Source organism: Oncorhynchus keta, chromosome 23 (genome assembly GCF_023373465.1).
Source record: "Oncorhynchus keta strain PuntledgeMale-10-30-2019 chromosome 23, Oket_V2, whole genome shotgun sequence".
In the NCBI taxonomy this organism is placed as follows: Eukaryota; Metazoa; Chordata; class Actinopteri; order Salmoniformes; family Salmonidae; genus Oncorhynchus; species Oncorhynchus keta.
Genome location: NC_068443.1, coordinates 43,103,640 through 43,175,728, shown reverse-complemented (window position 1 = coordinate 43,175,728; position 72,089 = coordinate 43,103,640). Strand labels below are relative to the sequence as shown.

Genomic DNA, 72,089 nt, shown 5'->3' with positions numbered 1-72,089 from the left:
TTGCTGTACACCTTTATAACATGTTAAAGCTTGATTATGAAGTTAGTTTGACAAGTTTAATCGACATATAATATGTAAGTTCGACGTTTTGGTGCGCATCCACTTGACTTTTGGCTACATTTAAACCGAAATGTGTCGTGTTTGAGAACCGAAAGACACAGACTGCAAAACTAAACGCTGTTTTTGGTAAGTATAATTCCTTCCAGGTCTTCTGATGGAAGAACAGCAAAGGTAAGGGAATATTTATGTGGTAAATTTGGGTTTATGTGGACTCCAAGATAGAGGAGCCATAATGCTACTTTTTGAGCGCCGACTCATAGTATAGCCTAGTGAACGAAACCTGTAACGTTAAAAATAAATGTAACACAGCGATTGCATTCAGAAGAAGTGTATCTAACTATATATATGTAGAACATGCATATTTAGTCAAAGTTTATGATGTGTATTTCTTGTTAGCTGACGTTATCTGCCGGAGCTATCGTCATTTCTCAGGACATTTGAGTAGCATTTTTTGAACGATGCATCATTGTAAACAGAGATTTATGGATATATATAGCATATTATTGAAAAAAAACATAAATGTACATTTACATTTACATTTAAGTCATTTAGCAGACGCTCTTATCCAGAGCGACTTACAAATTGGATGTACTGTGTAACATGTTATATTACTGTCATCTGATGAAGATTTCAAAAGGTTAGTGCATTATTTTTCTTTTAATCCTGCGTTTGTTGATTGCATATTTTTTTCAACTTGGCTATGCAAATTAGCCGTGTCTTCGGTGGTGGTTTGACATAAATATGTGCTATGTTTTCGCCGTAAAACATTTTAGAAATCTGACTTGCTGGGTAGATAAACAAGGTGTTTATCTTTCATTTGAGCCATTGGACTTGTTAATGTGTGGAGGTTAAATATTTTTAGGAATATTTTTGCGTTCCATGCGCCACCTTCCAGCTGAACGTGGGGGGAGGGTGTTCCAAAATTGGAACCCTAGTCCCCTTCTGGTTAAAGGATCTAAGTGAGTTTCAGAGATGGCCAGTATATGAATGTTATTAGATGTTAGCAAGTTATTGATTTCACTAACCTTATATCTAAGGTTACATACATTGATATGGGCTACTCTCAGCCCCTTCCTTGGTAGAGATAGAGATAATATGGAGAAGAAAAAAAAGATAATGTTCCCATGATCTCCGGCAGACTTTCGTAGTTGAGGTTAGTTCTTTCCACCTCTGGCTCACAGCTTCAGATAAGTCCTCATTGAGGAAGATGTTGGTTCCTCTTAATTTCTTGGCTCTCTCCAGAACAGCCATCTTGTCCCTAAACCTCAAGCACTTGACCACTATCATCCTGGGTTTGACACCTGGGCTGGTTACATGTTTTCCAGACCTGTGAGTGCGCTCCACCACAATCTTCATGTGATCCATCTGCAGCTTTTCAGTAATAATTTTACTTACTTTCTCCTCAGACTCATCCCAGTTTTGATGTGGAGACTCTGGTATGCCATGCACAATTATGTAATTCCTCCAGGATTGTCCCTCTAGATCTGGGCTCTCCAACCCTGTTCCTGGAGAGCGAATCTCCTGTAGGTTTTCACTCCAACCCTAATCTAGGGCACCTGATGCTACTAATCAGCTGGTTGATCAGGTGAATCAGGTTAGTTTACAACAGGGGTTGGAGCAAAAACCTACAGGAAGGTAGCTCTCCAGGAACAGGGATGTCATTGTTAATAATGATTCACAGACAGTGTTGATGTTAATAATGATTCACAGACAGTGTTGATGTTAATAATGATTCACAGACAGTGTTGATGTTAATAATGATTCACAGACAGTGTTGATGTTAATAATGATTCACAGACAGTGTTGATGTTAATAATGATTCACAGACAGTGTTGATGTTAATAATGATTCACAGACAGTGTTGATGTTAATAATGATTCACAGACAGTGTTGATGTTAATAATGATTCACAGACAGTGTTGATGTTAATAATGATTCACAGACAGTGTTGATGTTAATAATGATTCACAGACAGTGTTGATGTTAATAATGATTCACAGACAGTGTTGATGTTAATAATGATTCACAGACAGTGTTGATGTTAATAATGATTCACAGACAGTGTTGATGTTAATAATGATTCACAGACAGTGTTGTCATCTGCGGCAAACCTCTTTCAGGACATCCACTTCTCCCTGGAGAATTGCAAAACTGTTCCTAAGATCCTGGACCTTTCTGGTCAGATGGGCCATTCTTTTGTTAGTTGAGTCCATCAGTATTTGGACAAAGCTCTTTTTTGTTTGTTGAAAAGATCTTTCACCTGTGATAGAGAAACACTGTCCTCTCCATTACTCCCATATTTGGCTTTGGATGCCATGGTAGCAACGTAGGCTAATGCTGGTACTCCATGCAGATCGCAGGGCAGATTTAAACTGCAACAAACCGCAGCGATTTAGACAGCCACAAGCCAGGGATAATCCGTGGTCCCAGCCACAAGTGTTAACCGCACAAGGAATCCTTGTTAGCTTGCTAACTAGTTAGTAGCTAGGCTAGCTGCTACACCAAGCAGCTCTTCAAACTTTTGGTTGGCAGGATCCCTGGACATATATAATGGTCCTAGCAAGGTAGCTAGTAACCAAAATGTTTCAATAGAACAGATACTTTCAAAACAAACCAAGCTCCACATTGAACACATGATGTGACGACCCACTTCGCAGTGGGTCGACGGGCAGTCAACACTGGTAATAAAAAGTCTGGTGATCACCTTTGAGTGTGGACTGTATTATTATGCATACTGGATGGACTGATTTCCTTATGCTGCGCTCCAAACTTTCTATTTATGAGTCTGGGAGAGAACATATAGGCAGGGCTAGGTGATGCTGTTGTTTCATTGGTAGTGCATAAGCATACAATTATAGTGTATTTGATTTTGAATAGCCTTGTAATAGGGAATTATCTTATAAATTCATAATTAATAGACTGACACATTACCTATAGCTACACGTTTCCATCTTCTCCTCTCTCCTTCATTCCTTTCATCCAGCGCACAGAGAGAGCGGCTGTCAGTTTAATGAAAAAAGAATTTATATATATACACACACACACACAAAAGTATGCTGACACCTTCAAATTAGTGGATTCAGATATTTTAGCCACACTCGTTGCCGACAGGCGTATACAATTGAGCACGCAGCCATGCAATCACCATAGACAAGCATTAGCAGTAGAATGGTCTTACTGAAGAGCTCAGTGACTCTCAACGTGGCACCGTCATAGGACACCACCTTTCCAACAACTCAGCTCATCATGCTTCTGCACTGCTAAAGCTGCCCCGGTCAACTGTAAGTGCTGTTATTGTGAGGTGAAAACACCTAGGAGTGACAACAGCTCACCCAGGAAGTGGTAGGCCACACAAGCTCACAGAACAGGACCAAAGCACGGAAAAATCAGGTTGCAACACTCACTACCAAGTTCCCACAAGAAGTAACATCAGCACAAGTAGTAACATCAGCAAAAGAAGTTCCCTCAGCACAAGAAGTTCCCTCAGCACAAGAAGTAACATCAGCACAAGAAGTAACATCAGCACAAGTAGTAACATCAGCACAAGAAGTTCCCTCAGCACAAGAAGTAACATCAGCACAAGAACTGTGAAATCATAAAGTTTGTCACATGTGCCAAATACAACAGGTGTAGTAGACCTTACAGTGAAATGCTTACTTACAGGCCCTAAACAGTGCAATTAAGTAAAATATAGGTATTAGGTGAACAATAGATAAGTAAAGAAATAAAACAACAATACAAAGACAGTGAAAAATGACAGTAGCGAGGCTACAGTGGGGAAAAAACTGTTTAGTCAGCCACCAATTGTGCAAGTTCTCCCACTTAAAAAGATGAGGCCTGTCATTTTCATCATAGGTACACTTCAACTATGATAGACAGAAAATCACATTGTAGGATTTTTAATGAATGTATTAGCAAATTATGGTGGAAAATAAGGATTTGGTCAATAACAAAAGCTTCTCAATCCCTTGACAGAGGTCAAATGTTTTCTGTAAGTCTTCACAAGGTTTTCACACACTGTTGCTGGTATTTTAGCCCGTTCCTCCATGCAGATCTCCTCTAGAGCAGTGATGTTTTGGGGCTGTTGCTGGGCAACACGGACTTTCAACTCCCTCCAAAGATTTTCTATGGGGTTTAGATCTGGAGACTGGCTAGGCCACTCCAGGACCTTCTTACGAAGCCACTCCATTGCCCGGGCGGTGTGTTTGGGATCATTGTCATGCTGAAAGACCCAGCCACGTTTCATCTTCAATGCCCTTGCTGATGGAAGGAGGTTTTCACTCAAAATCTCACGATACATGGCCCCATTCATTCTTTCCTTTACACGGATCAGTCGTCCTGGTCCCTTTGCAGAAAAACAGGCCCAAAGCATGATGTTTCCACCCCCATGCTTCACAGTATTTATGGTGTTCTTTGGATGAAACTCAGCATTCTTTGTCCTCCAAACACGACGAGTTGAGTTACCAAAAAGTTATATTTTGGTTTCATCTGACAATCTCCCAATCTTCTTCTGGATCATCCAAATGCTCTCTAGCAAACTTCAGACGGGCCTGGACATGTACTGGCTTAAGCAGGGGGACACGTCTGGCACTGCAGGATTTGAGTCCCTGGCGGCGTAGTGTGTTACTGATGGTAGGCTTTGTTACTTTGGTCCCAGCTCTCTGCAGGTCATTTACTAGGTCCCCCTGTGTGGTTCTGGGATTTTTGCTCACCGTTCTTGTGATCATTCTGACCCCACGGGGTGAGATCTTGCGTGGAGCCCCAGATCGAGGGAGATTATCAGTAGTCTTGTATGTCTTACATTTCCTAATAATTGCTCCCACAGTTGATTTCTTCAAACCAAGCTGCTTACCTATTGCAGATTCAGTCTTCCCAGCCTGGTGCAGGTCTACAATTGTGTTTCTGGTGTCCTTTGACAGCTCTTTGGTCTTGGCCATAGTGGAGTTTGGAGTGTGACTGTTTGAGGTTGTGGACAGGTGTCTTTTATACTGCTAACAAGTTCAAAACAGGTGCCATTAATACAGGTAACGAGTGGAGGACAGAGGAGCCTCTTAAAGAAGAAGTTACAGGTCTGTGAGAGCCAGAAGAAGAACATCACTGCCAGCCAAACCTTCCCCAAACCAGGACAACGCTGGGTCAATTGTGCGCCGGCCCATGGGTCTCCCAGTCGCGGATGGCTGCAACAGAGCATGAACTCGAACCAGGATCTCTAGTGGCACAGCTAGCACTGTGGTGAAGTGCCTTAGACCACTGTACAACTCAGGAGGTCATCCCTTGAACACCTTTGGGATGAATTAGAATGCTGACTGCGAGCAAGGCCTAATCACCCAACATCAGTGTCCAACCACACTAATGCACTTGTGACTGAATGGAAGCAAGTCCCACAACAATGTTGATGGAAAGCCTTCCCAGAAGAATAGAGGCTGTTATTTCAGCAAAGGGGGGGGGGGCCCAACTCCATAGTAATTCCCATGATTTTGAAATGAGATATTCGACGATCAGCTGTTCACATACTTTTGGTCATGTAGTGTATGTTAAGTTGTGAATACATGTTTATCGATGTTCCCAAACAGATTTCACTAGGTTTCCCAAATTAAGCATACAGAGGGCGACATACAGAGGCTGCATGCTCAAACAGTAATTTATGCTTTTGGAGTGAAATAACCGGAGAAGCCTGAAAAACAAAACAGCTGGAAAGCAACCTCCATTCCCTATTCCATCTGCCTCTGTTCCTGCCCATTTGATAATGGGCCATTCTACATCAAAACAAATGTGACATATTAGTAAAGACAATATTAAGTTGAGAATATTGAAAATATGATCACTTGATGAGGGAACGTGTGTGCAGTCCGGGGCAAGGAAAAGAGCAGACACTTTAGTCACCAAAACAGAAAACAAGTTTGTTTACGTCCATACGTTAATAATCTCAAAGTTAGCTAGTACCCCTAAGGTAACTTTTAAAAGTGCTTCAATGTCACGACTGTGTCAGGCCAGAGCCAAGTGTGTTGGATCATGCACATGAAAATATAAAGGAACAGAAGCAAGAGATAGAGGAACTGCAAAACAAGCTACAAGAGACGACTCTACAGACGTTTGGGTTGGAGCTGTTTGCAGGATTGGATGATGATATATGTTTTAATACCTGGTATGTGGCTAACCCTTGCTTATTCCTTTCCATTTATGAGTGTGTAATGCAATAATTAATACATTAATGCATACTGTGTTCAGTTTGTCATGTTTAACTTACGCAAATATCCAGGGTGGGTTGCATGCTAACCGATTAGCATGCTAACCAATTAGCATGCTAACTGGAGCTCAGGCAAAGTGAATGGGACAAACAGGTTCATTCGCTAGCTATACTGAACTATTAACACAACATGCAACAATTTCACAGATTCAATGAAGGAAATAAGTAAATTGAAATAAATGAATTTAGGGTATAATCTAAGGATTTCACATGATTGGGAATACAGATCTATTTCACCTGTGTGGTGCTTGTCTCCACCCCCCTCCAGGTGTCACCCATTTTTCACATTATCCCTGTGCATTTATACCTGTTTGTTTCAGTTTGTCTGTTGCCAGTTCATCTTGTCTCGTCAAGCTTAAAAACATGTTTTTCCTGTTCTCGCTAGTCCTTGTTTTTCTAGTTCTTCTGGTTTTGACCAGTCTGCCTGCCCTGAGCCTGCCTGCCATTCTGTACCTTTTTGACACTGTCTTGGATTACTGACCTGAGCCTGCCTTCCATTCTGTACCTTACTGACTCTGACCTGCATTACCAACCTCTGCCCTTGACCCAGAAAGTTAGCTATAAACAACTGCAAAAAATACAATAGCTAGCTAGGTCCAGCTACGGTACATAGCTACCTTCATAGTCACACAGGTAGGAAGACAAAACTTGAATCCCTTCTCCAGTTTACATTTAGCTGCACTTGTAGATGACCTGGTGATACATCGTTAATAGTAATCCTAGGAAGTTGAAGCAAACAACGTGTGAAAATTGTTTGAGATGCCATCGTTCCTGTATGCAATGCAGCACTTCCGCCTAAACAGGAAATGAGGAGTATAGTTTAGTCATACCCCAGAAATAGTTTGAGATGCCATCGTTCCTGTATGCAATGCAGCACTTCCGCCTAAACAGGAAATGAGGAGTATAGTTTAGTCATACCCCAGAAATAGTTTGAGATGCCATCGCTCCTGTATGCAATGCAGCACTTCCGCCTAAACAGGAAATGAGGAGTATAGTTTAGTCATACCCCAGAAATAGTTTGAGATGCCATCGTTCCTGTATGCAATGCAGCACTTCCGCCTAAACAGGAAATGAGGAGTATAGTTTAGTCATACCCCAGAAATAGTTTGAGATGCCATCGTTCCTGTATGCAATGCAGCACTTCCGCCTAAACAGGAAATGAGGAGTATAGTTTAGTCATACCCCAGAAATAGTTTGAGATGCCATCGTTCCTGTATGCAATGCAGCACTTCCGCCCTAAACAGGAAATGAGGAGTATAGTTTAGTCATACCCCAGAAATAGTTTGAGATGCCATCGTTCCTGTATGCAATGCAGCACTTCCGCCTAAACAGGAAATGAGGAGTATAGTTTAGTCATACCCCAGAAATAGTTTGAGATGCCATCGTTCCTGTATGCAATGCAGCACTTCCGCCTAAACAGGAAATGAGGAGTATAGTTTAGTCATACCCCAGAAATAGTTTGAGATGCCATCGTTCCTGTATGCAATGCAGCACTTCCGCCTAAACAGGAAATGAGGAGTATAGTTTAGTCATACCCCAGAAATAGTTTGAGATGCCATCGTTCCTGTATGCAATGCAGCACTTCCGCCTAAACAGGAAATGAGGAGTATAGTTTAGTCATACCCCAGAAATAGTTTGAGATGCCATCGCTCCTGTATGCAATGCAGCACTTCCGCCTAAACAGGAAATGAGGAGTATAGTTTAGTCATACCCCAGAAATAGTTTGAGATGCCATCGTTCCTGTATGCAATGCAGCACTTCCGCCTAAACAGGAAATGAGGAGTATAGTTTAGTCATACCCCAGAAATAGTTTGAGATGCCATCGTTCCTGTATGCAATGCAGCACTTCCGCCTAAACAGGAAATGAGGAGTATAGTTTAGTCATACCCCAGAAATAGTTTGAGATGCCATCGTTCCTGTATGCAATGCAGCACTTCCGCCTAAACAGGAAATGAGGAGTATAGTTTAGTCATACCCCAGAAATAGTTTGAGATGCCATCGCTCCTGTATGCAATGCAGCACTTCCGCCTAAACAGGAAATGAGGAGTATAGTTTAGTCATACCCCAGAAATAGTTTGAGATGCCATCGTTCCTGTATGCAATGCAGCACTTCCGCCTAAACAGGAAATGAGGAGTATAGTTTAGTCATACCCCAGAAATAGTTTGAGATGCCATCGTTCCTGTATGCAATGCAGCACTTCCGCCTAAACAGGAAATGAGGAGTATAGTTTAGTCATACCCCAGAAATTGTTTGAGATGCCATCGTTCCTGTATGCAATGCAGCACTTCCGCCTAAACAGGAAATGAGTAGTATAGTTGAGTCATACCCCAGAAATAGTTTGTTATAGAGCCTGTAGTCGCATCATGCAGCCCATATGTTTTGATTTCTAAGACATTCTAAGGTTTATATCATTCACCACTACAGTTGCCAAATAACTCCAAATAGGACCTGTTTCAAATGATCATTTTTACACTCAACATAGCCACTTCATCTGCGGACTCGCTCCGGGAATAGGAAAAATATCCAGTTTATTTTATTCAGCTAAGTTAAATAACATTCTTCTTACTATAATATAAAATAATGCCACTGGACTTACAATCATATTGTAAAGTCTGCTTCCAACTCACACCCTCAAACACATAGACCCCCTGAAAGAAGCTCACTTTCCAGTTCACACTCTCAAACACCTAAATCCCCTGAACGCAGCTCACTCTCCCAATCACCTGAATTCTAATCACCTGTTCACACACCTGAATGTCATTATCACACACTATTTAGTTGAATTCTTTGCACCCCATCACTGTGCGGTATTGTTTGTTTTGTGAAACACATCTGACCGCTGGGTTTCCCGTGAGTTACTCCTCCCGTGTACGATAGTTTTTGTCTATTCCCTGCCTGTACTTTAGCCTATCGGAATTCCTGTTATCTATTGCCTGATCTCCCGGACTACGTTACTAGCCTTTTCCCTGCCTGTACTTTAGCCTATCGGAATTCCTGTTATCTATTGCCTGATCTCCCGGACAACTTTACTACCCTTTCCCCTGCCTGTACTGTTGCCCTTTTGGACCCCCTGTGTATGACCTTCTGCCTGCCCCTGGACCCAGCTACCTGCATCCTCCTATGGTCCTTGGCAATAAACAGCTGATGCGCCCTGCGTTTGAAACCAGCTCTCTGTCTCCCCTCATGTTTATTACACATATCTTGTCTAGTAAATGAACAAGCTTACAGCCTATGGCATAGTGCATAGCCAGATAACATATACTGTAGTAAGCCAACACATTCTGTTCTTCTGAAATAAATTGTCTTCATATTGTAATGCTTCTTTAGACCTGCCTAAAATAAATGAATTTATTGTGATGTGTATTAAACTGATTTGACTTTTTAAAACGTAGATGCTCTAAAGGCACGCATCAGCGACTTGTATGCATGTCCTTCTGTAGCTCAGTTGGTAGAGCATGGCGCTTGTAACGCCAGGGTAGTGGGTTCGATTCCCGGGACCACCCATACGTAGAATGTATGCACACATGACTGTAAGTCGCTTTGGATAAAAGCGTCTGCTAAATGGCATATTATTTTATTATTATTATTTTTGCATGGGAGATGCTAAACGTGTTTGTTAATTAACGGTCATTTACCGTGAGACTGGCAGTCTTGAATGACAATAACCGCCTGACAGAATTTCATGACCGGCACTAGGCTAGGGAAAACTAATTGTTCCTGTTTTGTGTGTATTTATTAACATTGATGCCTATGTGTGTGTACACACACACACACACACACACGTACAAACACACTGTATACACCCTCACCCCCACAGACACATGCAAACTGCACCACCTGTTTCTCCCCCTCCCTCACACACAGCCCCTTCCACCTCCCTCCCTCCCCTGTGTTTAAAAACCTAGAACGTCCGACTAACAGCCCTCCGTAAGCACTTAAGCCAGTGCTTAGCTGCATAGAGGAAGAGTGGAGCTCCGTGAAACAGTGGAGAAGTCTAGCCTTTACCTCTCAGTGAGAGAGAGGAGAGGTAAGGTGGAGGGGGGCTGGAATTCACTCCAGACAGCTTATTGAAACAACGTTGGCACAGGTTCAGAGTCCGAGTCGCCTTAAATCTCCTAAAGGCTAGTTAACCCAGGGTGAAATAACTCCACCACAGAGAGGGAGAGATTGAGCTGGAGAGAGAGTGGAAGGGAGGGAAATAGAAAGGGAGAGAGAAAGCAAGGGAAGGAGAGTGCAAAAGAGAGGGAGGGACAGAAAGAGTGGGGAAAGAAAGAAGAGGGAGAGAGAAATAATGAGATCCCCCACTGAGTCAGAAGAGCGCAGGAGAAGAGGGTGAATGGGAGGAAGACAGATTTATTGAATGAATACACACTCAGCAGATTATACACAGAGGGAGGCGGATATACAGTGGGTCCTCATTTAACAGTTGTGTCATACCATAGCGTAGCTTGCGTGATGCTGCGGAATGTTATGGCACTTTGGAGTGCATGATGTCATAGTATTTTACTCTCAGCCAATTGTGGTGATTGCTCACTTTTCCAAATAATCCTACAGAGGGCCATGCTGGTCAGACGTTTTGATTGCTATAGCCTATCCGAAAGAGCATATTCCAAGGTTTTTAATGAATCTCGTTTTTCCAAACACAAAATGTTTTACAGATGGTTTCTCTTTCAAGAATAACCACAGCTACATGCATACTGCTGACAATCAGCAAATACCGATTCGGGGAAAATATCCTTTCTATTGTATTCTGTTATATTCCATCGTATTCATATTGTAAAGTGCTGGGGAATATAAGCATGTGATGTCTGCTAAATTAGTCAAGAAAATGTCATTGACATGGCACAGCCATCGCCTCGGCTACTATAGCACAGATAAATCAATCTTAAAACATGCTATTCTACTCTTTTGAAATAAATTGTCTTCGTACATTATTTTTAATGACCTCCCTAAACAAAATATTAGACTTCTTTGTGAATATGAATATTAAAATTATTTATTAGACTGGGGGCTATTGGTAGGCTACTCATCCAGTCCAATATATTATTCTGTTAATATGCATATGGTGCAATAGACCTTCATGGTACTTTGAGGATGAAAGGCTCGGAAAGTTTGTTTGTCTTTTATGATATTTATCTCAACGTAGGCCCACTGCTAGAGTGCAAAATACACATATTTAGGAAAAGTCAGGGACAGGTGGGTTCAAGGTGTTTATTGAAGTTAAGTTATGGAAATTACATGGAGCTTGTCATGGCTGTTCTGGGAAGGTCAGAATGGGTCAGATCAGACTGGTGGGATTGTGACAGTAACCGGGGGGCTGCTGGATGGTTGACTGTTCACACCCGGTCGTAAATTACAAGACTCTTTTACCCTTTAGTATCAACTAAAGGAATGTCCCTTTATCTCCACTTTTGGGCACTCTGACGTCCAAAAAGTGAACACTGGAACAATATTTCTAACATCTGAATGTGGAAAACTAATGTCTATTTTGTGATGCCATTAAAATATTTATAAAAATGGTGTAATGAAAATACTGTAACTTGAAAAGTATACACTGCATGTCAGGTTCTCATCATATATGTTGTGCCCTGAGAGAGCTCAGAGATTGTGTCAGGAGGATGATAATGCCCCTTTTACGCAAGTCTATAAAGGCTTGGAAGAGAAATTAACATCAGACCTGAAAGACATGAGACCGTGGTCCACACGTTTGAAATGGCTAGAACGTTGAACATTGCCAGGCTGCAGCTGAGCATGTAAAGTGGTTCAAACCATTCACATGAGCTAAGAACAAGTTCTGAAAAAGACACCACTGATAACCGGACAACTAAGAAGAAAGACATTGTGACCTCTGGTGGACAATCAGAGACATACAAGTGAGCTGAGTGAAGACAGCCAAAACACCCTTTCAAGAAGGCTTGGTATCAACAGAGATAGACGACGAACGACATGATTTCTTACTCCAAATGGGCGGTGGTTCGTGTGCAAGGTATAGGATTAATGTGAGGACAGTCTTAGAATCTTTCTAATCATATCTCGTCAGTCCACCAGGGACCTTTATCTCATGTAAGTGTGTCTGAGTATTCTGTGTTATTATTTAGTTAGCTAGTAAATAATGAATCCAATTTGTTTACAGTTGTACTAAATAATGACCAAGGCTGGGGGTTTTGCAGAGCCAAGAAGGTTGCAATCATTCAGACTGAGTGTTTGATAAGAGGTAATGATTAATACGATGACTGTATCGATGAAATAGGTAAGGACCTTAGAGTTTAATAGTAACTAAACAACTTATTCTGTGGTGCCCCAAATCCTGATGAATTATTACATTAGTTTAATTGGGTAACAATTAAACATAGTTAGTGGATTAAATAAATAACAGTTATCAGATTAATGAAAGTAAAGTCACGACAAGCTGTAGGCCTAAGAGTCCTGTTTACTGTAGCGGTTTTAAAATAACTTACTTATTGGCATAAAGGCCTTCTACAATATACAGTATATCATTCAAACATTCATTAATTTGTTTATGTCATCACACAGCATACAAGTCATTAATGTCTTTAAATACAGTCCATCATTTTAGTTATAAATCAAAATAACAAAGGGAGCCTTGAATAATTAAATGGATAAACCGCAACATGTCGGCTAAAGCGATTGAATTCACAAACGCATGAGACTGTTTTTAATATTGGTTAAAGACTTTAAAAGCTTTATTTCTTAGAACAGACTGTGGGATTGATTTTAATTTGTTTATAAATGATTATTGTATGTGTTGAGTTGTTTATATTGTTAAAAATGTAGCTTACTGAAATTGATTAATATTATTGTGTTTCTATTTTCAAGAAAACCCTAAATGCATTTTATAGTAGCCTATAAAGTCATAGTAATTTGTAAGTCGCTCTGGATAAGAGCGTCTGCTAAATGACTTAAATGTAAATGTAAATAGTAGGGTTTCCGTTAGGAAAATATGGTGCTGTACAATGTGACCAGTTGGGAGTAGGCCTAGGGTACTAAGCGACTGCGAGTGAAGAGCAAAATAATCCTAACATTTCCACAACCTAATCCAAACAGAATCTAACTTGATAAATCTAATTGATTTATCAAGACCAGTCCCCATGCCTGTCTCAAAGCAGCGCGAAAAGGTGCTGAAATAGTTGACCACATGTGGGTAAGAAATTGCTTCAAATCCTATTCTAACAATTGGATGACTGGGTGTTTCAGTAAGAAAAAAATGTGTTGCATTCATTTGCATTAGCCTACTTTATTTTTTTCCGTCATTCAGTGATATTTATTCTCATAGTAAATCCTTATGGATCCCACCCAGATGGGGTTAGAAAACATGCATGTGGTGAGCTATGCAAAGAGATGGATGAAGTGACATGCCTTGGGAAACATCCACGAATACATTTAAAGTCCCTAAACTCGGCAAGAGTCTATTGTCCTACTGATAGCCCATCAAGGGAGGGTGGCTTCTTTTGTATTCCAATTTATTGGAAAGGCTGCTAAACCATTTACACCTGGTCCACAGCGCTGTTGTGTACATACAGTACAATGCACTTTGACTGCATTGTCTGCCGGACTCTCTACCAATGGCACCAGATGCTTCTTTCTGTTGTTGTTATCTATTTGGTAACATTCCGTAAATGTAATAAATAAACCATACATTCAATAGCTCAGGTCTTGAAAATATGAAACCTTTGAGTATTATTTTTCTGTGCTCGGTAGACGAGGCTTCATGGCTTCGCCATCAACTTGTTAATTCTAGCAGACATCACTTGCGTATATTCAGTAAAAACATTCATTTTAAGAATATAATGGAATATAACATTTGTTTCTCTTAGAATAAATACCTTACAGTATAACACGAGTTTTAGTAAGTTATAGGTTACAGTCCAATTAGAGCTTCTTCTGACAATTTTTTTTTTTGTGTACGCACGGGACAGAGGAAGAGCCATTCTTACACTACTGTTCTAAATTCAATCACCCTCTTCTTCTTCATCCTCATAATTCAGTTCATTCAAATTCAATTGTAACACATTGTCACTCTCAAAACTTCAAATCGCTTGAAGTAACATGATATAGGTCAATTAAATAGTCAAAATATTATTAATTAGCCTAGTGCAGTGGTGCCCAAACTTTTTATAGTCCCGTAACCCTTCAAACATTCAACCTCCAGCTGTATACCCCCTCTAGTGCCAGGGTCAGCGCACTGTCAAATGTTGTTTGTCATCATTGTAAGCCTGCCACAAACACACTATACGATACATTAATTAAACATAATAGTGTGAGTTGTTACAACCCGGATAATGATAAACAGCTCCTATAGGACCAGGGCACAAAAAAATATAATAAATGATTTTGCTCTTTATTTAACCATCTTACATATAAAACCTTATTTGTTAATCGAAAACTGTGAATAACTCACAGGTCAATGAGAAGGGTGTTCTTGAAAGTATGCACATAACTCTGCCATGTTGGGTTGTGTTGGAGAGAGTCTCAACCTTAAATAATTTCCCACACACAGTCTGTCTATTTAGTTATGCTAGTGATGGCAGAGAATCCACAATCACATAGGTACGTATTTGCAAAGTGCATCAGTGTCTTAACAGTGCGATTTGTCAAGAAAAGGGCGAAGCCCAATCTAGAAATCTGGCAGTAGCTTCTGATTAAATTCAATTTTCACAGAACCGCTTGGGTAAATTTTGATGAGGCTCTCTTATTCAGATATTGGTAAGTGGACTGGAGGCAGGGCATGAAAGGGATAAAAAATCCAGTTGTTTGTGTCATCCGTTTCAGGATTGTACCTGCGTTATTGCGCACCAAACTCACTCAGGTGCTTCGCTATATCACATTTGACATTGTCTGTAAGCTTGAGTTCATTTGCACACAAAAAAATCATACAATGATGGAAAGACCTGATTGTTGTCCTTGTTAATGCAGACAGAGAATAGCTCCAACTTCTTAAGGTATAGGGGACGCTGTTTTAAATGATATAAACATCTAACTAAATCAAACATGTAAGATACTCAATTAAAGCTACACTCGTTGTGAATCCAGCCAACATGTCAGATTTTAAAAATGCTTTTTTGGCGAAAGCATAAGAAGATATTATCTGATGATAGCACAACAGTAAACAAAGAGGGTAGCATATTTCAACCCTGCAGGTCTGCAGGCGCTACACAAAATGCAGAAATAAAATATAAAACATGCCTTACCTTTGACAAGCTTATTTTCTTGGCACTCCAATATGTCCCATAAACATCAATTGGTAATTTTATTTGATTAATTCCGTCCATATATATCCAAAATGTCCATTTATTTGGTGCGTTTGATCCAGAAAAAAAACAGCTTCCGAAATGCGCAACGTCACTACAAAATATTTCAAAAGTTGCCTATGAACTTTGCCAAACTATTTTAAACTACTTTTGTAATACAACGTTGGGTATTTTTAAACGTTAATAATCGATCACGGGTCTGTGACCATAATTTTCACTTGTCTGACCACTTGCATGATGACGAGTTTCTCACATGACTACCCTATCTGGAGGATGTTCTCTCTCACCTGAATGATCTGAATCTAGGAATACAGGGACTCTCCGCAACTATATTCAATGTGCAGGACAAAATTGAGACTATGATTAAGAAGTTGGAGCTATTCTGTGTCTGCATTAACGGACAACAGGTCTTTCCATCATTGTATGATTTTTTGTGTGCAAATTAACTCAAGCTTACAGACAATGTCAAATGTGATATAGCGAAGCATCTGAGTGAGTTGGGTGCGCAATTACGCAGGTACTTTCCCGAAATGGACGACAAACTGTATTCGTTATCCCTTTCATGCCCTGCCTCCAGTCCACTTATCAATATCTGAATAAGAGAGCCTCATCGAAATTGCAACAAGCGGTTATGTGAAAATTGAATTTAATCAGAAGCCACTGCTAAATTTCTAGGTTGGGCTGTGCTCAAAGTATCCTGCATTGGCAAATCGTGCTGTTAACTTCACTAGGGTAGGGGGGAGCATTCAGCATTTTGGATGAAAAGGGTGCCCAAATTAAACTGCCTGCTACTCAGGCCCATAAGCTTGGATATGCATATAATTAATGGATTTGGATAGAACTCTAAAGTTTCCAAAACTGTTAAAATAATGACTGAGGACTAATATGGCAGGCAAAAACCTGAGGTAAGTCCAACCAGGAAGTACTATTATTTTGAAAGGCTGTTTTTCCATTGAAAGCCTATCCACCATTCAAAGACCCAGTTCACGATCTCTATGGCTTCCTCAACATGTGACCAGTCTTTAGGCATTGTTTCAGGCTTTTACTCTGAAAAATGAGGGAGATGCACCGCTTTCAATGAGAGGACAGTGGACATTTCCATCCATGAACCAAGCACGTGATCGGGAGCACGCATTTCTTGTTTTACCTTTTCCATTGACGAAGCTTTTGTCCGGTTGAAATATTATTGAATATTTATGACAAAAACAACCTGAGGATTGATTTTAAACATCGTTTGACATGTATCCACTATCTTTTATTGTACTTTGACTTTTCGTCTTGGGTTTTGAGAGCGCGCATTGTGCCTTTGGATTTCTGAACAAAACGCACCAACGGAGGTATTTGGACATGAAGATGAACTTTATCGAACAAAACAAACATTTGTGCCACCAGATGAAGATCAAAGGTAAGTGATTAATTTTAATGCCATTTCTGACTTGTGACACTCTCCTTGGAAAATGGCTGTATGTGTTTCTGTGGCAAGGAGCTGAACTAACATAATCGCAAAGTTTGCTTTCGCTGTAAAGCCTTTTTGGACACTGTGGTTGGATTTACAATAAGTTTCTTTAAAATTGTGTAAAATACGTATGTTTGAGGAATTTTAATTATGGGATTTCTGTTGTTTTGAATTTGGCGCCTTGCAATTTACTGGCTGCAGTCGAGGTGGGACGCTCTCTGTACCAGAGAGGTTAAGACACTGATTCCCTTTGCAACCACTTACCTACGTGAGAGTGGATTCTCGGCCCTCACTAACATGACAAATAAATACAGGCACAAACTGTGTGGAGAATTATTTAAGACTGACTCTCCCCAATACAACATTGCAAAGATATTTGTTCATCAAAAATGAAAGGATGGACATAAGGTTTTTTATGTAAGATGGTTAAATAAAGAGCCAAATTATTTTATTATTAATACATTATTATTTGTGCCTTGGTCCTATAAGAGCTCTTTGTCACTTCCCACGAGCCGGGTTGTGACAAACTCACTCTTTTTTGTTTAATAAATGTATTGTATAGTGTGTTCGGTAGGCTTACAATGATGGCAAAAAAAAAACATTTGAGAGGATGCTGACCCTGGTGCTAGTGGGGGTACGCAGGTGGAAGTTGAATATTTGACAGGGTACGGGATTATAAAAAGTTTGGGAAACCAATCAATTATGAGGCTGGTGAAATCCAGCCATTTACTAGACACTGAGTACTAAAACATTAGGTGTTCTTAATGTTTTGTTTGGTATATTAATTGGCTTTGTCATAGGTATATTTTAAAGAAAAATATTGATACATTAAGCTCTAACACTTTTTATCTGCAAAAATGACAAATTAATTAGTGGGTGACGGGGATTTTAGTTAGTGGGGCAGTAGGTGCCCAGTTACCCTTATGGCTCAGCTCAGTTGTCTACATACACCATATACATAATTTACACAGTGATGTCAGGTCAGACAGTTCCAGCTCAGAGAGGCACAGCTCATGATTTAGAATGTAAATTGAATGTGTTTATACAACAAATGTTAGTGCAGCGAGTATCATTGAACAGTTTCAAACTAAAAAATATTAATGTATCATATCGAAGCCCATGTACAGTGGGGCAAAAAAGTATTTAGTCAGCCACCAATTGTGCAAGTTCTCCCACTTAAAAAGATGAGAGAAAAGCCTGTAATTTATCGTAGGTACACTTCAACTATGACCGAAAAAATTAGAGAAAAAAAATCCTGAAAATTACATTGTAGGATTGAATGAATTTGCAAATGGATGGTGGAAAATAAGTATTTGGTCAACAAAAGTTTCTCAATACTTTGTTATATACCCTTTGTTGGCAATGACAGAGGTCAAACCTTTTCTGTAAGTCTTCACACTGTTGCTGGTATTTTGGCCCATTCCTCCATGCAGATCTCTGGAACAGTGATGTTTTGGGGCGGTTGCTGGGAAACACGGACTTTCAACTCCCTCTAAAGATTTTTTATGGGGTTGAGATCTGGAGACTGGCTAGGCCACTCCAGGACCTTGAAATGCTTCTAACAAAGCCACTCCTTCGTTGCCCGGGCGGTGTGTTTGGGATCATTGTCATGCTGAAAGACCCAGCCATGTTTTATCTTCAATGCTCTTGCTGATGGAAGGAGGTTCACTCAAAATGTCATGATACATGGCCCCATTCATTATTTCCTTTACACGGATCAGTCGTCCTGGTCCCTTTGCAGAAAAACAGCCCCAAACCATGATGTTTCCACCCTCATGCTTCACAGTAGGTATGGTGTTCTTTGGATGCAACTCAGCATTCTTTGTCTTTGTTTTTTTTTACCAAAAAGTTCTGACATTCTCCCAATCTTCTTCTGGATCATCCAAATGCTCTCGAGCAAACTTCAGATGGCCTGGACATGTACTGGCTTAAGCAGGGGGACACGTCTGGCACTGCAGGATTAGAGTCCCTGGCGGCGTAGTGTGTTACTGATGGTAGGCTTTGTTACTTTGGTCCCAGCTCTCTGCAGGTCAGTCACTAGGACCCCCCCGTGTGGTTCTGGGATTTTTGCTCACCGCTCATCATTTTGACCCCACAGGTTGCATGGAGCCCCAGATCGAGGGAGATTATCAGTGGTCTTGTATGTCTTCCAGTTCCTAATAATTGCTCCCACAGTTGATTTCTTCAAACCAAGCTGCTTACCTATTGCAGATTCAGTCTTCCCAGCCTGGTGCAGGTCTACAATTTTGTTTCTGGTGTCCTTTGACAGCTCTTTGGTCTTGGCCATAGTGGAGTTTGGAGTGTGACTGTTTGAGGTTGTGGATAGGTGTCTTTTATACTGATAACAAGTTCAAAACAGGTAACGAGTGGAGGACAGAGGAGCCTCTTAAAGAAGAAGTTACAGGTCTGTGAGAGCCAGAAATCTTGCTTGTTTGTAGGTGACCAAATACTTATTTTCCACCATAATTTGCAAATAAATTCATAAAAAATCCTACAATGTGATTTCCTGGATATTTTTCTCATTTTGTCTGTCATAGTTGAAATGTACCTACGATGAAAATTCCTCTCGTCTTTTTAAGTGGGAGAACTTGCACAATTGGTGGCTGACTAAATACATTTTTGCCCAACTGTATCTAGATATGTATCGAATTGTCTTGAAAGGAAAAGGTGCACATCCCTAATGTTTCACTTCCCTATTGCACTGGATAATACCAAGGCCTCAAACTGTGGTTTTCAAGTCTTTCAGACAGCTTAGGTTTTGGTGCCGTCAAAGTGACAACTCAGCATACCACATTGAGAAAGGGTACAATAGAAGATTTAAAGCTGGAATATTACAACGAAGAAGTTACTTCAAACAAACCATTTCTTTCCCCTCCGACATCATTTTATGAGCAACAGAACATTTTTAACAATAACAAAGGCGCTGGGGCCTTTTACAGTGGCACTGTATCACCTTGTGCAGATTCCAGCATTAAAGGTATGGTTCATTTCAAAAAGTGAGTCAGGTGTGATGTAACATTCTCCCAGCTGTCAGTGCATACAGTATAGTGTGCAACTGACCTCTTACATGTGTTCATGAGGATGAGTGTTCATTTCGACAAGTGGTCTTTACACAGTTGAACACAAAGTGATAAGTCAGAGGAATAGAGGGTAAACTCAAGTCAACACAATTAACACAGCTGTTATACAACAAGATATTATTCAACCATTCTGGTCATTTATGAACATTTGAACATCTTGGCCACGTTCTGTTATAATCTCCACCCGGCACAGCCAGAAGAGGACTGGCCACCCCACATATGCTCTCTCTAATTCTCTCTTTCTTTCTCTCTCTCGGAGGACCTGAGCCCTAGGACCGTGCCCCAGGACTACCTGACATGATGGCTCCTTGCTGTCCCCAGTCCACCTGACTGTGCTGCTGCTCCAGTTTCAACTCTTCTGCCTTATTATTATTCGACCATGCTGGTCATTTATGAACATTTGAACATCTTGGTCATGTTCTGTTATAATCTCTACCCGGCACAGCCAGAAGAGGACTGGCCACCCCACATAGCCCGGTTCCTCTCTAGGTTTCTTCCTAGGTTTTGGCCTTTCTAGGGAGTTTTTCCTAGCCACCGTGCTTCTACACCTGCATTGCTTGCTGTTTGGGGTTTTAGGCTGGGTTTCTGTACAGCACTTTGAGATATCAGCTGATGTACGAAGGGCTATATAAATAAATTTGATTTGATTTGAAGATACAATTACATTTTTATTAGTGGAAAACTTTAGCATGACTCAGCGTTAGCTTAGCATCAATGTTCAAAAGAAGACGAGAGCTCATTTCAATGCAGGGCGAGTCTGCTATGTACCCCTGTACACTTGAAGGCATAGTGTGTGTACTCCAGAATGATTGAGTGTTGATTCAGGTAAAGACTTAGTTGAGACTGACTGCTCTTTTTTGTCTGCAGGGACTCTATGGTTCCACCGGCTTCCTATTGGCCTGAGAGACATGGCCTGAGAGACATGGTAAGGACGGATGCCCACCGGGCACTCATTAAACGAAAAAGCCAAATCATTATGGATCGCTTGTTCCCCATCCAACAGTGGAGGCTGGGGCTTCATCACATATGGCATTCTATTCCCTACATTGTGCATTACTTTTGACCAGTGCCCTATGGGCATTGGTCAAAAGTAGTGCACGAATAGACTAAATAGGGTATGATTTCGAACGCAGCCTGGGTGATGAGTGTCAAAGGGAGACCCCCGCCCTTCCCGATCCTACCGAGCCAGTGTGCAGCAGCTGTGGGCTATCATTAGCAGATGACAAAGGCCATTAGGAGTCTTACTCTACAGGCCCGGAGTGGATCTGACAAGCTCACTTTAGCCTTGGCCCACATCGCCAGCAAACCACTCATATATAAGCACATATAGCCACAAACAGACTAAACCAGTCAGTACTAGGCCAGTCTGGTAGTAACCTAGCTTAACATCTGAAAACACACTGTCCAATATACACACACACGGCCACAGACTACACCAGCCATTAAGTATAGTTGCCATATTGCCTTGATATATTAGTATTTTCTTATGCTAATTTCAACATGTTTAAGTCCTATGGAGAACCACTAAAATGCATGAGAAACAAGAGCTTCAAACAATCAGATAACAACCAATTTACAACTCAACCCACACACATGTCTGCAGTCAACCATATAGCTGTTTTTATATTGAATAATCAGTACCATTTTAGTCCCCTACGATGAAATAGTAATCAACTGAAATTCCAAACGTTAAACAAGCATATCCCCTGTCCCGTTTGAGCTTAAATTGTTGTCACTAATTGGCCCAAATGGGGGGACTGCATCATTCCTGGGGGACAGAGTATGTGAGAGAAGCTGTAGTGGAGCAAGATTCCCCAAAGGCTGGATCGTCGGCCTTCTCGTCCACTCCAATTTTACTCCAGTAGCACTCACTTCAGGAGCTTAGGGCCTGCCTGCCCCAGTATGCATTTGAAGTCTACTTGCGTGCTGCTAATAGTCCCTTGCTTTAGCTACTGTCAGAGTTCGCTAAATAGTTTCATAAAAAAACTGAAAAAACAGGGGCTAAGTCAAGGTGACTTACAAAAATGCGGACCAAGAGCAAGAGAGGGACTGCAGTGAAGTAGTGTCCACTGTTGTGTAAGGCTTGGATGCCACCTGCTGGTATGGTGCTAAACTGTTAGTTTATAGACTTGGTGCCATTGTTCTATGCGTGGGTTATAGCAGTTGTTACATGCTAGCTATATGAAACATCCACAACTAAAGAATTTTGTGGGAATCTGAAAAGACACTTATCCCAAAAGTATGGTGTACTTACAACACATGCACATGCTAAAAGAAAGAAATTAGGTGGGTAAAAAAAACAATGTGTGTCATTGTAGCAAAGCATTTATAAACTAAAACTGGTCTCTTAAAATGTTTTGTACATTTTTGTTCTATTATCTATGCAATAGGCCATAATTGATTTAGGCTCAATAGGCCTGGCATATTCCCACGTTCAAGGAGCTTTCCGTTTTGATTGGGTTATTTTACCTAAAAACCTTAAGGCCTACCTATAGAAAAATGAATAATACACAACTCTGCATCTCTGCCCAGTCTGGCATAAAGGGTGTTTAGAATCCCCAGTGGCTCTGTAAGCGTTGAGAGGATATTCTCCGCTGCTAGCGGCTCTCCAGGCACCATAGTATGAGCCTGAAGCCACAGACTGGCCATACTTGTGTTTCTAAAAATGAATTCAAAGGGACTAAGTAATTTGTATTTAATTCTAAGTAAGCCACAGCCTATATGCACAATTTATAGACTATAATGATTTAATACAACAAAACATTTTAAATCAAATACACATGGTTAGCAGATGTAAATGCGAGTGTAGCGAAATGCTTCTGCTTCTAGTTCCGACAATGCAGTAATAACCAACGAGTAATCTATCCTAATAATTCCAAAACTACTACCTTATACACACAAGTGTAAAGGGATAAAGAATATGTACATAAAGATATATGAATGAGTGATGGTACAGAACAGCATAGGCAAGATGCAGTAGATGGTATCGAGTACAGTATATACATATGAGATGAGTAATGTAGGGTATGTAAACAAAGTGGCTTAGTTTAAAGTGGCTTTGTCCCTACCAGCCTATTGTGTCACCCTCACAAATGCTTTACAATGTATTTGTAGGCTATAGCCTTGAATTAATGTAAATAATATAGCTTAAGTAATTACTTTGTTCTTTAAGGCTCCTGACCTATTTAGGGTGTTTTTAGGCTGTTTAATATGACATGTAGCCTATTTGAAATGATGTTCTCTTACATTTACCTTTTCATGTCTACTAAAATACTTTTCATTCAAGTCCATATGGTTTGGTTTCAATACTACAGAAATAGATTGGTGTGGGTTAAATTGTGATGTTAATGAATGGAGCGAATGGTGTTTAGCTGAGCGGTAGGAAAGACATGGAGTACCACTCCATGAGCGATGAGCGGGATTCCCAACTGCTCAACTCTGCTCACATACTCTGGTGGGGGAGGACATATTTACCGTTGCCTTGTTGTCACTGCCTTTTAGCGTCTCTTTCTAGCTAATTTGATTAATTATACCAAAAAAATATTTTATTATTGCCATATTTTTATATGCCGCCTTTGTTAGATGAGTCGTTGAATTCAATCATACAGGTCTGTTTTATATGATTAAATTCCATTTGAATGGGGACAGCTTTTGCAATGACTAGCTGTCATTCACATATAAATTGTACGCTTGTCAATCTTTGTCAAACATGTTTCTACCACAGTAATTACATTACTGATCTGTATATCTACAGTAGGATTTCTAGCGCCAACGAATAGGGAGAAACTTTAAAGGGTGCGTAGCTCTGGCCCTGTCATTGTTGGAATATACGGAATGGAGGAACACGGAAGCGCACAGTTTAACTATTTTACACTGGAATCGTGATTTTAACCTGTTACTCCTACCACCTACTTTTTCGAACATTCTGTTAAAAATCGCGCAACATTTCAGCGCCCTGCTGCTCATGCCAGGAATATAGTATATGCATATGATTAGTATGTGTGGATAGAAAACACTCAGACGTTTATAAAACTGGTTAAATCACGGCTGTGACTATAACAGAACGTGCGTTTCATCGAAAAGGGCAGGAAAATCTGATCACTGAAAATGGAAAAATATATCCATGCGCGACTTGAACCCATTGATAAAGGTGAACCACATTTAATGGGGCTGAGGTTGCAATACCTACAGCTTCCACACGTTGTCTAGAGTCTTGTCATTTGCCTACTATTTGTTTCTTGGTCAAACAGACGCAAGGCAGCGCAGTTCTTCCCCTTGCGCAGTTCTTCCGGTCTCCGACCGGATATTTTGTTGAGATTTACCCGACATTATTTCCAGACGGACAGCTAAAGCATATACTTCGCCTCGTGATCAATTTGATCGCTTATTAACGTTTACTAATACCTAAAGTTGCATTACAAAAGTATTTCGAAGTGTTTTGTGAAAGTTTATCGTCAACTTTTTTAATTTTAAAAAATGACGTTACGTTATAAGACGCTATTTTTTTTAGTTTATCACACAGTCTTCATAGATCGATATCTAGGCTATATATGGACCGATTTAATCGAAAAAAAGACCCAATAGTGATTATGGGACATCTAGGAGTGCCAACAAAGAAGATGGTCAAAGGTAATGAATGTTTTATATTTTATTTGTGTGGTTTGTGTAGCGACGACTATGCTAATTATTTTGTTTACGTCCCCTGCGGGTCTTCTGGGGTGTTACATGCTATCAGATAATAGCTTCTCATGCTTTCAGCGAAAATCATTTTAAAAATCTGACTCGTTGCCTGGATTCACAACGAGTGTAGCTTTAATTCAATACCCTGCATGTGTATTTTAATGAACGTTTGAGTTTTAACAAGTACTATTAGCATTTAGCGTAGCGCATTTGCATTTCCAGATGTCTAGATGGGACGCCTGCGTGTCAGGTAGGAGCAAGAGGTTAATGAACAAATTTTGGAGTTTAAGTTTAAGGAATATACTTTGGTTTATTGTAAGCATATATTCACGACAATTGTGTGGCATTGTATTGCTCAACATTTCTTTGTGCCTCAGGCCTAACTCAGCAGGAGGTGGATCTGGAGTGGACTGCGCAGAAGGGAAACCATGAACAGACAACTCCACCCCTTAAACTGGAGAAAGACCTTCTCATTTTGAGAATAAAATTCCACATTAGTGGGTGGCATAAATATTTTCCTATTTCTATTCCAAAAAAATGTTCATACTTTATACTGTGAGGCTGCCTGAGAGACAGGCCCTTTTCAACATCAACAGCTGTCATCATAGGCAGCTCTATGGTGAGACACATCTTGGTCCCCAAGGCAAAAACCCTGTGTTACTCAGGAGCACGAGTACAGGACATAACAAGGCTGCTTCCGACTGTTCTACCACAGATGCCGGGAGCTGAAACTGTCGTAGTCCATGTGGGGTCCAACGACATCAGGAGGGCTAGCTTGGAACATTTGAAAATGGATTTTAAAATAACTGATTTTAGCATTAAAAAGACTCAACAAAATAAAATCAGCCAATTATTTCAGGTCCAGGACAATTGTTGGGTCGCAAGTGTGAAAGAGTGTCACGTCTAGTCAAGGTGGGTGGAATCAGGCGCAGAGAGCAAATAGTGAATAGTAGTTTATTCTCCGGTGAACAAAAATAAACACGGACAACCCAAAATACAAACAGGGTGAAAAATATCCAAAACAGGATAACAGACAAACCGGAGAATAAATAAACACAAAAACACCGACAGACGAAACGAAATGACAAAAACAAACAATCCCGCACAAAACGAGGGCGGGACAACCTACATTATATACAGATACTAATTAACTAACACACAGGTGAAAACAATCAGACAAAACCAACAGATAACCGAAAAGGGATCGACGACCGCCGAGCACCGCCTGAACGAGCAGGAAGTCGTGACAAGTAGACTGCTGAAGGAGTAGACTCCTTACACATCTGGCTAAAATATTACAATAGCTCTGCTGGAGTCACTTTTATTGATAACTTTGACCCCTTCTGGAAACAGAAGATACTCTGTGAATGACGGAGTCCATCCAAATCATCTTGGCTCCTGGACTCTGTCCACGCACTTCAAGGCTGTGTTGAAACAACGACTGGTAAATGTTCCAAGACCAGCCCAGTTAATCCCTACCATTGTGACAATGAGTCGTCATAATGCTGCATGAAAAATACATGATCTTAGGAGCATTGACGAACACAATGTAAGTCATTTAATTTATGTATCCCTAATTGCACCGAATACATCTATTTATCCTACAGTAAGCAGGAGTCGGAAGTAGGAATACCACTTTATGCAGCTCACCCTGCACCATCAGCTCCAGTGTAGATAACATGAGTAAGTCTACATCTGAAAAGCTTCCCAGTAAGGCATTAAAAACAATCAAGCAACAAGTGCTAAAAATAGCCCATATTAACATATGTAGCCTAAGAAACAAAGTCCATGAAGTAAATACTTGCTTGTAACAGATGACATTCATATTCTGACTCTTTGAAACTCACTTAGAAATTACTTTAGACAAGTGGTAGCAATACATGGTTATAACATCTACCGAAAAGACAAAAATGCCAACAGAGGTGTTGCTGTCGATATTCTGAACCACATTCCTGTAAAGCTTAGACATGATCTAATGTTAAATACTGTTTAAGTAATATGGCTACAGGTTCATGTGCCTCACCAAAAGCCCATTCTTGTGGAAAGCTGCTATAGACCACCAAGTGCTAACAGTCAGTCTCTGGATAATATGTGTGAAATTAAATGCATGTGATATCAGAGAAGTATATTTTCTGGGTGCTTTAAATATTGACTGGTTATCAAGCTACCCACTCAGGAAAAATATTATAACTGTCACCAGTGCCTGCAACCTGGATCAGGGTGCTGGCACCATTTTCTGGTCTGTGGTGTGTAATGGGGAGCAACCAGACGCTGCACTTGACATATTTATGGAACTACTTATTCCAGTTACTAATAAGCACGCACCCATTAAGAAAATGACTAAAAACGTTAATTCACTTGGATTGATGAGGAATTGATCAATTGTATGGTTGAGAGGGATTGGGCAAAAGGTGTGGAATTAAGTCTGGCAGCCCAACTGATTGGCAAATGTACTGCAAATTAAGAAATCATGTGACTAAACTAAAATAAACCACACTATGAAACAAATACATTATATAAAGAATGATAGTAAAAAGCTTTTGGGCACCTTAAATTAAAAAAATTACCATAAACCATGAACCATACCATGAACCATAAACAATGAATAAACATGCACCTGTGGAATGGTTGTTAAGACACTAACAGTTTACAGACTGTAGGCAATTAAAGTCACAGTTATGAAAACTTAGGACACTAAAGAGGCCTTTCTACTGACTCTGAAAAACACCAAAAGAAAGATGCCCAAGGTCCCTGCTCATCTGCATGAACGTGCCTTAAGCATGCTGCAAGGTGGCATAAGGACTGCAGATGTGGCCAGGGCAATAAATTGCAACGTCTGTACTGTGAGACGCCTAAGACAGCCCTACAAGGAGACAAGACAGACAGCTGATCGTCCTCGCAGTGGCAAACCACGTGTAACAAGAACTGCACAGGATCGGTACATCCGAACATCACACCTGCGGGACAGGTACAGGATGGCAGCAATTACTGCCCGAGTTACAGCAGGAACGGACAATCCCTTCATCAGTGCTCAGACTGTCCGCAATAGGCTGAGAGAGGCTGGACTGAGGGCTTGTAGGCCTGTTGTAAGGCAGATCCTCACCAGATATCACTGGAAACAATGTCGCCTATGGGCACAAACCCACCGTCACTGGACCAGACAGGACTGGCAAAAAGGGACCTTCACTGACGAGTCGTGGTCAGATTTGCGTTTATCGTTGAAGGAATGAGCGTTACACCGAGGCCTGTGCTCTGGAGCGGGATCGATTTGGAGGTGGAGGATCCATCATGGTCTGGGGCATGATGAGGTTACAGCATCATCGGACTGAGCTTGTCATTGCAGGCAATCAACACTGTGCATTACAGGGAAGACATCCTCCTCCCTCATGTGGCACCCTTCCTGCAGGCTCATCCTGAGATAACCCTCAAGCATGACAATGCCACCAGCCATACAGCTCATTCTGTGAGTGATTTCCTGCAAGACAGGAATGTCGGTGTTCTGCCATAGCCAGCAAAGATCCCGGATCGCAATTCCATTGAGCACGTCTGGGACCTGTTGGATAGGAGGGTGAGGGCTAGGGCCATTCCCCCCCAGAAATGTCCAGGGACTTGCAGGTGACTTGGTGGAAAAGTGGGGTCCCATCTCATAGCAAGAACTGGCAAATCTGGTGCAGTCCATGAGGAGGAGATGCACTGCAGTACTTAATGCAGCTGGTGGCCACACCAGATACTGACTGTTACTTTTGCTTTTGACCCCCCCTTTGTTCAGAGACATATTATTCCATTTCTGTGGAACATGTTCAGTTTGTCTCAGTTTTTGAATCTTATGTTCATACAAGTATTTACATGTGTTAAGTTTGCTGAAAATAAATGCAGATGACAGTGAGAAGACGTAAACTCAGCAAAAAAAGAAACATATCACAGGTATAGTACACTTATCCTCAAAGTAGCTGTGAGCAAATTCAGAGCTATGGGGGTAGGGTCAAGTGATGTTTTTTTTTTTGGAGGGGGGGTCGAGGTGAGAAGGGGGATTATTTAAAATACTCTTTGAAGAGGTAGAGTTTCAGGTGCTTTTGGAAGATGGGCAGGGACTCTGCTCTCCTAGCATCAAAGTGAAGCTGGTTCCACCATTGGGGTGTCAGGACAGAGAATAGTTTGGACTGGGCTGAGCGGGAGCTGCCATCCCATAGGGGCGGGAGGGCCAATAGACCAGAGGTGGCAGAACGGATTGCTCAGTTTGGGGTGCAGGGTTTGAGCAAAGCCTGAAGGTAGGGAGGGGTAGTTCCTCTTGCTGCTCCATAGGAATGCACCATGGTCTTGTAGTGGATGTGAGCTTCCACTACAAGAGGTGCAGGGTGAAATGTGAGAACTTGGGAAGGTTGAAAATCCAGCGAGCTGCAGCATTCTGGAAAAGTTGCAAGAGTTTAAATGACACAAGCAGGGAGCCCAGCCAAAAGCACATTTCAATAGTCCAGATGAGAGATGGCAAGTGCCTGGATTAGGACCTGAGCCACTTCCTTTGTGAGGTACTTTCATACTCTACGGCTGTTGTAGATAAATAAACCTGCAGGAGTGAGTCACTGCTTTGATGTTTGCAGAGAAAGAGCCCTGTTCTTTAAGCTCGCAATGAGTCACTCAGCCATAGAGCAGGAGGGGAGGGACAAGCCGTCCGGGAGGAAAGGGGACAGCACGAGTCACAGGATGCACGAGTCACAGTGCTAGTAAGGTTTTTTGCCTTAGAGGCTCCTGCTGGGAAGTTATTTGTTTGTTTTTGGCTATTTTAATTGAAAACCATCACAGGTTCGAAGAGGCAGAATCAGGAGAAAGTAGGGAGGATTTAGCTGAAGGGAGAGATGATAGAATAGAAGAGGAGAGAGTAGTAGGAGAGAGCAAAGATAAGGTTAGCTATGGTTGGAGGAAAGGGAGAAAAAAAGGAAAGAAAGTAGTGATCAGAGACCTGGAGGGGGTTGCCGTGAGAGTAGTAGGCGAACAGCCTCTAAAGATGAGGTCAAGCATATCGCCTGCCGTGTGAGTTGGAGGATTGGGAAAGGGTAGGTCAAAAGACGCATACCACTAGAGGGATATCTTCAACCACCAATTTACCATCCTGAGACAAGGCCGAGTATAGCCCCCACATCACTAGAGGGATATCTTCAACCACCAACTTACCATCCTGAGACAAGGCCGAGTATAGCCCCCACACCACTAGAGGGATATCTTCAACCACCAACTTACCATCCTGAGACAAGGCCAAGTATAGCCCACAAAGATCTCCGCCACGGCACAACGGCATGAAAGAGCACCAGTAAGCCAGTAACTCAACCCCTGTAATAGGGGTTAATTATATGCATAGTCGAGCATCTTTTCGTGACAAAATATCTTGTTTAAAACGGCAACGTTTTTTTATCCAAAAATTAAAAGAGTGCCCCCTATATCGAAGAAGTTAACATATATATTCGATAATATATCCGTTGAGGCAATTTTTTTCTCATAAGAAGCGATTGGAAAAATGGCTACCTCCAGTATTTTACGCAAGATTTTCTGCGGGAGACACCATGTGACCACTTGCTGTATATGGTCCCTTACGGCTATTCTTCAATGGAAATGCATAAAAAGACGTCACAATGCTGTAAACACCTTGTGGAATACGTGGAAAACATAAGCTCATTCGTAGCTCATTCACAGCCATAGAAGGAATCATTGGCATGAGGCGGTTTCAAAAAATGCGGCACTTCCTGGTTGGATTTTTATCTGGGTTTCGCCTGTAACATCAGTTCTGTTGCACTCATAGACAATATCTTTGCAGTTTTGGAAACGTCAGAGTGTTTTCTATCCAAGGCTGTCAATTATATGCATAGTCGAGCATCTTTTCGTGACAAAATATATTGTTTAAAACGGGAACGTTTTTCATCCCAAAATTTTAATAGCGCCCCCTAATGCTTAACTTTAAATTACGACAGATAAATGGCTGGTTCTTTTTTCCTGACACCATAGTGTCATGTACTTTGACGTGAAGCAGTCAAATTAGGGCTCTATTTTTGTCTTTAAACCCAATCAAATGGTCTTAACTCAATAAGCGTTCAAATTAAAAGCAAAATTCCTTATTTTTAGCAAACCTGACAGTCCAATTATTTTTTTATTTTGACGGATAGCCAGGGGCACACGCCAACACTCAGAAATCATTTACAATAATTGGTGTTTAGTGGGTCCGCCAGATTAAAGGCAGTACAGATGACCAGGGATGTTCTCAAATGTTAGCTGAACCTGAACATAGACAAAGTTTAATTCAAGATTGAGACATCACCAAGTCAACAATAGGCTACTATTTCCTGTCTGTTTTACAAATCTGTGATTGTAATATTCAACATAGCAAAAAGCAACTTATTGTATTGTCAATTGCCAACATCAATGCTTTCATAAGCATCCTTAATAGGGAGCTTGTATTACCTATAAAGGAACCTATGTGTGAAGTGGCCTCTGCTGCTCGAGCTGTCTACCTTGCAGTTTGAGCTTGCCTCGGCGCCTGACTTTCCAACTGTTAATGTAATTTAATTATGCCAATGTGCTTTCATTAATTGAAAATCCTTCATCTATTTTATGAGAATTTGTAAGATTCTTGTTTGCATAAAATAGACGCAAGACCAGTCTTTCAATAATAGGTAACAGAATTTATTCTCGGAGCGCGCTCCCACTTAACCACGAACAACAGTTTATATACAGATCATGACGTCATTTCATTGCTTTAACAGAATCCCCTCCTCTTGACCGGGACAAAGTGAGGTGAAAAGTTCATTCGAACTTACTAACACACTCCCAGGTAACTTTTGACCCCTCAACATTATCGATCACCACTTGTATTTGTAGTAGTGTATTACGTTGCAGTAGCTAATTAGTTGGTGACATTGTAGCTAGCTACATTTTTGGACTGGTCATGGGTGTTGTCAAAGTTTCTCCATTAATGTCAGCTAATGCTAATGTTAGCTAGCTTTCTTAGCTAACTGTTAGAGCAAAGGTAGCTAGCTAAGTCAATACGTTTAGGGTCTAGCCTATGTGATATTAGGTAGCTAATTGAGCTAGCTAGTGTTTTTGTTTGTAAAACATCAGTAGTCTAGCTAAGACTAGGCAAGAAAGCACCAGCTAAGAGTCACAGTTAGCTAAGCTAGCTATTTAATGTTAGCTATCTGGCTATGTCCAGTGAGTCACAAAGGACTCAAGCGACCCCAACTAGTCTCGAGCGTAGATGGGAAAGAGAGCTCTAAGATTTAATGATGATGATAATGGTTTATTTCATTTCATGTGTACAATGGCAGCTAAATGCTGAATTACAGTAACACATACAATATTTATTTTTTGCATGGTCCCAGTGGTTCTGTGTAAAGTTAGCTACCTGAATTATTTGGATCTTTTGAGAAACGTTTTTTTGAGAAACTATTAATGGTTCACCCTGTACAGTCAATGGGTCAATCAGCTGCTGTCTTCCTTCATTGAAAAGTGCATCTATAAAAAAAGAAAATAAACTACACAGTAGGTATAATCACAGAAAATATAATAATAATAATAATCTTTGTGGCCCGTCCCTGACTGAGAGTCTTGAAATTCTGTGCATGTCCTCTTCTCACAAGGAATACATTTGCATCTGTTACAGGTTAACCTGTTGAAGCTATGGGGGCGCTATTTCATTATTGGATTAAAAAAACGTGCCCGTTTTAAGCGCAATATTTTGTCACAAAAAGATGCTCGACTATGCATATAAGTGACAGCTTTGGAAAGAAAACACTCTGACGTTTCCAAAACTGCAAAGATATTATCTGTGAGTGCCCCAGAACTAATGCTACAGGCGAAACCAAGATGAATCTTCAAACAGGAAATGAGCAGGATTTTTGAGGCTCTATTTTCCATTGTCTCCTTATATGGCTGTGAATGCGCCCTGAACGAGCCTACACGTTCTGCCGTTTGCCCAAGGTGTCTGCAGCATTGTGACGTATTTGTAGGCATATCATTGGAAGATTGGCCATAAGAGACTACATTTACCAGGTGTCCGCCCGGTGTCCTTTGTCGAAATTGCTGTGTAATCTTCAGCTGCACGCATTCAGCCATGTGATTCAGGGGAGAGAGGAGACTTCCACGAACGATATATCATCGAAGAGATATGTGAAAAACACCTTGAGGATTGATTCTAAACAACGTTTATCATGTTTCAGTCGATATTATGGAGTTAATTTGGAAAAAAGTTTGGCGTTTTGATGACTGAATTTTCGTTTTTTTTTTGGTAGCCAAACGTGACACTAAAAACGGAGCGATTTCTCCTAAACAAATAATCTTTCAGGAAAAACTAAACATTTGCTATCTAACTGAGAGTCTCATCATTGAAAACATCCGAAATTCTTCAAAGGTAAATTATTTTATTTGAATGCTTTTCTGGAAAATGTTGCCTGCTGAATGCTAACGCTAAATGCTACGCTAGCTATCAATACTGTTACACAAATGCTTGTTTTGCTATGGTTGAGAAGCATATTTTGAAAATCTGAGATGACAGTGTTGTTAACAAAAGACTAAGCTTGAGAGCTAGCATATTGATTTCATTTCATTTCATTTGCGATTTTCATGAATAGTTAACGTTGTGTTATGCTAATGAGTTGCGAATAGAATTACACTCCTGGATACATGTTTTTCTCGTAGCTAAACGTGATGAACAAAACGGAGAGATTTCTCCTAAACAAATAATAATTGTTTAATAATCAATCGTTATGGTAATGGGCTTGAGGCTGTAGTCACGATCCCAGATCCGGGATGGCTCAACGCAAGAAGTTAAAGGAAATACTCATAGCCTGTTATACATTAAAAAGTATTAGTAAGTGCATAGTATGTGAGGATCTTAAAACATCTAAGGTTAAAAAGATCATGCATTCAGTATTAGTTGATAGAGATTGATAACATTCATATAATTGTGTTAAAAAGTAAAAAATCTGTCAAACACACAAGGGGTACGAATTGTAAGAGGAATGTGTAAACGTTATATTGATTACTTTATTTTGTGGTGCCAAATGGAAGGGTAAAAATGTTAATCTGTGATCTACTAAATGCTCTTAATCAATGAGCCTAAAATCGATTGCTCTGGTCTCCACCCAAGTTCCCGGGGAAACCGCTGTCTTTCCTCATTGCACTAAAATGTCTCATTGAGGAAACAATACCGTATCACTCTTGTGATTATTTCTCCCCTTTTTCAGGTACGTTATTGATGATAAAGAGAGTAATTTAAATGTAATAATTGAGCAAGAGAACAAGTACATTAGAGTGTCTAGTTTGAGAAACAGACGCCTCACAAGTTCTCAACAGTTAATAGTACCCACAAAACACCAGTCTCAAAGTCAACAGTGATGAGGTGACTCCGGTATGCTGACCTTCTTAGGCAGAGTTCCTCTGTCCAGTGTCTGTGTTTTTTTGCCCATCTTAATCTTTTATTTTTATTGGCCAGTCTGAGATATGGCTTTTTCTTTGCAACTCTGCCTAGAAGGCTAGCATCCCATGTTTGTATATGGAATGTTTGGGTCTTTGGGTTTCAACCCTATTTATTTGATGCGTCAATTAGGACGTGAATATGACTGCAAGTCACAAGTTCATAATTTTTTGTTTTTACACATTGATTTCACTATCACTCTGTATGCAGAGCGGGCTCTAGCCTTTTGGGAATGGAGAGAATTTTAAGTTTTAAAGTTCATTTACACATTTTGCCATGGGGCGTAGAGAAAATGTTGCCGTTGTAAAAGCCCAGTCAAAAATAAGATTTGTCTATGTTTTATATGTATTAGAAGTTGGAATAATAATGTGAAATTGAGAACTTTACGTGTAAGAGCTGTTTGAAAAGACCACCTGAAATTTCAGCCTGTTTGGTGGGATGGAGTTTTAGCCTTTTATGGTGACATCACCATGCTGTAAATTAGTTAATAGTCAAATAAGAGTTCCAAAACCTCTCTGCCAATAACAGCAAATTATCAGTTTTCCCCTTCCCACTCAGACCACTCCAAGACAGTCCTAGTGTAATTCTTGCTTGAGAAATTGTTCTTTACTAAGAATCTATATTTATTTGTTTGCCATTTTCATTTGAAACATTCACAATAAGGTATTTAATTGTTACCTAGAAATTAATTGATATTGAGAAAAACAGTTGCATTGGACCTTTTATAGCAAGTTTTCTGCAATTCTCCAAATTTTACCATGGGGAGGAGAGAAAATTGTGAAATTTTAAAACACATTTCATGCAATTCAACAAATTTTGCTATGGGGTGGCGAGACATTTTTGCAGTTTTAAAGCTAATTTTCTGCAATTCTACACATTTTGTAATAATATATAATATATAATATAATAATATAATATATAATGACTTGTTAATATGATATCTGAGTGAGAATGACTAACAAAATCAATAAGGGCCCCATAGACGTCAGGGCCCCTGGACGGGTACCCTCCGTATCCAGTCGGTATTCGGCCATGATGAATTGTAGTTGGTTGAATTCTACCGGCATGTCATACTGGGCTATGATTGGTTAAGACCAACCAGGTCGTGAAGTAAGTTCAGTTGATCATGGCCGGAGACACATTAACATACGAGTTATAGCTAGCTAATAAAGAGATTTGTTTTATAAAGATTCTGTTGTACTGCATTTTATTATTTTGTACAAAGCGTGCAAAACAAGACACCACCCTATGTCATGTAAAAAATGTCCCAGCGTGAAAAATGTCCCAATCGTTCTGATTGTGTTGTGATTGTGACATCATGTTGTAAAAAATGTCACTGAGAGAAAATGTTCCCAGTCAATAATTGTACATGCGTCTGTGTGGATGGCGAAGCTCTTGCAGATGTTTCTCTCACACCCCATAGCCCTTGATTTAACTAACCAGTATAATTAGCTGTAAACTGGTCGAGGTGGCTTGTTCTCAGAGGTGTGCAGTTCTAACTTGTTTGTATAGCTAGCTAACTAATTAACTAACAATTAAATATATGCACTGTCATTCGAAAACATTGCGCCCATGTCTTTGCCATCACAAAAAAAATCTCTCCTCACATCAATCATCAGCACTTTTACGAGTGAGTCAGGGTATTTATATTGTGTATTTATATGCTAACCTCACACCTCAATAAGATTCTGATTGGTCAGGCTCAATACTCCTGGCCACCATTGACTGGCGGATGTGTGAAGCAAATTCACATGCCCACAGAACAGTTTTTTGAGGTTGAGGAACATCAGAACAACAGAGAAACATCGACAAGAGCTCAGCCACGCACATAAAGAGATGCTTGTGCAATTATTGAATTGGGAGAAATTTTACAGCATTATGTCACAATCAGAACACAATCAGAACGACTGGAACTATTTCATGCTGAGAAGATTTTGACCTGACACCCTGCTTGTATGTCATATGTCACAGCATTTCACAGTTGGACGGCATAGTGAAGGAAAAGCAGCCAACAAGTGTTCAGCATATGTGGGAACTCCTTTAAGACTGTTGGAAAGGTGAAGCTGGTTGAAGGAATGCCAAGAGTGTGCAAAGGGTGGCTACTTTGAAGAATCTCAAATATAAAATATATTTGATTTGTTTAACACTTTTTTGGTTACTACATGATTCCATATGTGTTATTTCATAGTTTTGATGTCTTCACTATTATTCTACAATGTAGAAAATAGTCAAAATAAAGGAAAACCCTTGAATGAGAAGGTGTGTCCAAACATTTGACTGGTACTGTAGGTATACTATATGATGCTTGTAAAGTTGTCTAGCTCACCTGCTGTTGCCGCACGAGGCAGACACACTTCCCCAAGCTCAGGGACAGTGCTAGTTAGAAAGAAATCTAGCTAGCTGATGGATGCAAACAATGTCTCCCCAAACAACAAAGAAAATGACATCATTCATTTCAGTAGCTATAGTTAGCTAGCTAACTATCTAGCTAGACGTCATCATTTAAAATACCCCTAATTTTGTATTTGGTTGATGGTTGGACCCGATCCAGTCAAGCCATACGAGCCAGAATAAGCTAGCTAGCTAGCGGCCTGCGAGCTAGCTAGCAGCTATAAAGTTAGCTTGGTTTGAAATGGAAAAGCATTGTGGTAGCTATTGATTAAGAAGAACAGTAGCTGCTTTAAAAGTGGGATGCACTGGTGAGCATTACATCCCGAGGGGTTTGTGTTGATTGTACTGAGATTGTGACAGCCGGTTAAATGGCATCCCTTGACAAGGCAAGAACAAGATGTATGTCAGGAGAAGTGCAGTATTATCATAAGGAGACTTGTACTTGGAATACAAATCAGGAATGGAAGGAAAAAGAGAGGCAGTGGAGGTCTAAGAGAGAGAGGGATGAAGAGGGTGAGCTTGAGTTGGTTAAAAATGTCAGGAAAAGGGGAGATGGTTTGTTAAAGAAGAATGGTAGAAAGTGTAAGCCAGAGTGAGTTGAAGGCAGGAGGAGAAATGGAAGTGAATGAGGGCAGAGGATCGGAGATGGTAGGTGTGGTGAAGCTCTCGGAGCCCGAGGCTTGCGCCGAGGTTCAGAATAAAGATGAGCCTGTGACAGTAGGAGTGAAGTTTTTGGAAAAAGTGGACCCTTGCCATTTGGGCTCATCCATTTGTGGTTTCAGGGAGGGTGAAAACAGAGTTGGGTGCTGTGGAATCTGTGAGGGTAACCAGAAGTGTTCTTGTGATAATTGTTTGTATTTCTGCTGGTCAGAGTGAGCAGGCGCTCCATATTAAATGAAAGGAGGGAAGAGATGTGAATTGTTTTGCTCTCAAGAAAAGGGTGCCATTGAAAGTGGTGATTACTGGGGTAGCAGTAAATGTGGTGATTACTGGTGTAGCAGTAAATGTGGTGATTACTGGTGTTGCAGTAAATGTGAAGCTGACTAACTGAAGGGGAAGATTCCCGGTGTTTGTGATGCTTGTCCTTTTGTGGGATGCAAACAGGGTGGCTTGAGTGGAGAAACAGAAGAGTCATTGTCTGTTTTGTGTTTTGATGTTGTCTTTGCTCGACAAAGTGATGTTAGGATATATACAGTCGCTTGAGAAAGTATTCATCCCCTTGGCATTTCTGGGGAGTTTGTATTATTTGATTTACACTTTGAAGATGCAAAATATTTTTTATTGTGAAACAAACAAGAAATAAGACAAAAAACAGAAGACTTGAGCGTGCATAACTATTCATCCCCCTCAAAGTCGATACTTTGTAGAGCCACTTTTTGCTCTTGGGGTATGTCTCTATAAGCTTGGCACATCTAGCCACTGGGATTTTTGCCCATTCTTCAAGACAACTGCTCCAGCTCTTTCAAGTTGGATGGGTTCCACTGGTGTACAGCAATCTTTAAGTCATACAACAGATAGATTCTCAATAGGATTGAGATTTGGGCATTGACCAGGCCAAAACAATCCAAGACATTTAAATGTTTCCCCTTAAACCACTCAAGTGTTACTTCACCAGTATGCTTTGGGTCATTGTCCTGCTGGAAGGTGAACCTCCATCCCAGTCTCAAATCTCTGGAAGACTGAAACAGGTTTCCCTCAAGAATTTCCCTGTATTTAGCACCATCCATCATTCCTTAAATTCGGACCAGTTTCCCAGTCCATGCCCATGAAAAACACCCCCACAACATGATGCTGCCACCACCATGCTTCACTGTGGGGATGGTGTTCTCGGCGTGATGAGAGGTGTAGGTTTTGCGCTAGATATAGCATTTTCATTGATGGACAAAAAGCTCAATTTTAGTTGCATCTGACCAGAGTACCTTCTTCCATATGTTTGGGGAGTCTCCCACATGCCTTTTGGCGAACACTTAACGGGTTTGCTTCTTTTTTTCTTTAAGCAATGGCTTTTTTCTGGCCACTCTCCCGTAAAGCCCGGCTCTGTGGAGAGTATGGCTTAAAGTGGTCCAATGGACAGATACTCCAATCTCTGCTGTGGAGCTTTGCAGCTCCTTCGGGGTTATCTTTGGTCTCTTTGTTGCCTCTCTGATTAATACCCTACATGCCTGGCCTGTGAGTTGTGGTGGGTGGCCCTCTCTTGGCAGGTTTGTTGTGGTGCCATAATATTTCTTTTTTTATATATAATGGATTTAATGGTGCTCCGTGGGATGTTCAAAGTTTCTGATATTTTTCTATAACCCAACCCTGATCTGTACTTCTCCACAACTTTGCCCCTGACCTGTTTGGAGAGCTCCTTGGTCTTCAAAGCGCGGGTTTCTTAGTGGTGTTGTAGACTCTGGGGCCTTTCAGAACAGGTGTACTGAGATCATGTGACAGATCATGTGACACTTAGATTGCACACAGGTAGACTTTAAAAAAACTAATTACGTGACTTCTGAAGGTAATTAGTTGTACCATAACTTATTTTAGGGGCTTCATAGCAAAGGGGTGAATACATATACACCCACCACTTTTCAGTTGTTTTTTTTTAACAAGTAGTTGTTTAATTTCACTTCACTGATTTGGACTGTTTTGTGTATGTCCATTACATGAAATCCAAATAAAAATCAATTTAAATTACAGGTTGTAATGCAACAAAATAGGAAAAATGGCAAGGGGGTGAATACTTTTGCAAGGCACTGTACGTTATCTTGTATGAGCTTTTGTGCTGTTATTATGTTGTTACAGGTGTCAAGCTTAGGGGCATGTTGGCAGCAGTGTGTAGGAGGGAGGTTCCTAGGTGTGAGAAGTCAAATCAAATCAAATCAAATGTTATTTGTGTGAAGAAGGGCATGAGACAAAGGAGTAGCATTAGGGGAAGTAGTGGTATGTGTTAATTGTAGGGGTGCCCATGGGGCTGGGGATCAGAAATGGCCCGTGCGAGTGAGGCAGGTTGAGGTTTCCAGCGTTAGAGTAGTGAAGAAGATGTGGTCCTTCTGTGGCTCAGTTGGTAGAGCATGGCGCTTGTAACGCCAGGGTAGTGGGTTCGATTCCCGGGACCACCCATACGTAGAATGTATGCACACATGACTGTAAGTCGCTTTGGATAAAAGCGTCAGCTAAATGGCATATATTATTATTATTATTTATTATTATGTTATTTGCTGAGGCAGCGAAGAAAGTAGAGGACGATGGGTCAAGGGGGAGGGATCCTGAGATAAGTGGTGTGAGTAGTAGATCTGTACCAGTACAGAGGGATACACCAACAAGTGATATGTGTTTCAGTAAGATTGAATTTTTGGCATTTCTAGTAATGGTTATCAACTGTACTGCAGGGATGGAATGTACGTCGCAGCAAATAGAGGCTGTTGGCCTGAAGTAGTACGAAATAGATTTAAATAGTGGAGTATGTTTTTTTATACATTTTTTTGTGAGTGTAGTGTTAGATGGTAGAGTAATTGATTGATTATTTTTATTATTGATTTTTTTTCAAGCAAAGTCTAAGGGAGTTATACTCCAGTCTAGTAGGTGGCGGTAATGCAACATGTATTGGATGCCAACTGCCTCATCGAAGAAGAAGATGAAGACGAGCCCCGAGTAGGAATTCCTCGTTGGATGACGGTTCAAATTTATTCTTCCATGTCAGACACTCCATTTTTTTTTTTTCCTCAGTTCCCAGTTGTTTGAACGGACTGATGTCGAGATGTCCAAATTCCCCGTTTCCAGTTCCTAGTGTATTTCATCGCAGCTGTCGGGAATGTCAGATGTTGTCATAGCTAGTTTTGAATGTTGATTCATAATTCCACATAAGATTGAAAGGTTAAATAATAAAATATGCCGAGGGTCCCAGCGGTCCTTGAATATGAAACACTGACCGAGGTAAGAAGATAAACAACATCATTCAGAAACTAGGCTAACTGGTTTATCTTGATAGCTAACGTTAGCTACTGTAATTAGCTATATATGCTAACTATAACACTAACGTAAGCAAAGATACTCATATCTCTGGCAAACTACATCGGACGTTGTAGGGCTAAGCAAAAGTTAGTTAACCAACTACTAACATTAGCTAGCTAACTTTACTTTGTGACAAGGTATTTAACTAGCTACGTTAGCTAGTTAGCCAGCTAGTTATGCATTTATCTGAGGCTGCACTTTCAGGAATAGGTAGCTAGCCTAGCTGAACAATCTGCTATCGTGTTTAAATTGAGTTGCCAGCTGACTACTACAATGAACAGGTGCAACTATCCAGACATTGCTAGCGAACGTTGGTAGCTTCCCTTCACTGACAACACAGTTTGACGAGCGAGCTTGCAAGCAATGTTTGGTTTTCAAGCCATGGGACAGTTTGTTAGCCAATATGCTTTACAGCTGAGCTTTTTGCCTCTTCAGTGTTCTGACTTGTCATTGTTTCTAGTACTCTGTACTGTCAACGTGGGGTGATGCAGAGAGGAAGAGGCGAATATATATATATTTTTTTTATATAGATCATCTTTGGATGAAGTAGCTCGCTAACTAACCAATAATTGGAATGCCACACTCAGCGTTGAAGTGCCTAAACAGTACTGCAGTCAGTAAACAAATCCACATGCCTCTTGATGTCTAAAATAACTGGACGAGTGTATTGACTCGATCATTGTTTTATTGTCTATTACACACTGAAAAGATAATGGCTAGTGTGCCAATAGTGATTACATGTTCCCTCTCCCTCTCTCTTTTCATTCTTTTCAGTGTAAATACAGCTTCCCTGTTGAGGTTGTCAGTGATATCAAGAATGTTACAGCGACTTATGGAGACCTGCGTATGTATGTGGACTTCTACTGTAAGTTCACAGCTTATAAACCTGTATCATCACTTGTCTTTTATTTAAACTAACCTATGTTGATCCTGTGTCACTGTTAGGTGTGTCGTTGGTGTCACTATTTTTGTAGTGGTCATGACACCTTAGGTCACCAGTGAAGTGGATTAGAAAGGTTTGCTGTGCTTAGATGTATGGTCATGACACCTTAGGTCACCAGTGAAGTGGATTAGAAAGGTTTGCTGTGCTTAGATGTATGGTCATGACACCTTAGGTCCCCAGGGAAGATGTATGGTCAGACTGTTGTTTTGCACTCTAGGGTTGTTTCTGGACCAGACCAACTTGAGTGCCCTGTGTCTGCCTTAAATTATGCAGAATGCTAACATGATATTTATGTTTCAAGCACAGGTTTCCCCAATAAGGAAAAGAAGAAGTTAGTTTATTTGGCTGGTACTATTCCAGTTCCACATGACGGTAAGCACACTATCATAATAATACTAATAATAGCTAGTTTTCGTACCATGACGGTAAGCACACTATCATGATAATACTAATAATAACTAGTTTTCGTACCATGACGGTAAGCACACTATCATGATAATACTAATAATAACTAGTTTTCGTACCATGACGGTAAGCACACTATCATGATAATACTAATAATAACTAGTTTTCGTACCATGACGGTAAGCACACTATCATGATAATACTAATAATAACTAGTTTTCGTACCATGACGGTAAGCACACTATCATGATAATACTAATAATAACTAGTTTTCGTACCATGACGGTAAGCACACTATCATGATAATACTAATAATAACTAGTTTTCGTACCATGACGGTAAGCACACTATCATGATAATACTAATAACTAGTTTTCGTACCATGACGGTAAGCACACTATCATAATAATACTAATAATAACTAGTTTTCGTACCTTGCCACATTGATAACATTTTCACCATGTAAGTTCTTATTGAAGTGACCCTAATTCGTCCTCCAAGCAGGTAACACATATAATATCCCAGTGTGCATCTGGCTCCACGAGACTCACCCCGAGAGCCGGCCGCGGTGCTACGTGTGTCCCTCCATCTCCATGTTGATCAACCCCAGGTGCCCATATGTTGAGGCCAGTGGGCAGGTGCTCCTCGACTGCCTCACCAACTGGAAGAGCGTAAGTCGACAACAATGCAACAATGTGATTTTGATAGTGCTTGGTGAATGTTTTGTTGATTTTTTTATTTATTTTATTGTTAGAGTAGTGGTTAGAAAATTGAGAGAGAGAGGCCGTGTGTGTAGCATGCATGGGTTGAGTGGAGGGGCATGAAGAGGGGTGGTACTTTAGCACCATCATAATCAATCTACTTTTCTAGTTTGTTTGAACTGCGTCTACCTTTTGATTGGCAGGGGCTGTCCAACCTGTCATTGCTCGTCTCAGAAATGAGGTCTGCATTTCAAAAGGAAACGCCCCTCTTTGCCATGCACCCAATCAGAGTTCAGATGCTACCTACTGCAGCACACTCCAGTGCATATGCAGAGTCTTCGGACCCTGGCAGGTAAATTGAGAAGGGTGCTCATTCCTTGAATAATGGACATACAGTGGCAAGAAAAGCAAACTCTTTGAAATTACCTGGATTTCTGCATAAATTGGTCATCAAATTTGACCTGATCTTCATCCAAGTCACAACAATAGACATAATGTGCTTAAACTAATAACACACAAATTATTGTCCATATTGAATACATAATTTAAACATTCACAGTGTCGGTTGGAAAAAGTATGTGAACCTCTAGGCTAATTACTTCTCCAAAGCTAATTGGAGTCAAGAGTCAGCTGACCTGGAGTCCAATCAATGAGACTAGATTGGAGATGATGGTTAGGTCTGCCTTGGCCTATAACAAAAAAAATCTAAAAATGTGAGTTTGCTATTCACAATAAGCATTGCCTGATGTGAACCATACCTCGAACAAAAGAGATCTCAAAAGACCTAAGATTAAGAATGGTTGACTTGCATAAAGCTGGAAAGGGTTACAAAACTATCTTTAAAAGCCTCAATGTTCATCAGCCCACGGTAAGACATTTTGTCTATAAATGGATAAAGTTCAGCACAGAAATCTCTGGAACATGCTAACATCTCTGTTGACGAGTCTACAATACATGAAACACTAAACAAGAATGGTGTTCATGGGAGGACACCACAGAAGAAGTCATTGCTGTCCAAAAAAAAACATTGTTCCACAGCGCTACTGGCAAAATATTATGTGGACGGATGAAACTACAGTTTAGTTGTTTGGAAGGAACACAACACTGTGTGGAGGAAAAAAAAAAAGGCACAGCACACCAACATGAACCTCATCTCAACTGTAAAGTATGTTGGAGGGATTGGGTTTGGGGCAGCTTCGCTGCCTCAGGGCCTGGACAGCTTGCTATCATCGACAGAAAAATAAATTCCAAGTTTAGCAAGACATTTTGCAGGAGAATGTAAGGCTATCTGTCTGCCAATTTAAGCTCAACAGAAGTTGGGTGATGCAACAGGACAACAACACAGAAGTAAATCAACAACAGAATGGCTTCAACAGAAGAAAATACACCTTCTGGAGTGGCCCAATCAGAGTCCTGACCTCAACCTGATTTGAGATGTTGTGGCATGACCTCAAGAGAGCAGTTCACACCAGACATCCAAAGAATATTGCTGAACTGAAACAGTTTTGTAAAGCTGAGTGGTCCAAAATTCCTCCTAACCGTTGTGCAGGTCTGATCCACAACTACAGAAAACGTTTGGTTGAGGTTATTGCTGCCAAAGTAGGGTCAACCAGTTATTAAATCCAAGCGTTCACATACTTTTCCCACCATGGACTGTAAATGTAAAGACACACCGTGTATAATTGTTTGTTATTAGTTTAACAGACTGTTTGTTGTGACCTAGATGAAGATCAGATAAGATGTCATGACCAATTGATGCAGAAATCCAGGTATTTCCGAAGGGTTCACACACTTTTTCTTGCCACTGTATACAGTACCAGTCAAAAGTTAAGACAATTACACATTCAAGGGTTTTTCTTTAATTTTAATATTTTCTAGAATAATAGTGAAGACATCAAAACTAACACTTATTGAATCATGTACTAACCAAAAAAGTGTTAAACATCTAAATATATCTTCTTCAAACTAGCCACCTTTTGCCTTGATGCTTTGCACACTCTTGGCATTCTCTCAACCAGCTTCACCTGGAATGCTTTTCCAACAGTCTTGAAGGAGTTCCCAAATTCATAGCACTTGTTGGCTGCTTTTCCTTCACTCTGCGGCTTAACTCATCCCAAACCATCTCAATTGGGTTGAGGTCGGGTGATTGTGGAGGCCAGGTCATCTGATGCAGCACTCATCACTCTCCTTCTTGGTCAAATAGCCCTAACACAGGCTGGAAGTGTGTTGGGTCATTGTCCTGTTGAAAAGCAGATCATAGTCCCAGATGGGAAGGCGTATCGCTGTGGTAGCCATGCTTGTTAAGTGTGCCTTGAATTCTAAATAAATCACAGACAGTGTCACCAGAAAAGGACCATCACACCTCCTCCATGCTTCATGGTGGGAACTACGCATGCGGAGATCATCCGTTTACCTTCTCTGCGTCTCACAAAGACACAGCGGTTGGAACCAAGCATCTCATTTGGACAGATTTCCACCGGTCTAATGTCCATTGCTTGTGTTTCTTGGCCCAGGAGAATCTCTTCTTCTTATTGGTGTCCTTTAGTTTTGGTTTCTTTGCAGCAATTTGACCATGAAGGTTTGATTCACGAGGTCTCCTCTGAACAGCTGATGTTGAGATGTCAGTTACTTGAACTCTGAAACATTTTTTGGGGCTGCAATTTCTGAGGCTGGTAACTCTAATGAACCTATCCATCCTCTGCAGCAGAGGTAACTCTGGGTCTTCCTTTCCTGTGGCGGTCCTCATGAGAGCCAGTTTCATCATAACGGTTGATGGTTTTTGCGACTGCAGTTGAAGAAACGTTCAATGTTCTTAACATTTTCCTCATTGACTGACCTTCAATGTCCTAATTTGAGCGGTTTTTGCCATAAATATGGGCTTGGTATTTTACCAAATAGGGCTGTCTTCTGTATACCACCCCTACCTTTTCACAACACAACTGATTGGCTCAAACGCATTAAGAAGGAAAGAAATTCCACAAATTAACTTTTTAACAAGGCACACCTGTTAATTGAAATGCAGTTCAGGTACTAAATCATGAAGCTGGTTTAGACTATGTCAAAAGTGTGCAAAGCTTTAAATATAAAATAATAATATAATATGCGATTTAGCAGACGCTTTTATCCAAAGCGACTTAGTCATGTGTGCATACATTCTACGTATGGGTGGTCCCGGGAATCGAACCCACTACCCTGGCGTTACAAGCGCCATGCTCTACCAACTGAGCTACAGAAGGACCACAGCTTTCATCAAGGCAAAGAGTTGCTACTTTGAAGAATATAAAATATATTTTGATTTGTTTAAGCCTTTTTTGTTTAAAGTGAAATTGTTTCATTTTCAGTTGTTAGTAACCCTTCATGCTTTGAGTTTGTATGGTACTGTGTCTCCCTCTTAGCTGGCCTCAACCAAGCAGCTCTACCCCGAAAGCCAGGCGCTCCTCAATGTCCTCCACGCCACTACCTAGAGCAATAGGTGGGTGTTCTCCGAACTCTGTACCGTATCTTAGAAATGCATTCCCTAACATTCCCTGCTTTTTAAAGTTTGTTAGATGTTTTCAAACTTAAAAAGGGGTCTAATGTCAAGGTGAGTCAACATCCCCTGGCCATCTGTTTTGTAGAGCCAGCTATCTGCCACAATCTAAAATAAATGGAAAAGGTAAGCTGTATTTACACAATCGGGGCATAACATTTACTTTTTGGTCCACCAGCCACAGTGGCAGGTAGATCCCCCCCAAAAAAACAACTTACCGCTGAAATTACACCAACAAAACACAAAGATTAACGGATGAGCAATTTTTGTAATATTTCTAAAACAATCATTAAATGTATTACTAGTAAGAACTAATGTGGTATATTGTTTCATTTCATTTTTTTTAAACCAAAATATCATAGATGAGACAAATGTTCACCTGCCCCATTAAGGGTGGGAGGTTACCATGGTAGCACGACTCCAGTCATGTTTGTGCCTGTGTGATTGAGTCTGATTTGTAGAGGCTTGTCTAGTCTTCCCTAGCCGTTGAAATTCAAACAGAAAAACAACCTAGCTTGTGAGCAAAACAATATAAATAGCCAAGAAACAAGGACAAAGTCTGATTTCAGTAGACTTTCGTTTAAAGTAAATTAGACCAAGTTTTATTCCTGTGCGCAGCGCTTCTTAAAATGTATGTTTCACTCAGCTCTTCACGTGAGCACAGCCCCCAGCCAGGCAGTGAGGCAGTGCAAAGTGGAATTGGCTATATAGGATTAGTAGTTATTTTGTGCTATGAAACAAAACGGCAGAAATACTTTGAAAACAGCTACTGCAGCATTTATTTGACTATTTAATGTGATTACACGTACGTTTTTTTTTTCTCACAAATGTGAGTGAAATGCTCGCACTATGGAGCCCTGACCACCCACCAATGTGGCTGGTGAAATAGACATCTTACCAGCCAATGCCAAAATCTACCTGCATTTGGCAGGTGGTGGTTGTTAATTTTAGGCCCTCTACACAATCAATAGCCAACCGGCCAACCCACTTCTACTCCTTCTCACTGCTCTTCCCTCACCCTTATTTATAATGACTTCTAGTAAATTGTCAGCCTTTTGCTTTCATTTCCTCACTAACAGTGTATTATCAATTCTCCTAGTTCCGCCCAAGAGTTTAAAGTCCAGCCAATCGGGGCCTCTCAGAGAGTCTGCGACTGGTGTGAGGCGGTCCTACACAGAGGAGCTACTGGATATGGGGATAAACTTTGGAGTGCCAAGTGGAGTCCAGTTTCCATTCTCCTCCACCAACCCCTTCATCACTACTGCCTCTGGTAGGACCCAGTATATAAACATTTGGTGGTGGTTTCCACACATTAGGCCTCGTCCTGCTCTATCAAGCATGTTCAATGTAGATTCTCTATTGGAAGTTCTTCTTAGACTAGTCTTAACCAGTCTAATAAGGTACTGTAGGAAAGTACTACTAAGCTACATCTGGTATCTCTAAGTAGTATTTTTGTAAAGCCATGGGGATATCTAAACTAACAAAATGCTGCATAGTGCAGGTTTGATGGTGAGCATGCCATAGTTGTGTGTATTTAAAGTTTGGTATTGATCGCATTGTGATACATAATGAAAATTATTTTGTGCTTTGATTATCTGCCATTTCATTTTCTCATTCCACAGCGCCAAATAACACTCCTGTTAGTTCTGAGGACATGAACAACCTATTCAAGAGCCTACAGCTGGAAAATGTTGTCAATGTGTACCAGCTTGGTACTAAAGAAAGAGGTGAGTGGAAAACTGAATCCCTAAAGTGTTAAAAAAGTTGAATTGAGGTTTGATTCACATGGCTGGGGGACTGGTCCGGTGGCAGCCGGCTCACCAAGAGGTATTGAGGTGTTCAGCTACACCCGAGTGTAGCAATTCACCTACAGTCAATATTCCCTCTAAGCTGTTCATGCGCAGCTTTGCAGCTCCTCCAGGAGTTCCGCACAGAAAAAATGCCAATCTGCGCAGAGATGCACAAGAATAAACTATTTTTTTAATCAAATCAAATTTTCCTCTTTAATGTGGGATTTGATCCTTTAATGTGGGATTTAACCCTTTAATGTGGGATTTAACCCTTTAATGTGGGATTTGATCCTTTAATGTGGGATTTAACCCTTTAATGTAGGATTTGATCCTTTAATGTGGGATTTGATCCTTTAATGTGGGATTTAACCCTTTAATGTGGGATTTAACCCTTTAATGTGGGATTTAACCCTTTAATGTGGGATTTGATCCTTTAATGTGGGATTTGATCCTTTAATGTGGGATTTGATCCTTTAATGTGGGATTTAACCCTTTAATGTGGGATTTAACCCTTTAATGTGGGATTTAACCCTTTAATGTGGGATTTGATCCTTTAATGTGGGATTTGATCCTTTAATGTGGGATTTAACCCTTTAATGTGGGATTTAACCCTTTAATGTGGGATTTAATCCTTTAATGTGGGATTTGATCCTTTAATGTGGGATTTAACCCTTTAATGTGGGATTTAACCCTTTAATGTGGGATTTAATCCTTTAATGTGGGATTTGATCCTTTAATGTGGGATTTAATCCTTTAATGTGGGATTTGATCCTTTAATGTGGGATTTGATCCTTTAATGTGGGATTTGATCCTTTAATGTGGGATTTGATCCTTTAATGTGGGATTTGATCCTTTAATGTGGGATTTGATCCTTTAATGTGGGATTTGATCCTTTAATGTGGGATTTGATCCTTTAATGTGGGATTTGACCCTTTAATGTGGGATTTGATCCTTTAATGTGGGATTTAACCCTTTAATGTGGGATTTGATCCTTTAATGTGGGATTTGATCCTTTAATGTGGGATTTGATCCTTTAATGTGGGATTTGATCCTTTAATGTGGGATTTAACCCTTTAATGTGGGATTTGTGATCGAATCAAAAAAATATCAGCAACAGGCCAACCCAAATTTAACTATCCAATATTTAGTCTGTTTTAAAGGGGCAGTGCTGTATTCTGAGACTTGACTATGCTAAGAAGCCAATTGGCAGATGGGTAGCCTACATTTCATTCACCTATTTGGTCCATTGTGTTTGACTTTTTTTTGTTTGTGTTTTTTGGACAACAATTTAAAAAGCTTAATGTCAAGCCCTGCATAATGTTTTCAAGTCCTACATTGAGCAGCATATATTGGCTACTGGCTGGATCATAGAAATCAATAGCTTGTGAAAATGTTTTGGGATGCATTTGCTCCATTGGTTATGTTGGTAAGCCACTCTGAGAGTGTAGATTGAAACATGAAACTAAAACAAATTCACTGGGCAAATTTTTGGTCTGGAGTGGAAACTTTGAGCATTCTGTGCAACTTCCGGTACGCATTTACATTGAACACTGAGGCTGTACCCGCTTTATGTTTTAGCCAGTCTGCAAGTTTATTTTGAGCATAACATCTCCACTGACTCAAACTCAGTTGAGAACACATTTGCGACATGTTGTACACATACATACAGAGTACACTTGTTACTTGTCTACACAGAATGAAAACCAGAAGTGTTTCGGTCCTTGCAGGGCACTGAATATAATAATTAAATTAAATGACTCTTATCTTTCCCATTCATTTGTGAATAACTGCCCACCGATTCTCGCTCCTCAGGACAGATGCAAGGCAATGGAGGTGATCGAGGTGGTGGTGACTACCCCCCAATCCCCACTGCAGTCACGCCCCTAGTGGACAACCAGCATCGTATCCTGGTGAGCCAGCTGCCACCGGACCAGTCCCCCAGCCGGGTGAAGAACAAGCTCACCCTCTACTTCCAGCGCAGGAGCAACGGTGGGGGAGAGGTGCTGGATGTGACCTACCCTTACCCCCCAACCCAGAACGACCAGGCCCTGGTCAGTTTCCGCAGTCCCAGAGGTGAGTGAGAAAGGGGCTGGGGGGGTAAGAGAGAGCATATACTGTAGATGTGAAGGGTTAACATGCAAACACTACCATGGAGTTACAGCCTGAAAATGTATATTGTAGAATTTTTTAAATTTATATTATGCACATGATATGGGAGAGTACATCAGGGTAATTTTCATTAGGCACCAAATGGAAGCAAATAGACTGAAACAAGAAGGCACTAATGATAAATAGTTTTTCTATTGATATTTTGGATCTGCTTTCAGATGCAGAGCAGGTGCTCTTACAGGCAGACCGAATCTTTACCGTGAATGAGCGGCCTTTCCGTATACAGCTCAAGAGGGTCAACAGTGCTCGGGTAAGAGTGGGCTTAACCCCCAACCAGTTTTTTTTTCTCTGTGTGTATGTGTCTGTCTGTCCATGTGTGCTGCAGGGTTTGTGTGCATATTGTATAAGTGTGGGCCTTCCATGATTTAAAAAAGAATAAAGACTGCAAAAAGAGCAAATTCCGTTTCAACAGTGGACTCTAAAGTACTACTCTACACTCTTCATATATATGCAATTCTCTTTCGTCAGATTACGGTGCCGCCCGGCGTCTCCGGCGACAAGGCGGCCATCTTCCATAGCCTGCTGTCACTTGAGGGGCGGAGCTTCAGCCAGGCCGACGTGGAGGAGGCGGTACAGTCGTGCCGGGACCTTCCCTCGGCCCTCAAGTACCTGTCCCATGAATGCCCCATCTGCCGCGAGCAGGTGTCCTTCAGCAAGGTGGGTGAGAGACTGGGACCCCATTCAAATACTGTCAACATGGATCCTTCTTTGCCTGCCTTCTTTGAAGTAATCACTGGTCCACTATTGTTGGGCAGGTTAAAGTAGGGTGTCCCTAGTCTCCTGCAGTCTTTATTTGAATATGGCAGCTCCCGATTGCACCGCTGTTTACTTGATATCTACCCGCTCATGCACATTTTTTAAAGGGCATGCTGCAAGACATTCCACCAGAGTTTGTGTGGGAACAAGGTTTTAGCGCACTACGAGGTTTAGAAGAGTAAAATGTCTCTATCGTGCTCCACCCCTCTCGATCTTTCTCTCTCTCCCTCACTCCATGTCCCTCTACAGATCATCACTATGACCCATTGCCTGTGTGCCTTCTGCGAGAGCTGCTTCAAGGCCTACTTCTCCCAGGCCATCAAGGAGAAGAGCATCGTCCATGTGGTGTGTCCCATGTGTGGCCAGCCCGACGTGCGTCAGAGCCAGGGCGGCGTGGAGGAGGCCTTGGATTACTTCAGCCTTCTTGACACACAGGTCAGGCGCCAGTAGCTTCCCGGTAGTAGTAGACATTGCTTCGATGTAGTGTTCAGACCTTACCACTGTATAGACAGGGTGGACCTTTCTACCTAGCTCTGTTTCAATTGAAATGTTTGGTTAAAAATTCCATTAACATTCGGTTTTGTTAGTGGAAGGGGATGTCAACGCTAAACTGGTTCCAAATAGCTAGCTGCCATCTCCTACGTCTACTGCAAATAATTTTTATATAATTTTGTCTTCTGTAAAATAGGGACCTTGTAACAGTTGTAAGGACAAATTATTCAGAAGGAGGCAGGCAAGAAGAGGTGCAAATGGGTGTTGGCTTTATTTCAACCGCGCTGGTGATGACAGTGATACATTAACAAGTTGATATATTTACAATCTTCTGACTTTTAATTGTCAGTATTCAAAAAGAAAAAGCCTCCTATCATGCAAAACCTGTCTTAACTAGAAAAGCACAGGTGAAGTCTACTAGGCCCAGATGCAGCCTCCCCATTGATTAACCAAAATCAAGCTGAACAAGAACGTAACCCAAACAGGCACCTAAATAAGCCACACCTATCCTGGCACGCAGGCCAGATACTTCTGTTCACACAACATGGAGAAACCAGACATGTGCTCCAAACAAGACAATAAAGAAATAGACAGAACTGGTTAATGCAATGGAAATAACAAAGTTTATTCCTCTTTGGTGTAGCGTAGTTTGTGCGCTCTCCAAACAACAACGGATTTGCAGGAGTCAGTGAGCACATTCATGGAGAGAGATGCACCAGTCTCACGTTCAGTTTCTGATAAACGCTGATAAACCTGGACTAAAAAGCACATTCATGGGAGGTTCTCCATAGAGCAGGGGACTTCAACCTTTTCTTTCCCAAGCAAACCGGCGATCCGGGGACCCCATCATACGTTAGAATGTTTTTGGGGGTCTTATCAGGTGAATTATCATGTCAAGGAGAAGTAATCAACAGATTTAGTAGATAGTGTTTCACTATTTTGACCTCTCCACATTAGAATTGGAGGAGAAAGTGTGAACTCTTAACCTATTAGCTAGAAAAAGGTAACGCCAAACACATTTTCGCTCAGAGCAGCTGTTTAGCTGTCCAAGTCAATAAAGCTTACCAGCAGCAGTTATTGCGCTGGTAGCCTATTCACGGCTGCTTTTACAAAGCCTATGTCACATACTCCAGTGAGTGTAATTGGCTCCAATGAGTGTAATTTGCTCAATACTAGGAGTTGAGAAATAAAGTTAGTCTCCTCTTTTCTACTGTAGGTATGTCATAAAAAAAGAAATATTTTGCTAGCAACATTCATAAAACCTTTCAAATAGCCCCGGTTGAATACCCCTGCCATAGAGCATAAATCCCTTTTAGCCCAGAAGTTGGCTTAATCTGTGGGGTGGCAGGTAGCCTAGTGGTTAGAGTGTTGGACTAGTAACCGAAAGGTTGAAAGTTCAAATCCCCGAGCTGATGAGGTAAAAAGCTGTCTTTCTGCCCCTGAACAAGCCACTGCTCCCAGGCCGTCATCGAAAATAAGAATTTGTTCTTAACTGACTTGCCTGGTTAAATAAAGGTTTAAAAGTAATAATAATCTGGGTCTGGGAAACTGGTGCTGAAAGGCTAGAGGAATTTACAGTTTAACATCTGTCCTATCTACATGGTTTTCTCTTGCCAGATCAGGCACTACCTAGATCCTCAGATCCACGAGTTGTTCCAGAGGAAGCTGAGAGACCGAGCCTTGCAGGAGATGCCTAACTTCCGCTGGTGTGCCCACGTAAGACATCTCACTCATCGTTCTGGTTCTCCTGCTCGTCTCTTCGTCTCTCTTTTTCTTTGTCTCCACCTCTGTGTTTTTAATAGTGTCTCTCTCTCTCTCTCTCATTCTCCTCGTATTTCTTTCACCCTCGTTCCCTCCCCTTCAATTCAAAACATTTACATAATTTACATTTAAGTCATTTAGCAGACGCTCTTATCCAGAGCGACTTACAAATTGGTGCATTCACCTTATGACATCCAGTGGAACAGCCACTTTACAATAGTGCATCTAAATCTTTTAAGGGGGGTGAGAAGGATTACTTTATCCTATCCTAGGTATTCCTTAAAGAGGTGGGGTTTCAGGTGTCTCCGGAAGGTGGTGATTGACTCATGCGATCTTCAATACCCCACTCGATAAGACATGTTGGTGAAGTTGCACCTTTAGACATTGGCCTTGTTCTTTCAACTGGAACATCCAGGTGCTTATGAATGTCAGTTTGTGTGCAATGTTCTAGTGCTCCTTTGGCCTTCTACACGAGGCTGACCAGCTGAGAATGGACTGTCCTAGTTGTAGGAAGAGCACCTGCTCCCAATGCAAGACTGCAGTAAGTAATGTATTCATGTACACTCACATTCAAATGGTTGGAAAACCTTCTAACAACTTTTTGATACACCAGTGGGCTCCACAACACCAGGGTCTTTCCTGTGAGAAGTTCAGAGAGTGGCAACTCCACAATAACCCAGAGTACCAGACCGCAAAACTGGAGAATCTCCTCAGCAGGAATAAAATAGGTACACGCACACCTCCTACTTTCATTATTTTGTTTATTTGAACCCTCGGTTTATGATGCACACAGTTGTATAGGTCTGCTAGCTGTTAGCCTATTTGAATAACAGTTTGTGTCACGACTGTGTAATTGAGTTGTCACTATTAAAGACATCTTTTTCTATTATTATTAACGGTGTTATGTAGTCTTTTTTTAATGTTTAGTTCAGATTAAACATCTTATGTCCCTGAATCAAAATTGGATGAGGCACATGCAATATTTTGAATTTCTGTCTCGGTGAGAAAGACATTTAACTGCATATATTATTTGTCTCGTTTCAGAATGTCCAAAATGCAAGTTTGTGTTCTACCTTTCCAAGGGAGGCTGTCTCCATTTCAAATGCACCCAATGCCAGCACGAGTTCTGTGGCGGCTGTAATAGGCCCTTCAAATTAGGCGTGGTAAGTCTCCTAGTTGAATCTGAGCTGACACTTTAGCATTCATTTAAAGGAGAATTCCAGTCAAAGTAGATTTAAGTTGTATTATCTTATGTCTATAATTTTTCTTAACCCAGGCACACTAGTCTCTAGTCAAAATGAGTAGCAGAACACTAGGAAATGTAATCCTATAACATGCTTAAAGCCACTCTCTTAGATACATATTCGTACCAATTTAAAAAACAACAACATTTAAATGGTCTGGATGAGGCAACAACACTCTAGATCTAAAAATGTACTATCCCTCTAATAAATTACTTCTTCAGGGGTGTGACTTCTCAGCTGAGTGTGGGTCCAAGGGGTTACACGCCCACCACCCCAGGGACTGCCTGTACCACCTGAGGGACTGGAACGTGCCCAGACTACACAGGCTGCTTCAGGTATCCTACACTACCAATCCTACACTACCTACAGTTGAAGTCGGAAGTGTACATACAATTAGGTTGGGGCTATTACAACTTGTTTTTCAACCAATCCACACATTTCTTGTTAACAAACTATAGGTTTGGCAAGTCGGTTAGGACACTACTTTGTGCATGCATTTTTCCAACAATTGTTTAACTTAGAATTCACTGTATCACAATTCCAGTGGGTCAGAAGTTTACATTCACTAAGTTGACTGTGCCTTTAAACAGCTTGGAAAATTCCAGAAAATTATGTCATAGCTTCTGAGGCTAATTGACATCATTTGAGTCAATTGGAGGTGTACTTGTGGATGTATTTCCAGGCCTACCTTCAAACTCAGTGCCTCTTTGCTTGACATCATGGGCAAATCAAAATCTCAGCCAAGACCTCCACAAGTCTGGTTCATCCTTGGGAGCAATTTCCAAACGCCTGAAGGTACCACATTCATCTGTACAAACAATAGTATGCAAGTATAAACACCATGGGGCCACGCAGCCGTCATACCGCAAGAGATGAACGTACTTTTGTGCGAGAAGTGCAATTCAATCCCAGAACAACAGCAAAGGACCTTGTGGAGATGCTGGAGGAAACAGGCACAAAAGTATCTATATCCACAGAAAAACGAGTCCTATATGGACATATGAAAGGCCGCTCAACAAGGAAGAAGCCACTGCTCCAAAACCACCATTAAAAAAAGGCAGACTACGGTTTGCAACTGCACATGGTGACAAAGATTGTACTTTTTGGAGAAATGTCCTCTGGTCTGATGATAAAATAGAACTGTTTGGCCATAATGCCCATCGTTATGTTTGGAGGAAAAAGGGGTATTCTTGCAAGCCAAAGAACACCATCCCAACCGTGAAGCATGGGGGTGGCATTATCATGTTGTGGGTGTGCCTTAATGCTGGAGGGACTGGTGCACTTCAAAAAATAGATGGCATCATGAGGATGGAAAATTATGTGGATATATTGAAGCAACATGTCAAGACATCAGTCAGGAAGTTAAAGCTTGGTCACAAATGGGTCTTCCAAATGGACAATGATCCCAAGCATACTTACAACGTTGTGGCAAAATGGCTTAAGGCCAACAAAGTCAAGGTATTGGAGTGGCCATCACAAAGCCCTGACCTCAATCATATAGAAAATTTGTAGGCAGAACTGAAAAGGTGTGCGAGCAAGGAGTCCTACTAACCTGACTCAGTTACACCAGCTCTGTCAGGAGGAATGGGCCAAAATTCACCCATCTTATTTTGTATTTTTTTTACCTTTATTTATCTAGCAAGTCAGTTAAGAACAAATTTTTATTTACAATGACGGCCTAGGAACAGTGGGGTAACTGCCTGTTCAGGGGCAGAACCACAGATTTGTACCTTGTCAGCTCGGGGATTTGAACTTGCAACCTTCCGGTTACTAGTCCAACACTCTAACCACTAGGCTACCCTTATTGTGGGAAGCTTGTGGAAGGCTACCTGAAAAGTTTGACCAAGTTAAACAATTTAAAGGCAATGCTACCAAATACTAATTGAGTGTGTAAACTTTTGACCCACTGGGAATGTGATGAAAGAAATAAAAGCTGAAATAAATAATTCTCCTATTATTCTGACATTTCACATTCATAAACTGAGGAGGTGATCCTGACTGACCTAAAACGGGGCATTTTAACTAGGATTAAATGTCAGGAATTGTGAAACTGAGTTCAAATGTATTTGGCTAAGGTGTATGTAAACTTCTGACTTCAACTGTAAATTTACCCATCATGCTATCTGCCATAATAATCTCTGACGAAAGATGGAGAACATTAACCTTTGTGCTGAGAGAGAATTGCAATTGATCATGTATCTGAACGAAACTATCAATACACACTCTTCCAGCTTTACGGAGTGTCCCTCGCTGGCATGGTCAAATCCAAAGTGGGCTCTACAGGAACAAATTCACAAGGTAAATTACAAGCCAACAAGGGGTTTTACTTTACAAATATTTATGTTTGAATCTACCGGTAATAGTTAAATGCTTCAGTCTGCTTCTGATTGAAGCTTGTTTCACATTTTGTTCATCAAAATGGTTGCTGCTTCAAATGTATTTACTCTTACTTGTAGTATTCACAGTTAATGTGATTGCTGCTGTTGTTTTTGAAACATTTCTATTCCCATTTGTCAGGTGTGTGTGCAGTGCTGGAGCACAGAGAGATGGGTGGAGACGGGCCTTGTGGTCTACCAACTCTCCCAGAGTACAGTGGCTACTGCATGTAAGAGACACCAAGTTTCTTCCTTCTAGGAACTTTTTACTGGCCACTGTGCTTCTACTTACTCTGTGGGGTCTAAGGCTTGGTTTACTGTAAAGCACTTTGTGACAACTGCTAATGTAAAAAGGGTTACATTTGATTCAATTTGATTCCCTAGGTTACACTATAAAGAGTGTCTAGTGGAGCTGATTAACCGGAGTCATGCGGATCCAGCCGTTCTGTTCGATGTGGCCGAGATGTTGGCCGAGTTACAGCGGTGGCACATTCCTGTTCCACAGAAGAACCTTCAGGATCCTGAGGCACTCTATGTACAGCACCTTAGACAGGTGAGCCTGCAGGGGGAGACTACCCACAAGGCTTTTTACACTGTCATTGGACAGAGTTTCTCATCCTCTGGGTCCCTTGGTTGATGCTGTCCAGGGCCTGATATGGTTTTGTTAACACTGATTTAGTCAGTTCCTAAGCGTTAATTTGCTTCCATAGCTCGCTGGTCCCTGGGAGATTCTGTATTATTTAAAGAGCTTTTTTTTTCTTTTAACACTAGCACAACGGATGCAACTCATGAAGGGTGTAATGATCATTAGGCTAGTTGACTAATATAATCTGGTATGCTTGTTCTGGATTTTAACATACGTGGAGTAGTTAGGACTGGGTTGATTCCAGAACTGGTCTGGGAAACACTGCCGTAATGTTATGTGTGTGTCTCCTCTCCCGGTCCCTCAGACCCTGACTAGGAAGGTTAGCCTGAGGGACAACAAGCTACCCCCTGTGAAGGTGAAAGATGACCTTTGCCCCCTACCCTCATCGAGCGCTGCGGGACCACGCTGGTCTTCTGCTCAGAGAAACACACCAACGCGCTTCCATGACGACTCCCAATTGCTGCTCTTGCTCAACGACTAAGGCCATGTAAAATACTTGGGCTGGGTTCCTTAGGGCACATGATGGCAAATGCTTTTACATGTTTTGCTGTGGAGAAAAACATGTGTTTCTTAATGGATAAGGCCAGGTTCCTTGCGTCAGTCCGTTTTCTTCCGTTTGGTGCCTAGTGAATACCACCCAGGCTTGTGTTAAGTAGGGAGAAAACATTTTTAAATTAAGTGAAACTGGGGAAGGGACTACCCGGTCTTGTCCAATGAGAGAAACACATTTGTTTTCCGGTGCAATTTTTTGTTGTTGCGTGTCCTAATAAACATGATCCAGGGGTAATATTTAACTTCAACCCTCTGTCATAATGGCTATGTAACACTGGCCTAATAATGACATAGAAATAGCACCATAAAATGTCCATAGAAGGCAGGGACAAGGTAAATTGGTCCTTTGAGGAGCTTTGTTGTGCTGCTCTAGATCTAGCTATGCTGTGGCCAGGATTCAATCAAAAGTGCAGTGAGATCACGGTAAACGCAGTGGATGTGACTCGAGCGTAAAGTGCAGTGAGATCTCGGTAAACGCAGTGGATGTGACTCCAGCGTAAAGTGCACTGAGACCACGGTAAACGCAGTGGATGTGACTCGAGCGTAAAGTGCAGTGAGATCTCGGTAAACGCAGTGGATGTGACTCCAGCGTAAAGTGCATTGAGACCACGGTAAACGCAGCGGATGTGACTCCAGCGTAAAGTGCACTGAGACCACGGTATACGCAGTGGATGTGACTCCAGCGTAAAGTGCAGTGAGATCACGGTAAACGCAGTGGATGTGACTCCAGCGTAAAGTGCAGTGAGATCACGGTAAACGCAGTGTATGTCAACTCCAGCGTAAAGTGCACTTTTGATTTGAAATAACTACCTGATCTGGTACATTTAGATTTTGTTTGTTTTCATTTTAATTTAATTTGTTTGATGTTTATTCTTAATAAACATGTAGATACCAAAATATAAACGCAACATGCAACAATATCAAAGATTCTATTGAGTTACACTTAATATAATGTAATCAGTCAATTTAAATAATTGTGTTAGTTCCTAATCTATGGATTTCACGTGACTGGGAATACAGATATGCATCGGTTGGTCATAGATACCGTAAAGTGTGGATCAGGAAAAACAGCTAGTGGATCAGAAAACCATTCAGTATCCGGTGTGAGTTGATCAGGCTGTCTCGCTCCTCTTCAATGGCTGTGCGAAGTTGCTGGATATTGGTGGGAACTGGAACACGCTGTTGTGTACATGTCAATCCAGAGCATCCCAAACATGCTCGGTGAGTATGCAGGCCATGGAAGAACTGTGCATTATCATGCTGAAATGTGAGGTAATTGTGGTGCCATTCTTCCGCCACCACGAGCCTCAGGTTCTGATCAGGGTATATCTGTGCGTTCAAATTGCCATTGATTAAAAAGCAATTGTGTTCGTTGTCCGCAGCATATGCCTGCCCATACCATAACCCCACCACCACCATGGGGTACTCTGTTCACAATGTTGACAGCAAACCTCTCAACCACATGAAGAGCAGTGTGCCAGTGGCCATCTACGGTGAGGATTGCCCACTGAAGTCAGTTACGACGCAGTCAGGTCAAAATGACACACAGATGAGCTTCCCTGAGATGGTTTCTGATAGTTTGTGCAGAAATCCTTTGGTTGTGCAAACCCACAGTTTAATCAGTTGTCCGGGTGGCTCGTCTCAGAAAATCCCGCATGTGAGAAAGCCGGATGTGGAGGTTCTGGGCTGATGTGGTTACACATGGTCTGTGTTTTTTAGGCCGGTTGGATGTACTGCCAAATTCTGTAAAATAATGTTGGAGACCGCTTATGCTTATTTCTCTGGCCACATCTCTGGTGGACATTCCTGCAGTCAGTATGTGAATTGCATGCTCCCTCAACTTGAGACATCTGTGACAAAACTGCACATTTTAGTGGCTTTTTATTGTCCCCAGTACAAGGTGCAGCTGTGTAATGATCATGTTGTTTAAATCAGCTTCTTGATATGCCACACCTGTCAGGTGGATGGATTATCTTGACAAATGAGAAAATCTCACTAACAGGGATGTAAACAAATTTGTGCACAAAATTTGAGAGAAATTATCTTTTTGTCCGAATTGAAAATTTCTGGGAAATTTTATTTCAGCTCATGAAACATGAGACCAACACTTTACATGTTGCGTTTTATATTTTTTAAAGTATATTTTTAAAAGCACTTAGTTCACATAAAATAATCGGTACAGTCCCTATAGACAGTATACACCCCACTGTGAGGATCAGTGGGAAATGTATGATAAGTAACTCATCTAAATTGCAGGCTGTAAGGCAACAACAAGTGAAAAGTGTGTAATTCGGGTGTGTACTCTCTATAGCCACTGTACTGCAGTACAGTTTTATTTTTGTTGTAGTCCTCTAGTTCTCACTTCTCAGGACAAACTTTCAAAATGTATTCTTCTTGTATGTTCATTTCTTCCGCTATGACCAGCATGTGAATTATTTATACTTTAACACTGAAATATTGTTGAATGAACGGAACTTGATGTAACACTTAACTGAAAGCCGACAGGTATAATTCATTAAGATGCGGGTTAAATGGGTTGTAGTAAACTTGTTATTGATTTTATTCAGAGCTCCATTAGCTTTTGCCAAGCAGCAGCTATTCTATCTGGGGTCAACAAACACTGATGGACAAGGACAGTCAAACTAATTTAAAATACAACAATTAATAATAGTAGCACAAACATTTGTGTGTCCCCTCAGTCTTAGCCGTTCCCTTAACCGCTGCTTAACCATTTGAAGGTAATTTTAGCTGTTTGAGTAATTGATGGAAGGGAGTTCCGTGCGATCATGGTTCTATGCCGCGAGTTCGTTTTGGACTTGGGGACTGTGAAGAAACCACTGGTGGCATGTCTTGTGGGGTATGTATGGGTCTATGAGCTGAATGTTATTTGATTATGCAGATAATCTGGAATTTTCATTACAGTAGTACTTCCCATAACTAGAAGAGAATCAGTTAATCTCTTGTCTACCAGGAAAGACTGGCATGCATGATAGTTTAGTTCTGTATGTGCAGCTAAGGGCAAGGTGTGCTGCTCTGTTCTGAGCCAGCTGCAGCTTTGCTAGGTCTTTCTTTGCTGCACTTGAACATGTTACCAGACAGTAATCGAGATTGGACAAGACCAGAGACGGGTACACCTCCAACTGAGTCAAATGATGACAATTAGCCTATCAGAAGCTTCTAAAGCCATGACATTTTCTGTAAACTTCTGACCCACTGGAATTGTGATACAGGGAATTATAAGTGAAATAATCTGTAAACAATTGTTGGAAAAAAGTATCTGTGACATTCACAAAGTAGATGTCCTAACCGACTTGCCAAGACTATAGTTTGTTAACAAGAAATGTGGTTGAAAAACGAGTTTTAATGACTACAACCTCGGTGTATGTAAACTTCCGACTTCAACTGTAGCTTCCTCAACTTGCTCAATGGTCACACCGTTTATACTAAACTCCAGTTGGGGTTTATGTCTTAGAGAATGTTTTGAACCAAATACAATGCTTTTAGTTTTAGATGTATTTAAGACCAGTTTATTATTAATCCTCCATTCGGATATATATTTTATTTTATTTAACTAGGCAAGTCAGTTAAGAACAAATGCTTATTTACAATGACGGCCCGCCGTGGCCAAACCCAGACGACGCTGGGACAATTGTGTGCCGCCCTGTGCGACTCCCAATCCTGGACAGATGTGATACAGCCTGGATTCAAACCAGGGACTCTAGTGACGCCTCTTGCGCTGGGATGCAGTACCTTTGACAGCTACGCCACAATGGAGTTGTAACTCTTTATTTATAATTTCAGTGAGTTCACTGGTTTTGGGTTCTGACATATAGAGTGTGGAATCACCTGCATATATAGTCATTCTAGCTTTTACGTAAGACCAGTGGCAAGTCATTTGTAAAAAATAGAGAAGCGTAACAGCCCAAGACAACAGCCCTGATGTTAGAGAAGCTTGCACTGAAGAACACTCTCTGGGTTCTATCGGATAAATAACTCTCCGAGCATGTGATGTAAAGCCATAGCTAGCGTGTTTCCTAATTAACAATTTATGATCAGTAACATCAAAGGCTGCACTGAAATCTAATAATACAGCTCCAACTATCTTATTATCCATATATTTTTAACCAATCATCTGTCATTTGAGTCCGTGCAATACAAGTTGAGTGCCCTTCTCTCCATCAGTTTACTAAGAACAGGTAGCAAACTGATTTGGTGGCTGTTAGAGCCAGCAAAGGGCTGCTTTACTATTTTTAGGATTACTTTAGCTTCCTTCCACGCATGTGGAGACACTCCTTTTAGGCTTTGGTTAAGCATATAGCAAATAGGGGTGTCATTACAGTCTACCATTCTCAATAGTTTCCCATCAAGGTTGTTTATACCTGGCGGCTTTTCATTATTGTTGGATAACAATAGCTTTTCCATTTCTCCCACTCAAACTTGACCAAATTCAAAACAGCAAACCTTCTCTTTCATTAGATTTAACAAATTTTAAAAAAAAAATTAAAATTGTATTATGGTTTACTGTTCAATGTTGTCATTTAAACTGTTGATGTTTTCCACTTTACTAGTGAAATAGTAATTGAAATGATTGGCAATATCGAAAGGCTTTGTTATAAACGACCCATCAACGTCAGTGATCCATGGATATTAATTGGGTTTCTTGCCCATGATGTCATTTTAGGTCATCCAAAATCTTTCAATTGTGTTTTGTAATTTATCTTGGTTTGGTAATACACAACATTTCAACCTATCAGCTGAGCATTCTGACTTGTTTCAACCTATCAGCTGAGCATTCTGACTTGTTTCAACCTATCAGCTGAGCATTCTGACTTGTTTCAACCTATCAGCTGAGCATTCTGACTTGTTAGACACCTTTTTTTGCATAATTTCTTTAAACCATAACATTTTTCAGTTCATCAATCCAGAGGGCCCTAACAGTTCTCACAGGCAATTTCTTAATAGGTGCATGTTTGTCAGCAATTGGCATGACTGGCATGATTTTATTTCCAGTGCTGCATCTGGATTCACTTCCTCATCAGACTAACATAAATGTTTTATATCTTCAACAAAAGAGTCCTGAGAGAACATTTTGTATGATCTCTTCAATTTCTTTATACTCAGCTTTTGGCACTTTGACGTTCCTTGTTATTGCCACAATGTTATGGTCACTACAGCCAATGGGATCTGATAATGCTTTTGGAGCAAAGCTCTGCAGCATTAGTGAAGATATGATCAATACAGGTGGATGTCACAGATCCTACACTATTGGTATGCACTGTAGTTGGTTGCGTGATAACCTGGGTCATATTACAGGCATGATTGACTCCATTTATAATGTATTTTCCCTATCGCAATTTATGCTGTTGGCTTTGGTACATTATTAAATTCAAGTAAAGTACAGAACTGTATTATGCAAGTAGATATAAAAAGCTACTCAATACTCAACTTATCCAGTAGGATGCAAAGGTTATTGTATATTGTTCTATCCGGACCTTTTACACTCCTGAATAAGCCCTTTTTTTCCAGCTGCATTAAACCATGATTTTATTTTTTTACTCATAAGTTCACTATGCTATGCAAAGGTATTCACTACTTATTGGTATGGTATGTAGTAATGAGTATCTTATTCCCTAAGTTACGCAATTTGTTTCTACTGTAATGGCACAATGTAGGTTGAAGTTGCCCCTAGACGCTGATCTTGGGTCAGTTTTGCATTTCCCCCACCTATGGTTAAGATTAATTGGGGAAGGGGAATCTGATATTAGATCTGTACCTAGGGGAAATATTACCCCGGAGCATTTTTGTTGTGTGTGAAAATGATCAGGGAAGAGGACAGTGTGATGTTGCATCAATTTAACAGCTTGTCCTGGTACCTCCTTGTTCAGGAAAAGTACTACTGACTTTAGTAATAAACATATTTTTCTACTGACCGACTGTCTCTGTCTGGGTTCTTGGGGGAAATTATAGCCTCGTTTATACCTGGTGCTAACATGTCCTGACCTTGTCCACATGACCAGGGATGTTCTCTTGATAAGTGTATGAATTGGACCATTTTCTTGTCCTGCTAAGCAAAATATAACATACGTGTCAGAGAAAATATATGGAAGAAGAAGTACATTGTTCTTTAGGAATGTATACTGAACAAAAATATAAACGGAACATGCAACTATTAAAGATTTTACTGAGTTAGTTTAAGGAAATTAGTCAATTTAAATAAATTCAGTAGGCCTTAATCCATGGATTTCACATCACTTGGAATACAGATATGCTTCTGTTGCTTACGTACCTTTAAAAAAAGGTAGGGATGTGAATAAAAACAAAAATCATGGTGTGGCCACCATTTGCCTGAGTTGATGAGGCTGTTGATTGTGACCTGTGGAATGTTGTCCCACTCCTCTTCAATGGCTGTGCGAAGTTGCTGGATATTGGCGGTAGCTGTTACAAGCTGTAGTACACGTCGATCCAGAGCATCCCAAACATCCTCAATGGGTGTCATGTCTGGTGAGTATGCAGGTCATCGAAGAACTGTGACAATTTCAGCTTCCAGGAATTGTGTACAGATCCTTGTGGCATGGGGCCGTGCATTATCATACTGAAACATTAGGTGATGGCGGTGGATGAATGGCATGAAAATGGGTCTCAGGATCTAGTCATGTTATCTCTGTATTCAAATTGGCATCAATAAAATGCAATTGTGTCCGTAGTTTATGCCTGCCTGCCCATACCATACCCCCACCGCCTCCATGGGGCACTCGATTCACAATGTTGATATCAGCAAACCGCTCGCCCACACGACGCCATACACATGGTCTGCGGTTGTGAGGCTGGTTCAAAATACTGCCATATGATCTAAAACGACGTTGGTAGAGAAATAAAAATTACCTTATCTGGCAACAGCTCTGGTGGATATTCTTGCAGTCAGTATGCCAACTGCGCGGCCCCTCAACTTAAGACATCTGTGGCATTGTGTTGGTGACAAACTCCACATTTTAGAGGCCAAACTCCATCCACCTGACAGGTGCCCCTGTGTAATGATCATTCTTTTAATTAGCTTCTTGATATGCCTTGTTCACTCTCTTGGCTCTGTAGGTGCATCATCTCATAGATGGTTAATCTCTGTATTTTTTTTGGTATTTATTATGGATCCCCATTAGCCTGCTGCCAAAGCAGCAACTACTCTTCCTGGGGTCCAGCAAAATAAAGGCAGTTTATACAATTGTAAAAAAAACATTACAATACATTCACAGATTTCACAACACACTGTGTGCCCTCAGGCCCCTACTCTACCACTACCACATATCTACAGTACTAAATCCATGTGCATGTATAGTGCGTATGTTATCGTGTGTGTATAAATGCATGTGTCTGTGCCAATGTTTGTGTTGCTTTTCCATAAGGGTTTTTTAAAATCTAATTTGACTGCTTGCATGAGTTGTATGATGTGGAATAGAGTTCCATGTAGTCATGGCTCTATGTAGTACTGTGTGCCTCCCATAGTCTGTTCTGGACATGGGGACTGTGAAGAGACCTCTTGCGGCATATAGGGTATGCATGGGTGTCTGAGCTGTGTGCCAGTAGTTTAGACAGACAGCTCGGTGCATTCAAAATGTCAATACCTCTCATAAATAAAAGTACTGGTGAAGTCAATTTCTCCTCCACTTTCACCCAGAAGAGATTGACATATTAATATTAGCTCTCTGTGTACATCCAAGGGCCAGCTGTGCTGCCCTGTTCTGAGCCAATTGCAATTTTCCTAAGTCCTTTTTTATGGCTTCTGACCATACGACTGAACAGTAGTCAAGGTGCGACAAAACTATGGCCTGTAGGACCTGCCTTGTTGATAGTGTTAAGGCAGAGCATTGCTTTATTATAGACAGACTTCTCCCCATCTTAGCTACTACTGCATCTATTTATTTTGACCATGAGAGTTTACAGTCTAGGGCTACACCAAGCAGTTTAGTCATTTGAACTTGCTCAATTTCCACTTTATTTATTGCAAGATTTAGTTGAGGTTTACGATTTAGTGAGTGTTTTGTCCCAAATACAATGCTTTTAGTTTTAGAAATATTTAGGGCTAACTTATTCCTTGCCACCCACTCTGAAACTAACTGCAGCTCTTTGTTGAGTGTTGCAGTCATTTCAGTCCTTGACAGTTTTCAAGCCCTGAAACTTCCTACGAGCATCAGAGCTGTTGTCGTGGGATTCAATTTTAGTTCTGTAATGACACTTTGCCTGTGATGGCTCATCGAAGGTTGTATCGGGATTTGTTATGAGTGTCCAAATTAGTGTCCCACTCCTTGAAAGCAGCAGCTCTAGCCTTTAGCTCAATGCAGATTAATGAAGCCGGTGACTGATGTGGTAAACTCATCAATGTTATCGGATGAATCCCGGAACATATTCCAATCTGTGCTAGCGAAACAAGCCTGTAGCTTAGCATCCGCTTCATCGGACCACTTCCATATGGAACGCGTCAATGGTACTTCCTGTTTGACCAAAGGACAGATGTCCACCGGTCTAATGTCCATTGATATGTTTCTTGGCCCAAGCAGGTCTCTTCTTCTTATTGGTGTCCTCTAGTAGTGGTGTTGTTGTAGTAATTCAATCATGAAGGCCTGATTCACTGAGTCTCCTCTGAACAGTTGATGTTTAGATGTGTCTTTTACTTGAACTCTGTGAGGCGTTTATTTGGGCTGCAATCTGAGGTGCAGTTAACTCTAATTTATCCTCTGCAGCAGAGGTAACTCTGGGTCTTCCTGTCCTGTGGCGGTCCTCATGATAGCCAGTTTCATCATAGCGCTTGATGGTTTTTGCGACTGCACTTGAAGAAACCTTCAATGTTCAGAAAATGTTTTGTATTGACTGACCTTCATGTCTTCATAGCTTTGGATAGAAAACACTTTGAAGTTTGTAGAAATGTGAAAATAATGTATGAGACTATAACACAGTTGATATGGTAGGCGAAAAACCAACCAGAATTCTTTTTTTTTTTTTTAGCTCCCAGGCTCTTGTAATGGAAAGCTATGGGTTCTATGTAATTCCAGCTCCCAGATTGCAATTCCTATGGCTTCCAATAGATGTCAACGGTCTTTGTTCATTGTTTCAGGCTTGTTTCTTCAAAAACTAGCAAGAATTTGAAGTTTTTGTACAAAGAGTCCCTGTACAATATCAGTCTGTCGTCGCGTCACGAAGAGGACACGCGCTTACTAATTTTACTTTTCTATTGACCATACTTCTTTCCGTATGACATATTATAGTTTATTTACATTTTAGGATACCTGAGGATTAAATAGAAACAGTTTCTAGATCACCTGTACTCTACACACAGAGATGCATACAAAGCTCTCCCCCGCCCTCCATTTGGTAAATCCGACCACAACTCTATCCTCCTGATTCCTGCTTACAAGCAAAAATTTTAAGTGTTCATATGAAGAAGATACTAAACCTACAGGACTGTTTTTCTATCACAGACTGGAACATGTTCCGGGATTCTTCCGATGGCATTGAGGGGTACACCACATAACATCAGTCACTGGCTTTATCAATAAGTGCATTGAGGACGTCGTCCCCACAGTGACTGTACGTACGTAACCCAACCAGGAGCCATGGATTACAAGCAACATTTGCACTGAGCTGAAGGGTAGAGCTGCCACTTTCAAGGTGCAGGACTCTAACCTGGAAGCTTACAAGATATCCTGCTATGCCCTGCGACGAACCATCAAACAGGCAAAGCATCAATACAGGGCTAAGATTGAATCATACTACACCGGCTCCAACGCTCGTCTTATGTGGCAGGGCTTGCAAACTATTACGGACTACAAAGGGAAGCACAGCCGCGAGCTGCCCAGTGACACAAGCCTACCAGACAAGATAAATGACGTCTATGCTCGTTTCGAGGCAAGCAACACTGAGGCATGCATGAGAGCATCAGCTGTTCCGGACGAATGTGTTATCGCGCTCTCCGTTGCTGACGTGAGTTAGACCTTTAAACAGGTCAACATACTGCGGGGCCAGATGGATTACCAGGACGTGTGCTCCGGGCATGTGCTGACCAACTGGCAGTTGTCTTCACTGACATTTTCAATATGTCCCTGATTGAGTCTGTAATACCAAATGTTTCAAGCAGACCACCATAGTCCCTGTGCCCAAGAAAACAAAGGCAACCTACCTAAATGACTACAGACCCATAGCACTCACGTCCATAGCCATGAAGTGCTTTGAAAGGTTGGTCATGGCTCACATCAACACCACAATCCCAGAAGCCCTAGACCCACTCCAATTTGCATATCGCCCAAACAGATCCACAGATGATGCAATCTCTATTGCACTCCACACTGCCCTTTCCCACATGGACAAAAGGAACACTTATGTGAGAATGCTATTCATTGCCTACAGCCCAGCGTTCAACACCATAGTGCCCTCAAAGCTCATCACCAAGATAAGGATCCCGGGACTAAACACCTCCCTCTGCAACTGGATCCTGGACTTCCTGATGGGCCACCCCCAGGTGGTGAGGGTAGGTAGCAACACATCTGCCATGCTGATCCTCAACACTGGAGCTCCCCAGGAGTCCACTCCTGTACTCCCTGTTCACTCACAACTGCATGGCCAGGCACAACGCCAACACCATCATTCAGTTTGCAGACGACACAACAGTGGTAGGCCTGATCACCGACGAGACAACCTATAGGGAGGAGGTCAGAGACCTGGCCGAGTGGTGCCAGAATAACAATCTATCCCTCAACGTAACCAAGACTAAGGAGATGTTTGTGGACTACAGGAAAAGGAGCACCGAGCACGCCCCCATTCTCATCGACAGGGCTGTAGTGGAGCAGGTTGAGAGCTTCAAGTTCCTTGTCCACACCAACAACAAACTAGAATGGTCCAAACACACCAAGACAGTCATGAAGAGGGCACGACAAAGCCTATTCCCCCTCAGGAAACTAAAACAATTTGGCATGGGTTCCTGAGTTCCTCAGCTGCAACATCGAGAGCATGACAACCTGACTGGTTGCATCAGTCAGGTTGTCGCTCCGTTTTGTTCATCACGTTTGGCTGAGAAAAACCCCCGAAAATTCAGTCATTAAAACGTGAACTTTTTTCCAAATTAACTCCATAATATCGACAGAAACATGGCAAACGTTGTTTAGAATCAATCCTCAAGGTGTTTTTCACATATCTATTCGATGATAAGTCACTCGTGGCAGTTTGGTTTCTCCTCTGTTCAAAATGGAAACATGCACGCACCTGGAGATTATGCAATAGTTTCGACGGAGGACACCGAGCGGACACCTGGTAAATGTAGTCTCTTATGGTCAATTTTCCAATGATATGCCTACAAATACGTCACAATGCTGCAAACACCTTGGGGAAACGACAGAAAGTGTAGGCTCTCTCCTTGCGCATTCACAGCCATATAAGGAGACATTGGAACACAGTGCCTCAAAAATCTGGCTCACTTCCTGTATGAAATTTCATCTTGGTTTCGCCTGTAGCATTAGTTCTGTGGCACTCATAGACAATATCTTTGCAGTTTTGGAAACGTCAGTGTCTTCTTTCCAAAGCTGTCAATTATATGCATAGTCAAGCATCTTTTCGTGACAAAATATCTTGTTTAAAACGGGAACGTTTTTCATCCAAAAATGAAATACTGCCCCCAGAGGTTCAAGAGGTTAAAGAAGATATTGTCTGATTTCACCAATAAGCCACTGATTGACAAGGAACAAGGAACCTACCCCAACACTGCTGCAACTTTGCCAATAAAAGGGCCAGCTTCAGGTGGGCTATAAAGTATGCACTCTGTCCACAAGGCGAGCACCCCTCACCCATAAGTGTCTTATTACTGGGATTCATTGCTGATTCCTCCATGTACCTCACTGGTCCCTATCAGGTGCTTAGTGATACAGGTTATTCACTTGGAAGGCGATTGGCAATTATGTTATTATCCCACACACAGCCTCTGTAGTTCATACGAACTCCAAGACGAGCTGTCTGTCTCCTGCTCAATGCATTTAGTTACTTCCTGTTCAATTATGAATTGCCTGTTATCAAAGATGTGGTCTTTTTTTAATCAAAGCTGTCTGTCCCTTTTCCAGCTGGGTTGCAAGGTGCGGTGTAACCGGTACCTATGACTTTTGGGCATGATAACCTCCATGATAATGCTTTTTCCCCGGGTATATATTTCATGCATGAAGCCCTATCGAAGCAAATTTGCAAGATTATATTATACTGTTTACTCATCGAATAGCTTTGATGAGTACTTTCTCATCAAATGTCTGTGTGAACTGAGAGGAGCCTAAAAACTTACAGCAGGCATTCCATAGATAAGATGTGGTGGGTGTAATCGAGATAGGGGTAGCCTGGGGAGTAAAACATAATCCTTATTGTGTCTAATCATCCTTGAATCTGGGAAACGGCACCGGGTGCAGATAGTCACAGGATAAACCCAAGGTGGCTTATGATGCCCCCAATCTGCATGGGAGGGGTGGAACCATCCATGACTAAGCATTCTTAGTGTCAGTTATATAAGAAACAGCATTGTCTGTAAAGGTTAGACTCTTGGTCCAACACTCAAGGGTGTTGGGTTGATCAGCCCCATTATTGTAATAATTAATCAATATTGAATAAAGATGATTGTTTGAAGAAATGTCTCTCAATTAAAATATTCCACCACAGCCCCCAAGCATCTGGCATGGCCAATCGGGGTACGCTGCTGGTAGCCAAAGCCCATAAACCCGGAGTGGACCATACTTCAGGCAAACGTTGGCACATAAACACAAGTTCCACGGTGTCAAGAGTGTTGTGTCGGCCGCGACCGGGAGGTCCGTGGGGCGACGCACTATTGGCCTAGCGTCGTCTGGGTTAGGGAGGGCTTGGTCGGTAGGGATGTCCTTGTCTCATTGCGCACCAGTGACTCCTGTGGCTGTCCGGGCGCAGTGCCCGCTAACCAAGGTTGCCAGGTGCACGGTGTTTCCTCCGACACATTGGTGCGGCTGGCTTCCGGGTTGGATGCGCGCTGTGTTAAGAAGCAGTACGGCTGGTTGGGTTGTGTATCGGAGGACGCATGACTTTCAACCTTCGTCTGTCCCGAGCCCGTACGGGAGTTGTAGCGATGAGACAAGATAGTAGCTACTACAACAATTGGATACCACGAAATTGGGGAGAAAAAAGGGGGTAAAAATTCAAAAAATATATTAAAAAATAAGAGTGTTGTGTCCTCCACATGTGAGCTGAATAAAAATAGTCCCTTCCCCACAATCAGACACTCAGTTGTCGAGAGTGGTGGAAATGGAAAAGGGCATGAAAAAATAACCACATGATCTCAGTCCACAAAGTGGCATTCTGCCCCTTCAGATAGCACTTTATGGGAGACTTGTTGTCTGTGTCAGCCAACGGCGCGCATACACAGTGTTGCCCTGGATTATGCAAAGAGTGACGTCAGGGTAAAGACTACAGGCTACAATTCATTGTGCGTCCCCCATGTTTTTGTCAGAGTGGTTGATAGGTCAGAGGCACAGGACAGCTGATACAGCTGGTATTTCTTGCGTCCCAGAAGGTCCAGGACTTTGAATCCCATCCCATTGTGTCAACATGCACAGACTGTAGAAACCCCACTCAAACGTGTTTCTGTAAAACAAGAGTAGCAGCAGAGGAAAAAAAATATCAAATTCCAGTACAATTAAATAGGATCGATTGAGCACGTCACACCTGAAGAAAGGACTCTCACGATGGCCGTCTTCGACACTCTGCCAGCTGACATCCAAGCAGGTGAGTAACACTTAGAGAGCACTCTGACAGGTGCCGTTTGTCATGAGAGAGATTAAAGTAGACGGCACGCGTCAAAGTAATTGATTTATGACCCTGCGTCATGATGACGTGTGCATGTCCAAATATGGGCCTTCGGCCCCGTCCATCCTGTTCCTGTGTTCACGTGTTAGAGGGTGTGTGTTATTTTATATCTATATGGCATCCTTTGAAGTAGTCATGGTGATTGATGTCTAGGGGCCTGGTTGAACTGGGGGGGTTCTGTGTTTGAACTTTTCAACGTATATGTCCCCCACCCCCAGTTTTATTGTCCTTATGGTTGTTATCTATG

General features: G+C 41.3%; 1 protein-coding gene across 5 annotated transcripts; it reads left to right on the top strand.

Moving 5' to 3' along the window:
- Positions 1–40,266: 40,266 nt before the first annotated feature.
- On the top strand, positions 40,267–63,927 carry si:dkey-181m9.8 (E3 ubiquitin-protein ligase RNF31). Of its 5 annotated transcripts, none has more exons than XM_035800680.2 (21): positions 40,267–40,556; positions 41,409–41,499; positions 41,884–41,949; positions 42,487–42,653; positions 42,887–43,035; positions 46,079–46,155; positions 47,312–47,482; positions 47,835–47,939; positions 49,815–50,075; positions 50,330–50,421; positions 50,640–50,828; positions 51,177–51,362; positions 53,037–53,135; positions 53,632–53,721; positions 53,794–53,908; positions 54,225–54,343; positions 54,646–54,759; positions 56,656–56,722; positions 56,942–57,029; positions 57,184–57,352; positions 57,750–63,927. In XM_035800680.2, the coding sequence occupies exons 1-21, from the start codon at positions 40,512–40,514 to the stop codon at positions 57,924–57,926; spliced, it is 2,637 nt and encodes an 878-aa protein (XP_035656573.1). In that variant the 5' UTR covers positions 40,267–40,511; the 3' UTR covers positions 57,927–63,927. The 5 variants fall into 5 exon arrangements, with proteins under 5 accessions (XP_035656573.1, XP_035656572.1, XP_052333244.1 ...); XM_035800679.2 differs by having other exon boundaries at positions 42,484–42,653; XM_052477284.1 differs by lacking the exon at positions 41,409–41,499 and having other exon boundaries at positions 40,268–40,556.
- The last annotated feature ends 8,162 nt before the right edge of the window (positions 63,928–72,089 follow it).

What these genes read in the sequence shown, in the direction of transcription:
- si:dkey-181m9.8 (XM_035800679.2), top strand. Translation starts at nt 40,512, where the DNA reads ATGCCGAGGGTCCCAGCGGTCCTTGAATATGAAACACTGACCGAG. An exon ending in TATTCCAGTTCCACATGACG is followed by an intron (nt 41,950 to 42,483) that starts GTAAGCACACTA and finishes TCGTCCTCCAAG; the next exon opens with CAGGTAACACATATAATATC. An exon ending in GACTACACAGGCTGCTTCAG is followed by an intron (nt 54,760 to 56,655) that starts GTATCCTACACT and finishes ACACTCTTCCAG; the next exon opens with CTTTACGGAGTGTCCCTCGC.